The following is a 72,089-nucleotide window of genomic DNA, read 5'->3' on the forward strand; positions in this document are numbered from 1 at the left end:
AGGTGACACCAGGACATCTGTACGGAGTTGGGGTGAGGGGCGTAAGAGGGCTCAGCCCTGATCTCAGGTCTCTAGGCAGGTGACTTCTGGTAACTGAGGCAGGATGGTGGGACACGGATGCGAGGAAAGGAGGGGAGAGAAGAGAGAGCACAGAGAACAGACTGGTGCATTTAAGGCTCTATTTGAAGCCTATACAGTGGAGACGTGACTCTGTGGTCAGGGAGGCTGGGGAATGCAAAGAGGATGTGAAAAATGGTGTCGGATGCTCTGGGACAGTGACAGGAACTCCCGCTCCTCAGCTAGCACTTGTACACTATGTTCCCAGCACTCCACAGACAGCAGAGAAACTAGAGCGAAAGTCTGAGTAAGGCTCGGGAGTTAGTAAGGTCTCTACAAATGTGCGCGGTTTGCCGGTCTGGAACTGCAAGCATTGACCGTCACTTGGGAACACCTCTCACGCTATTCTCAAAAAGACTCCAAGTCTGGTTCCCTTTCCTGACGCTCACAGCCACTTGTAAATTCTAGGAGATCTGATGTATACATAATTAAGAACTAAAAATGATGTCTTTAGAAAAGAAGATAGGATTAAGGTTAAATTCAATTTTACTAACAAGGAACCAAATACTTGAATATATAAATACCAGGGTGTCTAACCCTCAGGCCAGGATAACTGTGGCCCAACACACCGTGAGGAAAGGGTTTTTTGTTTGTTTGTTTGGTTGGTTGGTTGGTTGGTTTGGTTTGGGGTTTGTTTGGTTTTTGGTTTTTGCTGTAGTTGTTGTTGGTTTTTTTTTTTGTTTGTTTTTTGTTTTTTGGGTTTTTTTTTGTTTTTTTTTTTTTTGTTTTGTTTTTTGCATTTTTTTTAATAACTGGATTGTCCTTTTCTTGAGCTTGAATGTTGTAGATTACAACACAGCCAGAGAAGCCGAAAGGCTGGACATGTGACATCATCATTTTTTAGTGTTCACACTTCAAAGGTGTCAAGGTATCAGTGGATACTAAAGTGCATCACAGCTACTGTGAAGATCCCTTCCCTGAGGAGACATGGACAGCATCACCCCTCCCCGTGAGCCCCTAACAACACAGCAAAGTAGGATTCTGCCAAAATCCAACCCGGTCAGCTAAAAAGTAAGCTGAGTTTCCCCAGAGAGCATGGATGGGGGTTGGGGGAGGTTACTGCAGCTTCATGGCAAATTCTTCACCCAGCATGGATGATGGCTTCCCCAAAGCTGCCCAGATGGAGCCCTTCTCGTCTCTGCAGCCTACAAATCTACCAATTCTATTGCCTCCCAAGATCATGATACCTCTTGCAATAAAAGCAGAATTGTAGACAAGTGACTGGGAGGAATGGTTGGATTCCCGTGACTCTGCCACACCCTCCTACTCCACCCCCAGAGAGAACATCAACGATCTCTAAGCTTTGTGAGCCCTGTAGTTAGCACAGCTGAACTGATGTAGCCCGAAGCTCTTCCAACCGGGAGGCTCCCTGACCTTGTTCTACAACGCAAACTAACATCGCAGTAGGGAAGAAGGGAATTGAGGAGTCCAGCGATGTTCAAGAAGCCAAGGGACACTAAAGATACCCAACTGCTGCTTCTGGAGGTGGACTCAGTGCCTGTCCCCCAACAGCCAGTCTCAACTCCACCAAAGCAATGGGGGTGCTCTCTGTAATTAAGAGAGTAGAGGCTCTGAGCCTCAAGATGCCGGAAAAAGAAAACTGTCTTACCAGGTGGTCTGTGTGTTTACTTTGAGCTCACCCAGTGCTCTGAAATAGCAACTAAGCACAAAATTCTGCAGACTTGGGAGCTCAAGGTACTAAGGCTGGAGAACTTAAAAATGACATTTCTGGATCTCCTGGAGACCAGGGCAAACCACTGTCCCCTATTTTAAAGAAAAAATGCAAAGCACAATAGTTTCCCAGTGGTTGGCTGTTTGCTTCAGGGACCACAGCACCCTAATGTCAGTGGTGACCTTCAGTGACATTTAAGGAGTCTGTGTGAATCACACTTTGAATCCTGACCAGAATGAGCCGAGATTTAGCTTCAGGGATGGACTTGCAGACTGTCAGTCAAACAATGATCTTCAGGGCATCTGTTGTGTGTCTGGCACAGCGACTGATGCTAGGGAGGTAAAAATGAATCCGCCAAGGGCCCCACTCCAGACGTGCCCCCATAGAAAGACAGGTGAACAGGTCACCACATGACAAGGAGATGCGACTTATAGACAGGATGGGGGCTGGGCAAGCTAAGGATAAGGTACCAGGTGAGCCCTGAGAGGCTCCATCAGGCAGTGGAACTGAGGTTCTGTCACTGTGGAAGAGGGTGTCCCAAGTGGGTAGGCTGCCTGTCCTGAAAACCATGACACTTCAAGACACCCAGAGATGCTGTTTGACTTCTTCCTTGGTAGTCCCCTGAGAAGGATAAAAAATATCCCCACATTGGATACAGCAAGTTACTTACATATTCATGAGATTCCTATAAAAATGGTAAAGCTTGGTTGGGGATTTAGCTCAGCGGTAGAGCGCTTGCCTAGCAAACGCAAGGCCCTGGGTTCGGTCCCCAGCTCCGAAAAAAAGAAAAAAAAATGGTAAAGCTTAACATATGAAGAGGGGCATCAGAGTCCTTTGAGAATGAGTTTAACACACACACACACACACACACACACACACACACACACACACACGCATGCACGCACGCACGCACGCACACAGCTCTGACTCCTCCCCCTGCTGAGATATCCTCTCCAAAGGAAACAAAGCGTCTCCACGTCAGATGAGGGTCTGCTGCCTCTGCCTAGAGCCTGCCTGTGCCTCCCCGCTTGGCTTCTCAAACATTACAAGTCTTTTCCACCAAAAGATGTGACCGGGGAGTGAAGTGTCATATTGTTCAGCCCACCCATGCCCGGTGCCTGCACAGGCTAGACCTGCACACACTCCTAGGCCGGCAACTGAGTTTTGTTTCCTGCCACTCACGCGTGTGTGGGTGTCTTCTACCCCAGAGGGATTTCCCCCTGAGCCAGCTCACCCTGTAGCTGCAGGGAGCTGCAGATAGAACATTCCATGTGGCCTTAACACAAGTGGGAGGCTGACACGATGGCAATGAGCCGAGGCCAACAACTGGTCTCTCAGACAGGTTAGATTCAGTGTGCAGTCAAGATGGTCTAGTCCTCTCCCCTCATTCATTCTGCCACCCTCTTCCCTGACCTTCTTTGCTGTCTCTACACAAAGTTAAAGAGTTCGTTCTGTCCCATTCGAGAGAAAAATGAAAACTGAAATCAAGTAAGGTATGAGGGTCAAAATGTTTTCAACTCTGAACGGTCTAAAAACCCATGCCTTACTATTACTACAGAAAATCACATTACAGAATAAGGAACATCCTCGGGCATGGGAGTGGCACCACTTTAATACAAGATCAAAATATCAACAAAGCAAAAGGTCTTAAAGTTTGACACCCAATCAAGAGTATTTGTAAATACATTTGTCTTTGAGGTCACCAGACTGTATCATTGTGACAATACCCAAGAGAAACCACTAAAAAAGATGATTTGTTTTGGCTCCCGGTTTCGGAGGTTTCAGTCTCTGGTCAGCTGGATCCACTGCTCTCAGGCCGGTAGTGAGGCAAGAGTGTCATGGTCAAGGGGAATGAGATGCTCTCCACATGGTAGCCAGTAAGAGGAGAGAGCAGGGGACAGGCAAAAGATGCTTATCTCAGACACAGCCCCAGTGATGTCCCTCCTCAAACAAGGCCTCACCTTCTAACTGCTTCTCAATAATGTCACGAAGTTATAAGTCCACCAAGGAAGTCAGAATCCTCATGGTGACTAGATTCATCAGCTGAGGACCACACTAGCCTTTCGGAGGGCACGTTATATCGAGCTTACAGCATCCATTCTAGAAACTTCAGAACAGGAAGAACGGGACCTTCCATGTACTCCGGGGTGAGAATTACAAGTTCAGCAGTGTTGAACACAGTTCTCTGGCTGGCTTACAGCAGGTGTTCAGCAAGCATTCCCAGTCTGTCCAAGACTGTTCTGACGTTCAAAAAGTTGTAACAATAGTGAGCCCAGGCATGCCACCCAGGACTACAGATGCTCACTGCTCCAGGGCAGGGTCTGGATTGATTCCTGCCATTCCCTTGGCTTCCACACCAACTGTGATATGTTTATAAAAAGGTAAAGAGAGGGGAGAGATGTTCTATGGAGGTGTGGGGAAAGGGGGTGCCTCAGTGGGCCCATGCTGAGGCATCCCTTCCCCCTGAGGGACCAGCCACATGAATAGAATAGAATAGAATAGAATAGAATAGAATAGAATAGAATAGAATAGAATAGAATAGAATAGAGTTTATTCAGGGCATGGGGAGAGGAGTTAAGAGCTTAGTAGAGACAGAAAACGGGGGGGGGGAGCAGAGAGAGAGAGAGAGGGAGAGAGAGAGAGAGAGAGAGAGAGAGAGAGAGACAGCCATAGCATGTGGAGGGAGGGAGGGATAAGGGAATGGGGAGAGAGTGGAAGCAAGAAGGGAGAGCAAGAGAGAGAGGAGGGGACAAGCAGCCTCTTTTACAGTGAGTCAGGCATACCTGGCTGTTGCCAGGTAACTGTGGGGTAGCTTAGACAGAATGCTAACAGACTGCTTCCCCCATCTCCACACAGATGCTGGCTTGGCTTCAAGCTGGCCACAGTGGGAGAGAGGAATGACAGTGAGAATGAATGAGACTGCTTGCATGTGAGACAAAAGAGAAGACACAAGCAAAACAGTGAGGTGCAAGCAGTCCAGAGATGGATGTAGGATGTATGGAGAAAGAAAATCCCCAACAGAGACAGACTCTGGTACCAAAGCCCCGTTCCACGTGATAGCTCTGGGGTCAGCAGACTGCTTGATTTCACTCAGTCTCAGTTCCTTCATCCATATGTAGGCCAGACTCTAGGGGAGTGTTTTGAGGAATGGAAGAGAAAAAGAATGAAAGGCTTAGCGCTGTACACAGCAGACAGCCTTACAGGGAAGGTATCCTCTGAAGGAGGTGCCAAGTTGGCCTCAGGTTTGAAAACAAACCAGGCTTGATTGCTCGTGCCTACAACCCCAGCCAGAAGAGGTGCACACACACACCACTTGAAAACGAATAGCAAGAGAGAAAGAACCAGGAGAATTCAGATGCTCTGGACATATTTCATGTAAAAGTGAAGCTTGCACACATGTGCACACAGACAAACACACACACATACACACAGAACCGTGGAGAACCTAGGGTCTCCATATGCAGGGCACCCTAAGCCTTGCAGAAGACTAGACACACACCTGTGTGACCTCCAGCCCTAGACCCCACTCCAGCTTAGACATCTGAAATCAGTTTACCTGTGCTTCTCTCTGTTTGAGAAGGCACCAGGCACTCAGAACTCAGCATACCGAATCACCACATGATTTATGCCAGATCTCTGTGGAATGTGGGGTGTCCATGTGCTCTCTGCTCCGCTGCACCCCTGCCACAGATGCCTCTGATACTCTGCCTTTCCCACACTCTGCCTTTCCCTCTCTGGTGCCTTTGCAAAGCTCACACAGACTAGGGGCTGGCCACACACCAAATCACTTTCCATGTCTTGGGAGAGTGAGACAGTCACCAGCCCGCCCCGCTGTGGAAATGTGTCGCTGGTAGAAAGGCATTTCCACGCAGCGGGTATTGACTACGTCACACGTTTCCTACTTCAATGACTTTTAAAATTTCCCCGTCAGCAAGAGCACTGGCAGCCTTTGTTGTGAAACGCAGTTAACTCGAGGTGCTAAGTTTGGGGTTTTCTTTATTCTTTTGGTGACACCACTCACTTCAGGTCTGTGTGTGTGTGTGTGTGTGTGTGTGTGTGTGTGTGTGTGTGTGTGTGTGTGTGAAGTGTAAATCCCCTGTGAGTGTACTGCTCTGCTGGAATCTCAGAGGGATGAAGAGAAAGGGAATAGGGGATGGTTTAGGGTGGTGGGGGACAAGTTAAAATGGAGAGGGGTTAGAAGAAAGGCAGACTAGCACCCTCCCCGCTGTCCACCTGACAGAGCAAAGTGCTCACGGGAGGAAGTCTTCCTCATTTTTCCGTCTACTTTCCTTTCCTGGGCGTGGTTTTCTGTGTGTACATACTCCCAAGTCAGACGAATATGCATCTGACAAGTGTTACGTCGGTCACTCTCAGTTTGGTTTGTAACCTCCTATTGCAAACCTCCAGCCGTTTTGCCAGTATCAGCAGGATGTTTTCATAGTAATCACAGAAGGCTGGGATAAGCTAGATTAGAGCTTGTACCACCACCAACACTGTCCCTAACTAGGTATTTAAGGCGACTGTTGGCACTGGAGGGAGCTATGGCTTACTAGCTTTGTATTGACCAGAGCACTGGGCTCAATTTCCTACTTGTGCTTTTGGACACAGAGAGACTTCTAGCAGTTTCTACAGCCCTCACTGCCCACCTCAGGAATCAACCATCTGTAGATTGGCGATGTTGGTTAGATGATGTGGCAGGCTCTGAGGGGAGTAGGGGAAAAGACCAAGTATTCCTCTCTAGTGGGGGACTTATTTATACCTCAGATACAAGAAAACAACTAGTCATTTCCCCCAGGTGAAGACTACAGAACAGGGACTCCCACGCTTTGAGTCCAAATTTAGCCACTAAAGGCAAACTCGGATATGAATGCGCCATAGGCACCTTCCCTCTGTTTTCAACTAAAACTTTAAGACGCAAACTGAGCTTGCCAGGAAGCTTCCCGCCCGTCTCTTAAAATCTCTTAAAATGTGCTCTGTGACTTTGGATTAAACACGCTCAAAAATGCGCTCACGGTTTGCTTAAACCACGGCCTTGAACTGGGCATGCTCAAGAATGTGCTCCTTAACTGAGCAGGTGCAGGAACGGACCAACCCCAACACGGGGCTCCCAGAATAAAAGTGCTTCCTTTACCGGGGAGAAGGGAGTGGCTTTGGGAAGAGCCACCCGCTCTTGCCTGCTGTGTGAAATAAGTCTCCCTCTCTCCAGGCTGAACTTATTTGGACTTTACACCCACCAAGATTCGAACCCATTGTCTCCAGTTACATTTGTCCCATTCTCTCCTCCGGGGCTCGGTAACCTTTAGCAAGCACTGAAACCCCCGAGTCGCAGCCCGCCCAGGCTTTCCTCTGGGCTGTGTCATTTAAGGACAGCGCTGGCACTGAGGCAGTGGGAGGTGTCTAGTGGGTGGAAAGGCCAGAGAACAGAGTTTCAGAGAGGATGAGTGGTAGGTAAGCTGTCACCAGTGGTCAACACAGACTCGCGATAGATGAGATTCTTAGTATTTGCCCTTTAAATAACAGGAATGTGTCCTTGGGACCCAGCACACCAGTATACATTGGACTAAAAAAGAATTTTTTCTATGTAAATGATTTGCCTGAATTTTGCCATCTTTAGGATGGAAGAGATTCTGGACAAACAAGACAATGGGTAACCATCTCTCCCCCTCCTTACACACACACACAAACACACACGTACATGAACTCACACACACATGCCCATGTGCACAAATAAATTGCATACAGAGGCATGTGCTCAAAGCACACATGCTTATAGTCACACTGTCTGCTGACGTGACGCCTCTCTACCAGATACGAGTTTAAAAAAAAAAAAAACTAACTGAAACTGGTCTGAGGACAGCAGAAGCTAAGGTATCCTGGTCCAGGAGGACCTGTGCTAGAGTCAGGACATGAATTATGGCCACCTCACAGATAGCATCAGTTCTACAGTGCAGCTGAGGAAGTGGTAGGTGAAAACCACTGAGAGCCGTTTGTTCAGGCTCCACAAAGCCGGTCATTTTAACCTTTCAGGCAAAGTTTTACTAATTAAATGGCTAAGAGAGTCCCTGCACTGGTCTTCCCAATTGTTAGCCTGTCTGGAGAAGCCTTGGGTCAGCTACCTCAGGGACTGATGTGAACACTATCACGGTTGTATACCGATGGTGTGCAGAAGTTGCACAAGTATTGTCTTTGGTTAAGTCACAAGTTGTGACATTCAGAGCCCCAGAGCCCTTCCTGGAGAGCACACCAGAAAGTGTCTCCATTCCATTAAAAACAAAAGACAAATATGCACGTGCGCTAGCACCACTCCAAGGGTCTTTTAACATGGACCTGAGGAGCACTTTTAACCTATTCCCCAAAGCATGTCGGTCAACACTTGCCTTTGCTCTGTTTTGAAGTCTGCACTGGAAGAAAACGGTGTGTGGTCCAGCCTCTGAGAGAGCAGAGGAAGCCATGCAGGGGGACAGTCCTGCCCCCCTCGCCTCCCTGTTTGCTCTCCTTCCTTCCTCCCTGATGACCTAGAGGCCTGAAGGAAATGGAGTGGCCTCATAACTAGCCATCTCTCCCAGGATTCCAGCTGTTTTTCAGATAAAAACCATAGCCTTATAGAATGTGTGCTAATCTTCCAAAATTTCTGTAACAGAAGGCAAGCAGAAAGGCTATAAATGTGGCCAAGAGTCTGTGGGATTTAAAGCATGGAGGCTTTATGGTCACCATCAATACCAAATGAAGCCCAGTGTTGGGGAGAAGAACCATTTTATACAGTTCATGCGAACTGTGGAAGAGAGACCTGAAACTATAAAACTTCTGTTTTATAGAAGAAAAAAAAGCATATTTACATATTTTTATACTTTCATTCAATTTCCCTTGAAAAACTCTAATTTAAGCTCTGGGGGAAATGCACCACCGTTTAAAGAACTTCTCACACCTACCCATCAGGATTATGTTTTGAAGATACTTAAGAGATTTCAAAGAATTCAGAACCTCTCTGGTCTCCTCCCCTGTATCCCAGCCAGGATGTGTTGTTTTCAGGGTGCTGAGAAAGCCCCGGGGAAATCCTACCCCTGTGACAGTCAGGGCCTCCAGGCTGCCTGCCCGGAGAACACAGAACACAGAACAGTGGCTTTAAATGCGCATCAGCCAACCTTGGAACTCCTGAACAACTGCTCATGTGCACCTGAAGTCAACGGGAGAGGAAGGATGGAGGGTAGGGTGATAGGGAGGAAGTCTTCAATGTGGAAGTGGGCAACCAGCTGTCAGTAGACCAGAGAGAGATCCCCAGACCTAGCTGTGCAGTTCTGCAAGGCAGTGGGCCAGCATTACTTGTGTAGTGTGTTGGTATGTGTGTTGGGATTCATGTCAGTGTGTGATATGTATGCCAAGGCCAGAGAATAACTAGTGTCAGCCCCCCCACCTTCTACCTTATTTGAGGCAGGGTCTATTGTTAGGACAAGGATTGCTGGCCCAAGAGCTTCCACAGAATGTCAAGTCAGCTTCCCAGCTCTCCATAGAAGCTGGGCCTTACCCACTGAGCCATTTCACCCCACCTCCTTATTCCAAAAGATGTGTGTGTGTGTGTGTGTGTGTGTGTGTTGTGTCAAGCTACTATGTGTTTAGGAAGTTTCGTCAATGTACCAAGTCTTAATGTAAGGTGGATTTCATTAAGTTTCTTTTTGCTACTTGGAATACTTGGGATTTGGCAGTCTCTCTTCCAGTGACCAGTTCTTCCCTCCAGAATGAGTAAGTCACAGATGGCTCAATACACTAACTGTACCTGGTGCTCCAAGGGTCTCCAGTCTCTCGCCTGTGACCTGGATAAAACCGGGTCTTCTTACATGAGGGACTGCAGCCAGGATAGACAGAATCATTGCACTTGTGCTTGGGGTGGAGCTGGCATGTAGTGTTTTTCTACGGAATGGAGATGATTCCTGATGCACTTTCCAGGAAGGCTCAGGAACCCTGTGTGTCATAACACAAAAAGGCCAGGGAGAAGAAATGTCAGAAGTCCTCTGCCAGCACGAATGTAAAGCGTTATTAGCTAATAAGAGCTGGTGTGAGTTGAGGGCTCGTTCCCTCCTGGCTGACTCAGAGACAAAGTTTGTGGTGGGTCTGTAAAACAATGGAAATCTAAAGTCTACCATCCTTACAGACAAGAGAGGGCATGAGCCTGACCCTGGAGTCAGAGAGAGAGAGAGAAGGGGAGAGGAACAAAGACAGAGACAGAAAGAGTTTGGCCAAACTCCTGTGTTTAGGAAATGTATCTGTTTTCTCTAACTTTAATGTAAAGTTGAATTTTCTACTATGTATCTTAAATGTATGCATGGAAACATTTAGATTTGTATTCCAATGAGTAAGAGCTATTCGCAAAGTTTTTTGTTGTGATATTTGTGTTATAGGCTTACAGTTGTGATTTAAAAAGAAAAAGAATATGGGAAAAGGCACATTTTTATATCTGTATGGAAAAAAAAATCTAAGATTGCCTCTAAAACTCATTGACAGGAGTGCCACGCCCTTTGCCTCCATGGCCAAAGGGAAGAGTTTCAGTTGTTTTTTACTATAAATAGTGTAAGATACAACAAAGCGTGTTGTAATGCCGCAGAGGTTTTGAAACATCCCCTTACTCTTGAGGCAATAGCCATTCATGGTGTTGCTAACCATCCTGAGAACTGACTGTGAAACTCAGAATCTCCAAGGACCATGGCGAGATGAAGATAGGGGGCCTGTGGTCCAGAAACCAATAGAGACTTCCGGATAGCAGAAGAGTACTAATCCCAGGACAAAAGCATCAGAACACAGGGCAGTGGACACTTGTGGACCCAGCCATGATGCTGACCCCAGCTGAGCCTGTGGTGGACTTGTTATATGTCAATCACCTAGCCTGATTAAGAACTTTCCAAGCTTAATTTAAGGCCTTTACTTGACATATACCCACATCTATCAACATTAATTTTGTTCTCAAAAGAAGGTTTGTTGAAATTCGTGTTGTAGGATAAAGCCATTACAGCATCAATGTAATTCTTAAAAATACAAATTATGGAAGTGCGATGTTTGCGTTTTCTGTGAAATTAAGCGAATGGTCTGAGGCTGGTATGGATTTGGTGTAAACTGAGCCAGGCATCCCCTTACTCCAGTCGATCTAACCTGTCTCCTCATTTTATGAAGACTATGAGATCAGCAACATGAATTTGAACAATTTACATCACTCACTGCGATTGCCTAAAATACCAGGTGCCTGTTTATTTGCCTTTCCAGAAGAATCCCTGATGCTGACTTCCAAAAGAAGTCTTAGGGCTTCCCAGAAAGTAGACCCGAGGAACATTCCAAACGTAAAATATTTCTACTATATGTTGGACTCTGTACAAAGCCTTTCCTTTTTCTTCAGTACTGGTGAAAATCCCACCAGGTCAGAAGTGAGAGCTTATTGTTCTGCTGTTAATCTCGTAGATTTGAGGAGAAAGACCACTGACCTAAATTATCATGGCCAAATTAATTAAAGCAAGCTTTCTTAATTTATCTGTGTGTCTGTGTACACAGTCTCTCTCTCTCTCTCTCTCTCTCTCTCTCTCTCTCTCTCTCTCTCTCAAGTTGGGGTTCAAGCGATCAGCCTTGGATCTGGATAAGGTAAGAGTTTGCATAGTTCAGGAGTAGGGGGTTACCTAATGGGGATTTGGCAGGCACATAGGCAGGGTTACAGAAGCAGGACATAACATAGCAAGTCAGTCATAACAACTTCCTGATAGAGAGACATGCTTGCAAGGCGGTCATAACAAGGTGGTCATAATAACCTTTGGGAAACAAGGCATGGTTGTCACTTCCTGGAACAGGCAGTGCAGAACCATTTGTAGTGAGAAACAGACATTTACTTTTAAACAGGAATGAACCTAGTTTGTCTTTACTGTAAGATCGCTTTCGAGCCCGAGATGGAAGCAGGCTGGTTTACCATCGGCCACAGTCAAGCCTAGAAGCAAATCTGCAAGGTTCATCTACACTAAAGGGAGAGAAACGAAGATTCAGCTTTCGAGAGAAACCAGCAGGGCGAGTATGGGAAGGCTGCGACCCAGGATGCCTCAACACTTAGCTTCCCAAGGTCACTGAGTTGGGGGCCTGAGTTTGGCAAACTCATGGGATCACACAGGGCCATGAACTTGTATTCGAATTTGTTCTGGTGTGAAGGACCCGGAAAGGCTTCCATTCCTCCATGAGCTCCCTGGGTCTCTGCCACTGAATGATGGTGGTCATGCAATCCAACTGCTTAAGATGTGTGTGGTGGGGATCTGTTTACTGAGCACTACTCTGAGTACATTCGCTGAGAAAACGAATCCTAGCTGGATGGCGCTTGTCTTGTAGTACAGGTGAGCGTAGTAAATTGTCCAGCAGATCAGAAACTGCTGTGTGCTATGCGGCAGGAGAGGAAGTTGGGTAAGAGGAACTGGCAGTTGCTGGCGATGGGGGGATCTGGGGCAACATTAAGCAGAGCATCCTTTGGGGCCTTGTTGCAAAGGAAAATTTTGCAAAGGTATATAGTGTATCAACCAGGTCCCTAGGGTAAAATTCCTGATAGAAAAAAACAAAAGAAAACAAAAACACCAAGAGCAGAAGCCCAAAGTGTGAGGCGTGCCTGAAATGGTACCGGAGCGCGGAGAACTAACAGGGGCAAGAAGAGAGAGCCAAGAGCTAGCAAGGGCAGGAAGAGAGAAAGTAAAGGCAAAAAGGTGGGAGACATAAGCAGGAGCCCGATGTCAGATCAAACTAGATCTCCTTTGGCCTGCTTGTTTTGAGTGAGCTAGGAAGCCACCGAAAAGGCTACAGTATATGGGAAACATCACTCTGGCTTGCACTGATGCAAATAGTCTATGGTTGAAGGGAGACACTTGAGGGCAGAGAGGAGAATTGTGGGATGGCAACTGCGGGCAAGCAACCTGGGAAACGGCTGCTAAAGGTGGTGACATGTTGCTGGATTCTGAATGAATATGTCTAGAGGGAAGGGCTACCTGCTGAAATAGAGTGCGCTGTTGGAGAGAAGGGGACATCAGGGACGATTAAAATGTTCTGGCCCAAGGAACCAGAGGGTAGATTGGCCATCAACAGAGATGAGAATGAGGTAGACGGTTCTGGAACTCCCAAATCAGCCGTTTGGCTTTGGATGTGTTGATCAGACATGACGTCGAGCTTCTGAGAGAAGACACCTCACTCTGTGCCATCATGTATGACGTAGAAGATGCTAGGTCCATATCTGAAAGTATGGACTTGGATCAGATCAACAGCCACGATGAAGAATGAACTTGGGTTCATTTTGGACCGCCACGGGAAGTGAAAAATTGGCTTTAAGTTTAATTATTCATTCTTAAGTAATTTTTCTTAATGTTGCTAGATGGATGGAAACAGGAATCTTCATCCTCAGGAGAAGGCTCTCTTGGCTGTGCTGGCAAACACAAAAATTATAGTCTTTATACATATAAATACTCTTTAAATATACCATAACATTTTCCAGAGTTGTCTGTTGGCAGATTTTTCTGTAATATATTAAGAATACTTAAACATATGTTGAGGTAGATTTTTTAAAATTATGGAATTCTAAAGGATTTTTTTCATTTTACAAATCTTTTGCTTTGATTTTGAGACCTGTTTAAAATCAGAACCTTAAAAGCCTATCTATTTGCTTATCTAAGAGAGGAGTGAATTCTAACTACTCCACACAATAAACAATTTTGCACCTAACGGCTAATAGTAAAGTCAGTATAATTTGTTTTTGTATTCTGAATAACTATGCATTGTGCAAATGCTGGTAACAACAGTGAGGTTGTGTGTCTGTGACGGGGGAGGGGAGTGACTCATCTTTGAGATTTTTAATCTCTTAAGTTTTAACATTAAAATTTCAAGCCATAGTGGTTTGAGTGATATTTCTGAAAATGTCAGTGAAATCCAAACAGTTATTTTCCATCAGTCTGTTTTTCATTCAGGACCAAATGAAATCCACAATCGACTGTGAAACTGTGAAACAACCGTCCAAAGAAAAGCCATTAAAGGAGACATAGCAGTCACATTTGAATCCAAGAACAGAGTTACTGCTTCTCCCCAAGATGACACAGCACCCCCTTTCATAGACACACAAAGGGCTGTCAAGTTCCCGTGTCAGTGGTGTTACCCCATCTTGGTTCATTACATAACTTTCACCCCATTTTTATTCAGCTACAGGGAACTGCAAGTGGGAATTGGCTATAACAGCCTTAAGTACCATTGTGACTGGCTGGTGAGACAGTTTTGTGGTAAAAGGTGGACTCCCAAAAGTTGCCTTCTCACCCTGACACACGGCCACACTCTCTCTCTTACACACACACACACACACACACACACACACACACCCCTTTAAAAACAATGAAGTAGCAACTAAATATGATTGTGACAAAAATTCCAAATTTATTACTACAATAAATATGCTGTTTACCAATGAGAGCTTTGCTACTAAACAAAAACCTACCTGTGTTACATAGTACCATATAATTTCTTGTTTATGCAAGAATCACAGGGCCACAGTAATGGCTTTTGCCAGGGTAAAGGCACTTGCCACCAAACCTGTCAATCAGAGTTGGATCCCTAGGACCCACATGGTAGGAGAGAATTGACTCATGCAAGTTGCCCTTTGACCTCCACATGCATGCCGTGGTGCATGTGCCCATACCCATGCACAGTCATATACATAAACACACGAAGAAAAATTAACTAAGTAAATTTTTAATAATAAAAATACAGTGGTTACAAAATAAGAATCCATGATGCATGAATACATCATTTAACAAAAATATAGGAAAGAAAAGAAAAACTGAAATGCACCCAGAAATAAAAAGTACAGAAAGCCTAAAAAGAAATTAAAACTTAAGAAGTGTAAAGGGAAAATTTAAATTAAGAAATGTAAAATTAAGAATGTGGGTAGCACACTCTTCTATTAATCTATGAAAGATTTAGCTTGAAATCATTTTTTAAAAATGGCAATCTATTTAAGAAAAAAATTCCAGGTCTTTAAAAAGAAACTTTAATTAGGGAGCTAGCAAGAGGGTTCAGCAGGAAAGGGGGCTTGCTGCCAAGCCAGATGACTTTGATGAGATGAGTTTGATCTCCTGACCTCACATAAAAGTGAAAGGAGAAAACAGAATTCACAGAGTCGTCCTCTGACCCCCACAGTGCCATGGCACACGTACACCTTCTACAGTAAATAAATAAAATGTAAAATTTAAAAAAAAACATTTTTTAAAAAGAGCCATATGTGGAAAGCTGCCATAATTAAAGTGAAGCAAAGACTTGAATGGAAGAAAGCAGGACCATGTTTATGGACGAGAAACTTGATTATGAATTGCTTTCCTCACAGACCACTGTGATTCCTGTGTTGAGCAAAATCCTCAGGGGATTGTTTTTAAATAAAGCCAGTTACTTCAGTGTGCTAATATCCAGGAGCAGTTTCTGAAGAAAACAGAGGAAGACAGCCTTGCCACCTCCATCTGCCACAACAAAATGCAAACCACAGAAATCATTACGACAGATGTCTTCCGGTCCTGGCATCATGGGAGATTGTTTCTTTTCTTACAGCTTTCTTTTTTTTTTTTATTTTAAGTCATCCTCTCTCCCCAAAAAGGGGAACACAAAAATATATGTAGTTACTTGTAAGAAAAAGAAACTAAAGGAAAAGTCATGTTTTAAATTGCTTAGCCAATGTTTCTCAACTTGTGGGTCATGACCCCTTTAGCAAATTTCTGTCTCCAAAAAATGTTTACATTGCAATCTATAACAGTAGCAGAATTATAGTTATGAAGTAGCAGAGAAAATAATTTCATGTCTTAGGTCACCACAACATGAGAAACTGTATCAAAGGGTTACAGCCTCAGGGAGGTTGAGAACCATGGGCTTAGTCCGGGTGTAACGACAGGAGTCCCACACATGGACACTGTAACTTTCTGACCAGTTGCTAAGGTGAATTTCCTGTAAATTATCTGGTAATGTTCCGAATCATCTCAGAATATATTCTCACACACAGAAAGATACATATATGAATAGGAATAGATACAACAGCATCAATAGATTTCAGTTTTATTTTTGTGGAAATAAAATAGCATCATAGCTGTATTAGTTACAAGTCCAGATGAGGCTCCCTGTAGCTGATTGTTGCAGTCCACGCCTTTAGTCCCAGCACTTGGGAGGCAGAGGCAGACAGATCTCTGAGTTCGAGGCCAGCCTGGTCTACAAAATGAGTTCAAGGACAGTCTGGTCTACACAAAGAAACTGTCTAAAAAAAACAAAACACCCAACCCTTTGTAGCTGTTCATTTTCATGGTACTGTGGATAAGTCTCGAGCCTCCTGAATGCTTAGTAAGCATCCCACCACTGATCTATACCCCCAGCACCCCAAATCCTATTCTTAACATCTATGATGGTTAAATACAATGAGGTAGTTTGTTTTCCAGCCTTGTGCTAGGAATCAACAAGTTCATTGCAAAAAGCCCTTCGCTGTGTCCTCTCATCCATGGGAGACGAGAGTTACGGCCTGGGCTGCTGGGTGATGTCCGTTGGTGATGGCATGGCAGGGTTGGCGGGGGGGGGGGGGGGTGAGTGTGACCTTTGGAGACACTTTCCAAGGCCTCTGAGGAGGGATTTTTATTGCTGAGCTCTGTGAGCGTGGACACTTCCCCCTTGACTCTGAGAGGAGGTTACCAGATGTCCCTTACAAGAAACTAGTAAAGATTTAATGGTAATGTATCAGGTTGGTTTATTTCCTTAACCATTGATTTAAAAACTGAAATAAAGCTGGGTGTGGTAGCACATACTGTAATCACAGCACTTGGGAGTTGGGGGGAGAAGGCAAGGGCAGCAGGAGTTCAAGGCCAGTGTTGGCTGCATAGAAGCCTTACATAAACACATATGTATACATATACATATATACATATATATCTCCTGGCCTCCACATATATGCATATATACATATACACATATCTGTATATATGCATGATGCATATATACATATACACATATCTGTATATATGCATAAATGCATCATGCATATGCATGTACATATATATAATTTTTGAGGCAGAGTTTCTCTGTGTTGCTCTGGCTGTCCTCTGTAGACCAGGCTGACTTCAAACTCAGAGATCCACCTGACTCCGCCTCCCGGGTGCTAGGATGAATGTGCCGCCACCACCCAGCAAAATAACTTTTTAAAAGCTGGAATTAAGTGGATTTCAGAGTAGTAAAGCGTATGTTTTCAGGTTCCTGTTCACTTTCCACCTCCACAAATTTCCTCATTTCTGGTCTGCTTTTCACAGTAACTCCCACCTGTTAAGACAATGCAGACTGGCAGAGCAGCCCTGGAACAGGGGGAGCTGCTCTGCTACCCTCTGCAACAGGGGGAGGTGCTCAGCCCATGGACTGGAGGAGCTGAAACACGTGGGGAGCGGGGGACCCTGTCTTTCACCACTGAGTCAAGTGGTCTCCGCAGCGACTTCCAATTTCTCCCACCTCAGCTTTCACCGGGGCTGGCACTGCCTGCAGGTTTGTGGTAAGAGAAAAATAATGTAAATGAGAGGGAGACGTAAAATATACGAACTAAAAGCGCATTTCTGTCATACAGCAGCCCTCTCCTCTGCTTCTCGGCTGAGATGCCCGGAGCACCCCTGTGGTTCCCAGTCTCCTGTGTATCCACTGGGAGTCAAGAATGGGGGCCCGTAGTCCACTTTTCCCCTGTCCACGTGCCAGGCAGGAAGGGGTAGGCAGAGCCCAGGAAGAGCGGATTCGGATTAGGGGCTGAGAGTATGGAGGGACTAGAGGAAAGAAGGCAGAAGGCGATTCTTAATGAAGAGAGCATTCTTGCTTGTTCATACTAGTTTATTTGATGGCGGATGCGAATGCATACACTTTATTCCGGGTGAATCAGGGATTAAATACCTTTTTCGGGAAGGAATGCCCAGAAGGGAAGCTCATTGGCTGAACACTCCAGAGCTACCTAGATCCCTCATTAGCATGGAAAAGAATTCCAGGTGTTTATGCTACATGACTCGGTGCCCATGGTCCTCGTGGGCCGTGTGGTTACCTGTTTTAAAGCAAGTACAGAAATGGTGTACTGGCTGGTTTTGTGTGTCAACTTGACACAAGCTTGAGTTATCACAGAAAAGGAGCCTCAGTTGAGAAAATACCTTCATGAGACCCAGCTGTAAGGCATTTTCTCAACTAGTCATCAAGGTGGGAGGACCCAACCCATTGTGGGTGGTACGGTCCCTGGGCTGATGGGTCTATAAGAAAGCAAATTGATCAAGTCAGGGGAAGCAAGCCAGTAAGCAACATCCCTCCATGGCCTCTGCATCAGCTCCTGCTTCCTGACCCGCTTGAGTTCCAGTCCTGACTTCCTTTGGTGATGGAACAGCAGTGTGGAAGTGTAAGCTGAATAAACCCTTTCCTCCCCAACTTGCTTCTTGGTCATGATGTTTGTGCAGGAATAGAAACACTGATAAGACAAACGTGTAGGGAGCAGCTCCACTCTTGCTGATCCCAAATCTCTGAGACTGGCGGCTTGAGCTCACTCTGCCTTACCAGTTCTGTCTGGTGGGACGGCCCCCTTCCCACATGTTTCCTCTACCTCCTCTTCATGCATACTGGCCACTGAGAAAACTCACCTGGACATTCACACTAAGTCAGGACCAAAGGTCCTTTTTTAACACAGAATTGAGACAGTATAGGCAAGGCAGAAACCAAAACACCCCTACTGACCGTCTTTTCCCCCCAAATCTATTTGGTGACCAAAATCATATCACTGCCCCCACCCCATGCACTCCACTCCTTCTAGACAGTTAGCTTTCACACGGACTCACTCGTGCCCAAGCCTGTCCACTCCTTTCATGGTCTGTATTACCACAAAGACCAGGAACTACCTGTAAGGCTGACCATCTCCTCAGCTCACTTCCATCCCTCTGAGTCTTCATCACATGTCAGTTAAGCACCACGATCCCACATCTCCTCTACAAAGCCCAGCAACTGCGCACTGTACTAAGAGCACCATCGTGGAGTCCGACTGTTTTCTTTGAGCACTGTAGTTTCTCATTGACAATGCACTGTGACTTTCCGAGACTCACTGAGTGTCAGTTCTGGGCCCTGACCATCCTTATTCTCCTTCCGGGAGTTACATAGCTCCCTTACTCCTTGGGTGAGAATCTTCTTGTTCTTTGAGGACTCACTTGAGCACGTGATTGCACTAGAAGATGCTACCCCAGCTGCTGTGGATAGACTGAGAGATGTTTCTCTCCAATTCCCTCAGCCTCCGTCTTGCTCAGTATAACTACATTTTTCCACAGGTTCCTCCAGGATGGAGCAATCTTGAACTCTCTGGGGCTCTCACAAGGAGGAGCTCCATCAAGCGTCACGGAATAAGTGAGACAGCTAACAGTGCCAATCAAACAGTCGCTTCAGTCAGGGGCTTCCAGATGGCTGTACCCAGCAACGCAGTAAGAACAGACCATTGGTTTAGCCTAGATTCAGTCTTAGCTGCCAAAAGGTCTTAAACCATTACATGCCAGTCTCCTTCTCTAAACTGTGGATGTCTGTGGTAACAACAGTACCGCCTCATCACCGTGGTCAGAAAGCTAAAAAAGTCATATATATGACAGTCCTGACTGTGGAAATGTCTCCCAAGATCCAACTTTTTAAAAACCAAAGTGCCTATATCCACCGCTACGTGGTTTTATCACTCTCTTTTTTCTCCCATTGATCTCTTACAAATAAAAATCCAGTTTCATAACTGCTTTCTTGTTTTGATGGAAGGACCCCATTGTCCACTTCCTGGAAACGGAAGGCAACCTGTGCTTGGTTAGAAGATGGACACCCAAGGATCGGTAAGCCCCGAAATCAGAGGTCTGGAAATCCCATGATTTACCACGGAAACCACAACAGGACCTTCTTGTTGACACCCAGCCCTTCCTTTCCCCAACCGGGCCTCCCGAGCCCCACTGGGCCTCCCGAGCCCCTCGGGTGGAAGGACCAGCCGTGCAGCTAGAAGCCCACTCTGTGGTTTGAGTTACACTTTCCTCCCACTTGCTGCTGAGTGGGCCGCACCACATTTACTCAGGGGCCATGGAGGGTGGGGAACTACAGGCCTGGGCATCTTCTGACTGTCCCAACGAGCATCAACTAAGGCTGAGATGATTCCCAGCAATGACGTCACTTCTCATGTGAGCAATTGCTTTTGAGAGCAGGAGACCCTGAAGCAGGTGTGTTCTCCCCAGCAACCACTTGCTTTAAGACACTGGTGTCAACCTTCCTAAGGCTGCGACTCTTTAAGAAGTCCCTCATGTTGTAGTGACCCCTGACCATAAAATTATCTTGGCTGCCACCTCATAACTGTAATTTTTATATTGTCATGAATCATAAGGTAAACATCTGATATGTAGGATATCTGATATGCGAAAGGGTCATTCGAACCCCAAGGGTTTGAGCCCCATAGGTTGAGATCCTATACTCTAAGACACTAATATTACTATCTTTTTTTAAAAGAGGTTCAAAATATACTCCAGTAGTTACAGACCTAAGAAGTCTTAAAAAAAAAAACAAAACAAAAAAACAAAGGTTTTTTAAAAAGTTTTATGAACTTTATTATGAAAAATCTTCAAATAAATAAAAAATTACATACCAAAGGGAAACAAATCCAGTCTGAAATTCAGTGAACTTCTATACAGTTAGAATAGGCATTTAGAAGGGAACCTGTGGAGTGTCATATTAAATTTTACATTTCTAGTTTCACATATATTTTATGCACTTATCCAGATATCATCAAAAACAACGAGAGTTTGTGACAGAATTATAACTAGAAAGGCAAGTGGCTTAACCCCTCCTTTTAAAGCTCGGGTCCATTACCTGCATGCAGTGTTCCTGAGGTCTCTTATTTTTAGCCTTTCTTGTTCTCTTTCCTTCAGGTTACACCGCACCCACGTGAACACCTGTTTACATATATACATATGTTATTGGTTAGATCCCATGAAGGGCTCTCTGGCAAGCCCGAGCACGGAGAACAAGGTACTGGAGGGTTTTGTCCTTTCTCCCTCCCTCTCCTAGCCCCCAAGGTCTGTTATTTCCTTATTTGGCCATTGGCTCATTCCTGAGAGAAAACACCAAGGTCCAGCACTCAAACTCCATTATTTGGCTACACTGGCTAACCAATCCAGTCAGGACTTACTGACTCAGTCTAGCACAGACTTCACAGTTTCTCCTTAAAACTCACTCCTGCAGACACACCTGCTGTGTGCTTTTGTCTGCTCTATAGGATCCAGAAGCAGCCCAGCCCCCACCCTACCCCACCCCGCCCCGCCCCACCTCACCTCTGCACCCCTGATTGTCTCTCTGGAGTAACAAATCTCCTTTCTGCTGAGGGTTTGGTATCTGGATGCGTTCTGTACTGACTCTGGCGGGGTCCCTTACATCCCATACTTGAGAGAGAATACATGGCGTTTTTCTTTCTGAGAGGATGTTAAACATTTAAGAATTAAGAATACTTAATGGTATGCATTCTAAGTCCATCCATTTTTCTGTAGATTCTTTAACTTCACTTTTCTTCAGAGCTGAATAGTATTCATATATAGATAATGTACATGTTATATTTATATAAAACACAGCAAATTTTCATTATCCATTTTATCTGTTGATGGGCAGCTAGACTGACCGCAATTCTTTGTTATAGTGAAGAAAGCACCAATAACCAGGGGGATACGGATAACAGATATCTCCAGGATGGGTGTGGGACTCTCTGAATATTTGCCCCAAGGTAGGATAGCTTGTGGCTTTTTTTGAGAGGTCTCTAAACTGATGTCACAATAGTTTCTTCTTTCCATATCATCCCCAACAATGCATTGTTGTCAGATATCTTAATGATAGCTTCTCTCTCTCTCTTTCTCTCTCTTTCTCTTTCTCTCTCCCTCCCTCCCTCCTTCCCTCCCTCCTTCCTTCCCTCCATTTCTTTCTTATTTTGAGAGGTATCTATTTGGTTATTTGGTTTATTTTTCTATTCGTTGATTACCAGCTTGGGATTTAATTTCTGTAGTTCTTTGCAAACATTGCCTCATGTCTGAACTGGAGCTGGTAAAGGTTTCTCCCATCCCCTGGCTGTCCGTTACCTCTGATTGCCTCCTTTGCTGAGCAGAAAGTAGCCTCAGCTCTGCTGTCTTACTCGAGCTTTTACTGCACAGAACTGCTGCCGACCGACTGGAGTAGACTAACCCTGCTCACTCACTTTCAAACCTCTTGTGGATATGAGCTTCTCAGGGCTCTACACCCTGAGCGCGGCTCCAGTAACCCAGTGGCTGTGCTCACAGTGTGCCTGCCAGACAGCATCTCATCTCACACAAGCAGACGGCGCAAACCGCTTCACTCCATTCCCAATGCAGGAAACTGAGACTGTAAGTTCTGTCACTCAACATGAGGTGGGAGTGGAGGCAGGCGGGAAAGGATAAGTGCCGTGTTCCAGGAAGCTTTTCATAAAGTGAGCCCCGGGCCATGTGCTGGGCTAGCCCCAGCTGTTCGCTAAGAGGTGCTCAGTCTGATGGAGAAGATGATATGTGCAGAATATGCAGCCGGCCTACCCCAGTGAGCTATTTGGAACATCATTCCAAGTGCCAATAAATGGTTCACTTATTTCTGGGGTAGTAAAACTGGAGAAATCACAACAACTAACCCAAAAACAGAAAATCTGAAGTCCTCCAAATCCAAACCTTTACATGCAAGATGCCACAGTGGAAAATCGTCTATCCCATCTCAGGTGATAAGTTGCCGGCTGCTGTCTGGTTTTGGTAAATGAATTTTTAATTGAAAGAGTCACACCCATCAGTTTACACACAGCCTGCGGTTGAATTGTGTGGCTTCATAATGCCAAAAAATATTCACCGTACGGTCCTTTACAGAATGTTGTTGGTTCCTAATCTTAAAAACCTCCAGAGAATGGACTACACAAAAACCAGTCTGAACAAAGTGTCGTGATGCTGTTCTGTAGGACGGTGTGAGCGTAGAGATGAACCGGAGTCCTGGAATCTGTCTGCTTATGCCAACCTAAAAGAGTAGCCCACCTAAAAGGTTCTAACACCCCACCCCCAGTCCAGAAAACTCCGAACCCTACTCAGTATAGACTTTATGTGAGTTGGTCGGTGATCATTAAAGATACTCAAGGTAACAGCCTTAACTCTGAAGAAGGCAAAGACCTCAGTTTGGGAAGCCTGGTACATCTACAGAGTCAGAAGACCTGGGCTTCCAATTCACGACTGTTTAGAGCAATGGTTCTCCATCTTTCTAAATCTGCAACCCTTTAATACAGTTCTTCATGTTGTGGTGACCCCAACCATAAAAAAGTTTGTTGCTACTTCATAACTATAAGTTTTCTACTGTTGGGTATTATAATGTAAATATCTGATGTGATCTTGTGATTCGACCGCCAGGTTGAGAACCACTGGTTTAGAGTAGACTGCTCTCGTCTGTAGTGTAGCTGGTTTTCCCATAACAACTTCTAAACTGGGATTCCGTATGGCCTATGGAAAGGCACCTTTCAAATTCTGAAGACGAGCAAACAGTTCTTGGGGAGTTGGGGAGCAGAGGGCTGTAGGTGAAACTGTAGGTTCACACTGTGATGTTAAAGAGAGGCGCTTACAGGAAAGCCGGGGAGGATTCTGTGAGGGCTCATAAATCAACGCACTTCAGGCTATAAACAGGGGCGTGTTCAACAAAACAACCAAAAGTCAAAGGGACTTAAGGCTCAAGGATGAAATGATGAGAAAAGTGAAAGGGGCGGCGAGACAAAGATTATGAAAAAGGAGCCGGAAGTGGACAAAGGAAAAGTCAGTGTTTCCAGGCTGAGACCGGAGCGCGGGCGGGAGCGGAGCGGTGGCTCCTCCCCGTCAAATGTTGTCAGCATGTGCTACTTCCTTCCTCTGGAACTTTCTCTCACCCCAGCAATCCGCCATTGCCCCTGTTCAATTGACACCTTTGCAGGGAGCCCTTCACTGCCACCTAACCTAACATCCTGACTAATGCGTGGGTGGGAGGAAGAGGTCGCATGAGCTAGTGGAGGAGACATCATTGGCCCCTTGCTACCCACACACCCGTGCTGCCCAGGCCAGAGCCACTTTCACTTTTTATTCACGAATACGCCTAAGGGAGACAAAGAATCCAAATATCCATAGATCTAAATGTACAGTCTGGATCCGTATCTTCCTCTCCTGAGGGGAGTTGTTTAGGAAGTTGGGATGACAGCAGGCATGTTGTAATGACCTATCATGTGCCACCACCCAGCACGACATCCCACACCTAGTAGGTGTACATCAAATACTGACTGAAGAAAGGAAGGTGGACCAATCTTAGCGAAATTTTGCAGAGCTTTGGGGGCTTCCTGGAGGATTCTGCTGCTGCTGTTGGAGCTTTGCTGGCTGACTCCCAGACGCGACTTCTCCCAAAAGTCTGTGGCTAGTCATAGCATTGGACCAAGAGCCTGACACTCTGTTCCCTACAATGTGACTATTTAACTACTTTGTTGTGTGGCCCGGCACACGGTCCTGTGCCGATACTGGAAATAGAGATTTTTTTTCCAAAGCATTGCGCTATACACATAGATTAATCCCAATTGTTAATATTTTTGTTTTGTCAGCACCGAAATGCTGGAATCACTTTGTTTACATTTTCTTCATTGGATTCATTTATTTCTCTGTTAAAAACAAAACAAAACAACAAGACACCCTACACCCATTGGCATGGATTGTGCTGCTCCACACAGAACAAGAAAAACCCAAGTGGCTGTTCACTAAATCATGAGGTATTTCTAGAGAACACAGGAATGCAATTCCACCAAAGCCTCTCTCAGTAAACAAGACCCTCACGGTCGGCTTGGTTTCATTTGCTTCTTGCCTTCTCGTTGATTGCTTTGTCGTCTCTTTGCATCCCATGATGCTTTGCTAGTGCTTGCAGTGAGTCAGCAGAGGAGACCCAGGAGCCTTGCACTTTCCAGTGGTCAGTTAGGGATGTCCTTCAGTCCTGCCTACAGAGCCTGGCTTGTCACATTTCATTCCTGTTCCTCAACCTGTGCTTTTCAGGAAGAGCCATTTTGTCTCCTGCTTGACTTAGGTTGGACGTGGTTCATCTAAAGATAATTACACAGAAGGACACACACAAACAGAGACACACCACACACACACACACACACACACACATACATACACTCACATGCACACAAACATTGATATATACCACACACACTCACATGCACACACATACACACAAACATATATACATACTCACATATATTCACATACATACACGCAAATACATACATACTCACACTCACGTATACTCACACACACACACTCTCTCTCTCTCACACACACACACTCACACACACACATTGTCATTGGGTCAGAAATCAATATGTTATTCCTTTCTGACCAATGCAGTGCCAGGAAAAGGTCTCTATTAATTGTGTGTGTGTGTGTGTCTGTCTGTCTGGCATCCTTTAGCTCCACACCACCCCCATGCATATGGTCTCCAGGATGGTGGGAGACAGCATGAGCATCACAGGGGCCATGTGCCACATGAGGTCCAGAAACCACAAGATGGGCAGTAAGAGTCACTGCCCACTGTGGGAAGCTCTGGCATTTTTGACCAGCGCCTCTTTTCTACCAGGCCATAGATTTTGTGGTCCAGCCCCACCCAGACCCGCTCACTATCTCCCACAGACCTCTGCTCTCGACACAGAATGTTGGGTCTCATGTTGTCTTCATTTCTCCCAAGTCAGGCTGGATAACAGTTGAGATGTAGATTATGAACGAAAACTAAATAAGAATTGTTTTAAAATCAATAAAGTGCATGGATTTCTCTAAGTTTCTCCAGTCTCTTAACTGGAATAAACAGAAACTGAAGATTGCTTAAAACCAGGCTATAATAGACTGGCATAATGTACAATCATATGAAAACCTCTCCAAGGGCTGGAGAGGTGACTGGGTGGTTAAGAATGAGTGCTGGAGCATGGGGAGATGGCTTAGCAGTTAGGAACACTTGCTGTTCTTCCAGAGGATCTGAGTTCAATTCCCAGCACCCTGATAGTGGCTCACACCCATCTCTAACTCTAATTCCAGGATATCTGACACCTTGTTCTGTCCTCTACTGGTGCCAGACATGCACAGGGTACACAGACATACATGCAGGCAAAGCACCCATACACATAAAAATAAGTAATTCTTTTCTTTTCTTTTTTATGAATGCTGTTCTGTCAAAGACTGGAGCTCAGTTTCCAGTAGCTTGCAATCACCTTTAACCCCAGCTCCAGGGAAATTGGATGCTTCTGGTCTCCTTAGGCATCTGTATGCACACACACACACACACACACACACACACACACACACATACACACACACATAAAGACACACATATGCAAACAGAGACACACATACACACACATACATACACAAGGCACAGATACACACATAAAGACACACAGACACATATACAGAGAGACACACATAGGCACACAGAGACACACATACATAAGGCACAGATACACACACATACACACATACACACACATAGGCACACAGAGACACACATACATAAGGCACAGATACACACACATACACACACACACACACACACACACACACACACACTAGAAATAAATCTTAAAAATGGAAGAGTAGAGAAGGAAGTTAAAACATTCAACTTGGTGAAGTAAAAGCACAAATGTTAACTTAACCACCTTTAGGATTTCTTAGAAAAACAACAAGATCGGGTAAGAAAATAAAATAGGATGTGTCCTTCCAGATTCTAATAAGAAGTCAAAGAAATTGCTGAAATGACATTGACCAGTGCCCTATGAGTCAGAAACAAAATGAAAAGAAGCCAGGCGAAGATGAGCAACGAGTGGCAGAGAGCACAGGGTCAACATGATCTCCACAGAGATCTGCTGGGGTGATCTTTTTACACACTGTATAAAGATTATCTTCGTATTTTTACATGCTGATTTGGGTGCACACTGGACTTGGGTACGTTAAGTATAACCTATCTTAGTGTTTTGGAAACACTCTCGCTGACGCCTTCTGATTGGTTTAATAAAGAGCTGAACAGCCTATAGTAAAACAGGAGAGAATAGGCGGGACACTCTGATGCCTTCTGATTGGTTTAATAAAGAGCTGAACAGCCTATAGCAAAGCAGGAGAGAATAGGCGGGACTTTTGAGCAGAGAGATAGGAACTCTGGGAGAGAGCAAAAGGTAGGATATTATCTACAGACGCTGAGGAAGTTGAGCATAATAAAACTGAGGGGTGCTAACTAACAGTGCCATGTGGCAGAACACAGATTAATATTAATGGGTTAATGAATTATAAGAGCTAGTTAGGAAAAGAGTAAGCAAAGGCATAAGGCTTTCATAAATAATATAAAAGGTTGTCATGTCATTACGGGGAAGCTGGTGAGCTTTAGAAAGTCATGTTAGAAAGATCACACAGGCTGATCCACTGGAAGACCGTGACCTCTGCAGAGCGCACACAGGATGATTCACAGGGAGAGCATGACCTCTGGATTCAGAAGTTGAAGAAAAGGAACCAGTGGGGTATCATAAACGTGACCACAGGAAGCAGCCACTTCACCTGACCTCTGAGGGCACAAAGAGCTGGGGCGAGAAGCTTGCCGAGTAGAGACTACTCATATGGGAAGCAGCTCCCTGGGCTGAAATCCCCACAGTCAGAAGAGGCCCCAGGGCCCTGAGGACCAGGTGCCAGATGGTAGGAGCTCATGATGGCAGACACGGTGACCAGACTGATACTGAGACTTGTGAATAAAACCAAAAACTGCTATTGGATGTGAATGCTGCTGTCAGCATGAAGAAAACCTTCCTCAGGAGACGCCAACAGAAAGCAGAATGACATCGTGCAGAATGAGAGAAACCAGGAGGGAGCGTGTTCCCTCTCCATCTGCACAGGGAGACTGAGAGAAGAGCAGGAATGAGGCCTGCAGGGTGTACCATGCCTTCCAGGCACCTAGGATGTGGGTTTGGGATTGAGTCATAGCTTAATAACCACAGTCTGCCCTATGACTGAGTCTCTGCCCCATACTCTTCTCATATTTAAATCACCCATGAATTTTTTTGTCTCAGATTTGCAAGATGTGAATCTCTCTTCTAATGTGCATGCACACACACACATGCACGCATGTGCACACACACACAGAGAGAGAGAGAGAGAGAGAGAGAGAGAGAGAGAGAGAGATTGCTATCTTCCCCCATGAATGAGGAAATACAATAAATATCCCAACAGTTTAACAGTCATAGCTGATATTTCCTGGGACATAATCTGTCATTATGGAGTGACCATTCCTTAAATTCAGCTAGTGTCTTCTCTGAACATGATATTACCTTATGACTAAAATAATCTCTGATAAATTTGTTCCAAGAAATGAAGAGAAAAGAAGAAACATATTACAGACATGCATGTACTCGTGTTCACACACGCCATGGACATGTGATGGCTACTCGGTTCCTCTTGTAAACCAGTCATGAGCCTGTGGTTGACACTTGTAACTTCCTCCACTAGCATTGTGTATCCTCTGTCCTCAGCTTCCCCCAGCTTTCTGGGGCTCTCTACATAGCAACTCGGCTCTTAGCTCCTCTGGGATCTAAGTCCTCAATGGTCCGGCATCTCGCTTCCCGCATCCCGCATCCCGCATCCCACATCCTTCCTTCTTCCAATGGTTTTGCTTTCACTTTCATAAGACAGGAAATAAGGAGGTACAGCCCAATGAATCCCCCAGGTTCCAGATGGTCATCCTTGATATGCAGCAATCACCCAGTTTCCTCTTAGTGATTGATCACATGATCTGCCCTGTGCAAGGGGCAATCGCCTACCTCCACTGATGAGAGAAATCCCACATGGTCAACGTCTCTCCCAATCAATGTGGCTACCTTCATGAAGGATCCCAAATTCCTTCAAAGCAAGATGTCCTATAGGAATTCAAGTTCAAGAGAGGAGGAGACAAACTTTCTCCAAGGGTAACGCTGAGATTTCTGACCCAATAATACTAGCTACACTGTGAATAGAGGTTCCTTCGCCCTAGGACCTGCCAGCATTGACCCCTCTGGGCATCGTGGGTGTAGAGGTGACATCCAGGTTGCACTATCCTCTACCCTGGCTGTAAAAGGGTGCATCCCTAGAAGAGCAATGTGGTCCTTTCCAGGAGCTTGTGAAAACTGTCGTCCTGGTACTGTGCCCCAGGGGATGGTTGAAGCTGCAATGCACCACCCGGAGTCAAGTCCGCATGATTTCATAAGCAGCTGTGAGCGAGGCGAGCTGTCTGTCACATTAGGGAGGACTCGTGCTACACACCACAGCATGCATGGCGCAGAGCGCTCTCCCAAACTGAGATGTGCTCCACCTCCTCCCTTTCCCTGGCTCATCACAGTCCCCCTCCTTGACCACACATTTTAATGAGCACAGAAGACAGCAGCTGAGGAACAAAGACAGCGTTTCTCGTGGGGTTTCTGACGCTCTCACCACTACCTTATGATCATAGTTCACAGCTTATGTGTTCATATCCTGTTTCTGTAAAGATAAATAAATAAATAAATAAATAAATAAATAAATAAATAAATGAGAGAGAGAGAGAGACAGAGAGAGAGAGAGAGAGAGAACTTAAAGTGGATTTAGAGACATAAGCCTGTATCCCTGAAAAGAAAACATTAACCATCCCTTAGTCTTCATTTTTCTTTGAACGAACTAAAACACCATTACATCTTACTGGACCAAAATGTCCTTTGTCCTGCTACTGAGCTGGGAGAAAAGGAGGAAATCGTGCTCTTGGCTTGTAGTCTACATAGTCACCAAAATAGACAGCATGGGTGTTTCAATAACGCAGTAGCACCAACAAATATGAAATACCCTGGGGCTGCAGCTCCCCTTAAGTATGGGTATGGAAAACGTGTTCCTGAAGAGACCAGAAGGCACAATGGGACTGTGCTGGGGTTACTGCAGGAGGACTACTCTGAGCATGGAGAACATATTTACATTTTCAGAACTTGGGAAGGGGCTTTCGGTGGTGCTGAGTTTGAGTCCTTTTGCTCTTCACAGATGCCAGCATTGGCCTCTCTGAGTATCTTGGGTGGAGAGACGATGTTCAGGTCATGGAGTCGAAGAGGAGAAGCGGGATGGGGGAGATGAGGGGAGGAGAGAGAGGTTGTGTTATTTGCAGAGAGTGCGTGGCGCCAGGCGTGTCGGCCACCGAGACAAAAATGTGCCTGAAAGAGCATCAGCCTCCTAGCCGTCTCCCGGCCCTTGGTGTACTCCAACCAACTCTCTCACAAGATAGAATTCTGAAGGAGGGACTTGGCTTTCCATTTGCTTTTAAATAAGAGTCAGTGTTGCCATGGTAAGGGTCCCCTTTATGGAACTAAATTGCCACGATGGTATGGGCGTCAGGGAAACCGCAGGGAGAGCATATCTGTGCGTAAGGGAAGAGCTGCCGTGTATCTCTGCAGTCAAAACAATCCCAGTTGCCCTGGTACTGGCATGAGGTGGGAGAGTGGAATGCAGCCATATTTCTTCTTTATTGTTTCAGGAGAAAATTATTGTCATAAATATATATACTTAGAGTTGGCAGGTCAGCCTGCCCTAAAGAGTAAGTGGGGTTTTGCTAGGCACCGATGAAATCCTTTCGTTGGTCTCCAGGAGAAGAAAAGAAGTGTTAGGATGACCCCACCCCACTCTCTCTTCCCCCTCAGTCCCAACAACTCCCAAAGGCACCAGAGTCCTCCAGTTAGCGCGGCTGAGGGCTGAGTGCCTCGTGGCTGAGATGTTCTGAAAATACGCTGAGGCTAAGCGTGATTTATGACCCGTTGTTTTGTACTCCCTGGCTATTCCATTCCTCTGACTCAGAGAGATAAAGCCGCCCCCCCCTCCCAAACAGAGGGATGATGGAGGCCATCCCCTACTCTGTCTCTTCACTTCTATACTCTTTGCCAAAGCTACGGCTGTTTTCGGGCTACAGTTCTTCAGCACAGTTGAAATTTAAGCACCTCACAGGAAAGAAGAGCTTGGGAGCCCCAAAGCACACTATTGCTGGGCTGAATGTTTACTGGATGCTCAGAACTTGGTCTTCCTGGCCGAATGTAGATTCTTTTGTGGTAACCAGCGGTGGTCCCTGGGGTTGGCAGGGAAACCTTCAAGTTCGTCCTTGTCAGAAAGGAATGCTTCAAACCCTCTCTGTACTCACAGATCCTTACTCTTCCTTCAAAGCTCCCGATGAATCCAGATGCCTCTAAATTGTCCATTAAGTGCCTGTTGTTGGGCTGGTGTTGTGCTGTCCCTTTGATCTGTTAAATTATGCTTTTATTATTATTTTTATGTATAACAACAAAGCTAGTGAATCCCTTAATAAAAGGAGGCAGATTTCATTGACTCTTGGCACTTTCAAACTTAAAATAATGGAGAAAATAATTACTCTTGTTTATTATTGCTGCTTTTCATAATCGAAATACTTGACCACAGGTCATCACTGTGATAGGGTCTGTGTGGCCATTGTTCTCTTCCAACTCTATAAAGATGCTATGCCATTGAAGCCATGTCCAGTGTCAGCCAGGGTCCACCTCCTGCTGAAACTCTGAGTCTGGTAGAAACAGGTCATCTGTAGTAGTGCATGCCAAGGCCACTGGCCATCAGCTGCCTCACATTTGCTGTTCCTTCTTGATTTCCAAGCGTTGTCTGAAAATGGAATAGATGGTCAATCAGGTAGTAGAGTGGAGAAAAATGATGCAGGGGCCAACCTCCTACATGAGAACTTGTCAGGCTTTTCACAAGGGTCAACTTGGAGCATTGTCTCTGGCTGAAAACTCCAACAGTCAAGCCAGAGTCTTTGAACCGTGTAAGGAAAAGGACCTAGGAGGAAGTTGTCATTTGAAGCAAACAGGTGGAGCTGGGGGTTCCTGCATTGAGATGTAGCAACATCGAGTGGAATTCACTGACAGGTCCAGACTGCCAACAATTAACAGTCTGATTTCCCTGTAAAGCATTTAGGATATGAACTTCGGCCGGCTTTTCCTTCAGGCACTCTTGAGACCATGTAGCCAATGTGTGAATCTATCACTTAGAAAGGTGGGTACGGGAATGAGAGCTGCTCTCATGCTGGTCTCTGAGAAGATACAGAGCTATCTCAGGGCTCCATCAAGAAGAGACATGAGATGGCGGTGTCTGTGTTTCCACACCATGCTCCTAGACTCCTCTGAGATTTTAGAGCCCTTCTCTGAGTTCAAATGTGTAGGATGATGATCTGTACACAGCTTCCTAATGGTGCTTTCCCTGGCAATGAACATACATGTCTACTGGGTCAAAGAACAAGACCCCCAAAGCTTAGGGCTTGTTCCTTCCATATAGAACCTCAAGGTGATGTTACTATTGATCAGGTTTGTCTCTGTCACTTTTTTAACCCACTCCCTTGGCTCTAGTAGACTCCATCTTCAGACCTGGAGAACCAGAGCCCTCAGCCCACAGCCTCTAGCCTGCCACCTGGTAACAATCAAGATATTATGGGTTGAATTGAATCTTCCTGATCTTTCCCACGCATTTCTCTGAAGCCTTCTTTCTCTCACCATCCGTCAGCTAGGAGGCAGGAGCCATTTGGTAAGGAGCCTCGTAGAATCAGGACTTGCTTGTTGACTCCAGGTCAGATGCTGGTCAGTATTATTAAACGTAGCTCATCCCCAAACAGAAACTGGGTACTGCAGATGTCTTCAGAGAGATCTTGCTTATGAAAACATCTCAGTATACTTCATCAGCCTTGTCCTTTCTGGTCCAGATCGTCATCCCCACCCCATCTCCAGTGCCATGGAGATTTAGAAATTACTAATAATCACAAAGACTCATGCATGTGGTATGATAAATGCGGTCCTCACCTTTTCCATTTTCTCTGGGCAAAATTAAAAAAAAAAACTGACTGTAGAGGCTAGCAAGATGGTTCTGTGGTTAAGAACAGTTACTGTTCATGATGCAGAAGACCCACTGGGTGGCTCACAGCTGTGTGTCAGTTCTGGGACACTTGTCACACTCTTCTAACCCCTGAGGGCTCCTGCATGAACATGGTACACATAACATATGTGCACTCAGGCACATGCATATCCATGCGAAATAAAAGTAATATTTTTGCAGTAACTTTATCTGCCATTTAAAACGTCAGGGGCAGGGGATTAAAGGAGCTGTTGGCACGTGTTGTCAAGGACTGAGAAATGAGATGGTTTAAAAGAAGATAGCTGCGATGGTTTGGATAAGCTTGGGCCAGGGAGTGGCACTATTAGGAGGTGTGGCCTTGTTGGAGTGGGTGTGGCCTTGGAGTGGGTGTGGCCTTGTTGCAGTGGGTGTGGCCTTGTTGGAGTAGGTGTGTCACTGTGGGTGTGGGCTTTAAGACCCTCATCCTAGCTGCCTAGAAGTCAGTCTTCCACTAGCAGGCTTCAGATGAAGACAGAACTCTCAGCTCTGACTTTGTAACTCTTAAACATGCCCAGATTGTGGCTGAGAAACCTGGAATCTCATCCAAGAACCCACCACCGGCTTTAATGGCTGGCCCCAGGGACTCGGCAGCCGCAGAGCTGGAGCGAGGAGAAGCAGTAGGTTTTGTGTAGCTTCCCTTTGCTTGCTACAGGGTTCAGGAAAATGTTCTGTATTCCATCCTTACGTAGGTGGCTGTGATCCTAAGACAACCTCATAGAATCAACTCATGGTGCAGGTAGGAGCCAAAATAAAATATCTGTGACACATTCTCTGACACAAAAGACTCAGACTAAGTCTATACACTGTGACACTAATAGCCACAGTCCCTTGGTCCTGTGCCAAACACCGTTGTGAGCACATGGCCCAGGAGCCACTCACTTCTTTGGCACAGATGCCCTGGCACCATCTGAAGTCAGTGTTTCAAAGCAGGTGGCACTGACATCTTTTCTCTTTCTGTAATTGCTTCTTTGGGTTTACAACAGCCGCTTTCCCGTCCAGCTGTGGGAAAGCCTGTGCCCTCCACTACCAGGGAATGGAGACATCTCCTGGAAAAACACTTCACACTGGCAGAGAATGGCCATGTCACATCCACTAGGGCAGCAATTCTAGACCTGTGTGTTATCACCACTCTGGGTTTGAACGACCCTTTGACAGGGGTCACCTAAGTTCATCAGAAAACACAGATATTTACATTACGATTCTTTTTTTTTTAATTTTTTTTTTTTATTAACTTGAATATTTCTTATATACATTTCGAGTGTTATTCCCTTTCCTGTTTCCGGGCAAACATCCCCTCCTCCCTTCCTTATGGGTGTTCCCTCCCCACTCCCCCCCCCATTGCCACCTCCCCCAACAGTCTAGTTCACTGGGGGTTCAGTATTAGCAGGACCCAGGGCTTCCCCTTCCACTGGTGCTCTTACTAGGATATTCATTGCTACCTATGAGGTCAGAGTCCAGGGTCAGTCCATGTATAGTCTTTAGGTAGTGGCTTAGTCCCTGGAAGCTCTGGTTGCTTAGCATTGTTGTACATATGGGGTCTCGAGCCCCTTCAAGCTCTTCCAGTTCTTTCTCTGATTCCTTCAACGGGGGTCCTATTCTCAGTTCAGTGGTTTGCTGCTGGCATTCGCCTCTGTATTTGCTGTATTCTGGCTGTGTCTCTCAGGAGCGATCTACACTTCTGCACTTCTTTGCTTCATCCATCTTGTCTAATTGGGTGGCTGTATATATATGGGCCACATGTGGGGCAGGCTCTGAATGGGTGTTCCTTCAGTCTCTGTTTTAATCTTTGCCTCTCTCTTCCCTGCCAAGGGTATTCTTTGTTCCCTTTTTAAAGAAGGAGGAAGCATTCACATTTTTTTTTTTTTTTGGTTCTTTTTTTCGGAGCTGGGGACCGAACCCAGGGCCTTGCGCTTCCTAGGTAAGCGCTCTACCACTGAGCTAAATCCCCAGCCCTAAGCATTCACATTTTGATCATCCGTCTTGAGTTTCATTTGTTCTAGGCATCTAGGGTAATTCAGGCATTTGGGCTAATAGCCACTTATCAATGAGTGCATACCATGAATGTCTTTCTGTGATTGGGTTAGCTCACTCAGGATGATATTTTCCAGTTCCAACCATTTGCCTACAAATTTCATAAACTCGTTGTTTTGATAGCTGAGTAATATTCCATTGTGTAGATGTACCACATTTTCTGTATCCATTCCTCTGTTGAAGGGCATCTGGGTTCTTTCCAGCTTCTGGCTATTATAAATAAGGCTGCTATGAACATAGTGGAGCACGTGTCTTTTTTATATGTTGGGGCATCTTTTGGGTATATGCCCAAGAGAGGTATAGCTGGATCCTCAGGCAGTTTAATGTCCAATTTTTCTGAGGAACCTCCAGACTGATTTCCAGAATGGTTGTACCAGTCTGCAATCCCACCAACAATGGAGGAGTGTTCCTCTTTCTCCACATCCTCGCCAGCATTTGCTGTCACCTGAGTTTTTGATCTTAGCCATTCTCACTGGTGTGAGGTGAAATCTCAGGGTTGTTTTGATTTGCATTTCCCTGATGACTAAAGATGTTGAACATTTCTTTAGGTGTTTCTCAGCCATTCGGCATTCCTCAGCTGTGAATTCTTTGTTTAGCTCTGAACCCCATTTTTTAATAGGGTTATTTGTCTCCCTGCAGTCTAACTTCTTGAGTTCTTTGTATATTTTGGATATAAGGCCTCTATCTGTTGTAGGATTGGTAAAGATCTTTTCCCAATCTGTTGGTTGCCGTTTTGTCCTAACCACAGTGTCCTTTGCCTTACAGAAGCTTTGCAGTTTTATGAGATCCCATTACATTACGATTCTTAACAGTAGCAAAACTAATTATGAAGTAGCAACTGATTAATTTTATGGTTGGGGGTCACCACAACATGAAGAATTGTCTTAAAGGGTTGCGGTGTTAGGAAGGTCGGGAAGCAGTGCTCCAGGGTAACACGGACTCATCTAATCATCTTCTTGGTTCACCCAGGGTCTGTTTCCTTGGCAGACCAGGGTGAGCAACACACACTCTGCTTTCCTTCTGCCTCATCACATGCTTATTCTCAGGAGCAGATGAACACAAGTCTTTAAAGTCCTGCAGCAGCACAGGAGACGAGGACGCTCTCGTGGACTCCTGACAGTGGATCATCTCACTAGAAAGTTATTTTTCTAAAGCACTGTTCCCCGTCCCCACTCTATGTCGCCAAAAGCACACTGTGATGTCACCATGAAAGTGCTTGGATGTCAGCCTCAGAGTTCTACTTTGTCCTAAAGCTACTGTGATATATTCACCCTGAGGCCATGTCATTAGTGAATAGGAAGGCGATGCCACAAAAGTCAGCAAGGGTAAAGGAAAGCCAGAGGTCAACAATTACCCCATGCCTTAGGGCAGTGTTGTTATTGGACATGGGAATAGCTAAGTCTGGAAGAACTTGCTACAGAAGCATGGACACCTGAATTCTATCTCTAGAACCCACATTTAAAAAGCTGCATGTGAAGCCAGGCTGTGGTGGCCCATGCCTTTAATTCTAGTACTAGGGAGGCAGAGGCGGGGAGATCTCTGAAAGCTCAAGGCCAGCCTGGTCTACAGAATAAATTCCAGGACAGCCAGGGCCATGCTGAGAAACCCTGTCTTTAAAAAAAAAAAAACCCAAAAAACAAAAACAAAAACAAAAAACACTAACAAAGAGAAAAGGAAAGAAAGGAGCTAGAGAGATGGCTCCGTGGTTAGGAGCTCTGACTACTCTTCCAGAGGTCCTGAGTTCAAATCCCAGCAACCACATGGTGGCTCACAACCATCGGTAATGGGATCTAATGCCCTATTCTGGTGTGTCTGAAGATAGCTACAGTATACTCATATACATTAAATAAATAATATTTTCAAATAAGGAAGGAAGGAAAGAAGGAAGGAAGGAAAGAAGGAAGGAAGGAAGGAAGGAAGGGAGAAAGAAAGAAAGAAAGAAAGAAAGAAACAAAGAAAGAAAGAAAGAAAGAAAGAAAGAAAGAAAGAAAGAAAGAAAGAAAGAAAGAAAGAAAGAAAGAAACAAGCTGAACATGGTAGGGCACATTTTTGGTGACAGGCAGATATATAGAGCTCACTACCCAGCCACCTTAGCCTACTTGGCAAGTTCCAAACCAGTAAGAGACCTTGCCTTTAAAAGAGGGAGGAGGAATGATTGGGGGCTGGAGAGATGGCTCAGCAGTTAAGAGCACTGCCTGCTCTTCTAGAGATCCTGAGTTCAATTCCCTGCAACCACATGGTGGCTCACAACCATCTGCAATGGGATTGGTGTGGCTGAAGAAAAGCTACAGTGTACTCATATAAAATAAATAAATAAATCTTTTAAAAAGAGGTAGACAATTCCTGAGGGATAACAGTTCTGAAACTGCCCCCCCCATCTCCATATACATGTGCACTGGTGATGGCGTAGTGTCATCTTGGCAAATGGAGACACACAATGGTTTTGCCACAGGAAGAAGGTTCACACCATCCCTAGAGAGCTGTGTCTGTCTGTCAGGAGGCACAGCCCTTGCTGATCAGAGAATTGGCTGGTCTAGTCATTCAGTCACCTTGTCAGCCACTTCTGTCCCTGCTATTACCATGTGTTAATTTCTTCTTTAAGTCTCACATTGAGTCAGCGTGAGTGAACTCTGTCCTAGGCATTTCCAAAAGGCTGCTTAGCGGCAGCCGGAGGTGGGGCTTTTTGACTAATGCTGTTTACCCATCTTTAAATGAGACTTGCACCACAAAGAAATTCCTGTAAAGGCATTTGTTTTCAATGATAGTTGGCTTTCTTTTTTCACTTATCCATAACTTTCTAAAAAAATTTTTTTTCTGAAACTTCTCCAAATTGTTTTCAGTATAGTTCAACTTGGTTTTTGTTGTTGTTACTGTTGTTATTGTTGTTGTTGTTGTTGTTGTTTTCTTTCTTTTTATTGATAGAATGGGATGGGGCATGGGAAATCCCATTGATAATTTCTAACTGTGGGCATTTAAAATATTCTTAGGCCTTATTACTTTTTAAATGCAAACCATTACCTTTGAGGACTCTGGGGTTGACCCTAAGCACTGGTTATCAGTGCTGTAACTCCATTAGAAGTTTTAAATATATTAACAGGAGGAATTTTTAAAATAGGTACCAACGATCTTCTTTAAAAATATTTCCTATCAGTTGGCTTGGGTTCCCTTGGGCCTGGGTGGTTCAAAACCTCTCTGGTTGATTCAGACAGCACCCTGCACTGTCCTAGGAACACCCACCCCAATGTCCAAATTCAAAAAAGAGGCTACCGTGGTCTGAAGCTTGCAGAAGGAAAAGAAATTCTTACCAGCCATAGTTTTCTTTCTGCTAAAAGGGGAGTTCAACTTGTTACTATCAGAAGTCCACAACAGTAAGGGGCTAATGGTACAAGCCAGTTATCCCCTTAAACCCGGGAGGCTAGGGCAGGAAGATCCCAACTTAAACCCCCAATGGGGCTACAGAGTGAGTTCAAGGACAGCTAGACTGCTTAGTGAGACTGGTCTCAAAATAAACATTGTTAAAGAAATCAAGGGTGTGGCTCCGTATTAGAGCGCTTGCCCATCCTATGTGAGAAATCCTGGATTCCATCCGGAGTACCAGAATGGTGGAAGGAAAGAGAGGAGAGAGGAAGAAAGGGAAGAGGGAAGGAGGGAGAGAGAGGGAGGGAGGAGGGAGGAGGGAGAAAAGAGGAAAGGCGCATGGGAGAGGAACGCAGAGGACATTTAGCCCAGATCACTTAGTACAACGTCCCCAGTAACTACAGATCCCTCACCTTCTGTTCCTTAGGGAGAGACAGGCTGTCTGCTCCATTAACAGTGAGGAGAGCTCCTGTCCAGCTTTGGACAAAGGGTTTCTCTTCCTTCTTCTGACTATCAAAGAACAAGAGAAAAAGCAGGAAATCGACCACTTAGTTCTGTGGCCACCTTTTCCTCATTCAGAGTCGCGGCTTCTCCCATGAAACTTTCCTACACCACACCCTCTAGTGAGGCAGGCTCTTCCCTCTAGGCACACCCAGAAGTGTGGCTTCCGGGCTAGGCCACAGAGAAACCAGAGTTTTGACCACACAGGCGATAAACTCTCCTTTCCCTCCAGAGCAGGCTTCGGTGGCCTATGTTCCAGAAGCCAGAAGATGCTCCAATTCCCGCTTTCGCTCCCGCAGAACTCTGAACGGTCCCATCTGATAACTCGTCCTCATCAAGAGCTGTAGAGTGGTGGCCAGGAGTGCGTGGTACTCACACGTGGACCCTGCAAGCACTCGGGTACCCCCAAGGCCTCTGTGGAATGCCAGCCGTATACCAGGGGTAATGCGGATGGAGTGGTAACGTCGGTTTCAATGAGAAGCCGACGGGCTTCACCTCTGGTGCTTCATCCATAGCCCTGTTTGCAGGTCAGAGTGTCTGAAAATCAGAGTAAGATTTTTTTTGTTCACCACAAAAGTTTGCGGTGCACTTCTCACGTAGTTTTGAACCAATTCCTACAGAACAGATTTCCACACTTGTCATAAGTATACGGAGGGAGGTGTGACAAACTAGTTTCATCACTCCTTTAAACTTGGCTGTGAAGTAAACATAAGACTACCATAGACAAGTGTGGGGAAGGCCACAGACAAGACTGGGTGAGGCCCCCTAGATCCTCTAGCCCTTGAACTACATGGATTTCTTCGTGGCCTCAGAAGAGACCTCGGGAAGAGATCCAGTGCGATGGGGTGTCCCAGATAACAGCTCCTCTGGAATGGAGGGAAGGCGGGTTCTATGAGAATAGTGTGAGTGATAAAACAGATGAATTCCTGTGCCCACGGATCCGCTACAAGAGCTCCACAAGGGGTCGCTGCGGGCGCCACGCGAGGGGTCGCTGCGGGCTCCACGCAGGGGGTCGGTACATGCGCCTCGCAAGGCCTAGGAATATTCCTTCTTTGCTCTTTTCCAGTCTCTTCATAACTAACTGAAGTTGATGTGTGCAAGAAGGTGAGCTAACAGGAAATTTAAACCTGAGTGAGGGAGACCACCCACTGGGGACTCTTAGGGGAGCGCGAGCAGTGTTTAACTCATCTCGTTGCTCTGGTGTGGAGGAGTGGAGGGTGGGAGTAGGGCTGGAGATGGTGGTGTGGGAGACACTTCAAGGTTAACAGGATTTTCTGTTTCTACCTGGTAGTTTCTTGTGACAATTCCATGTTAGGTAGGTGATATTAGCATGGATTGATCCACTGTTTCTTCCCGGGCAGATTTTTCATTTTTTTTTTCCTCCTCCTCCTCCTCCTCCTCCTCCCCCTCCTCCTCCCCCTCTCCTCCTCCTCCTCCTCCTCCTCCCCTTCTTCCCCCTTAAAATCCCACCTCTTTCCCTAAGAAGGACATCTTCTGCTTTAGCGACCCCAGCCTGTCTGGGGGAAGCTGGGGGAAGTCCCCCTCTGCCTTCCCTCTGATGCGTCGTCCACCCAGGAAGCTGAGCACACCCAGTGTGAGAATCACTTGGAAACAGGAGCCTCTGGTCTGAAACAGACCCTGGCTCTCTTGGCCAAGAGTGTAAGCTAGCACGTTTTGCTGCGCTTGGGCAATTGTCCTCAACCTCTGCTCTTAAACCTCCAAGTCACCTGCAGAAGTCCCCTTCAGTTGGGAAGTATGCTATTTCATTTCGGTTTGTCTGATCTCTTGGCTTTTTATTTGAAATGCTTCCAATGAGAGAAAACAGGAACCAAGTAGCTTGCATTTAAGAAAGGAGAAGTTCTGTTGGCCTATCACATCAGGGAGAAATTTTAAAATGAGAAGAAAAAAGCCGCCAAAAAAACAAATGTAATTTCCCTTTTGACAGTTACTTCCGAGTATGGGGCTAAGGAATCATACTCAAGAAAGCGGGCGTTCAATCCTAACTATTTGCTCAGAATAGCAAGATGTTCTTCCTGATGGCACCAGACTGGCCTGCCACTTTGCATAAACGCCTTCGGTTTATGCCTCCCGCCCTGTGCCCTCCATGCTCCCAGCAAGCTTTCCTGGCCTCTGCCTTCAGGGACTAGGGTCAAAAGCTATTGTTTCCAACACACGTGTTGCCTCCTCGGCTCATCTTTATCTGTTAAAACAGGGTAGCTCAGAAGGCAGAGGCCGGACCCACTTCTGGCCAACTAAAGACACACATTTACACACGTGTGTATTTAGGAGCCGAATGGTGCTCTCCTCGAGAAGTCTAATCCTTCAGCTCCTCTGAAAGTGGCACTGGGAGGCAGAACTTGTAGGGAGGTAGTTAAACTGACGTATATAGGACATTTGGAGAAAGACAGGCTGGGAGAGTGTGCACAGAGAGGACACAGAAAGAAGGTATCCAGCAAGCCAAGGACAGAGGTTCCGAAAAAAATCAAATTTACCAACAGCCTGATTGGAACTTTAGAGGCAAATGTCTGTTGTTTTAAGTATTTGTTTCCATTGCAACTATTTGTCATGATGGTCCTAGAAGTCTTTGTCTTCTCTCTCTCTCTCTCTCTCTCTCTCTCTCTCTCTCTATCTCTCTCTATATCTACTCTGTGAGGTGTCTCATCCTTCCCTCTGCCCCTCTCAGGGGTGTGGCATCACCCACAGCCCATGGGGATGCAGGCCATTCTCCCTGCAGTGAACACCATCACGCATTTCAGAAGCTGAATGGATGTCCCCTTGCTAGGGTGGAGACAAGCCTGTCCACGGCAGTCAGTGACTTAGAGAACTGGCCTGGCAAGAGCTGGTCCTGCCCAACACTCCTGGTGTGAGAGCCATGCTCTCCAGCTTCCTCAGGCACCTCGCACACTGTGGAGACCCACGAAGTTACTGACCCGCTCACTACAAACAATGTGAAAACTAAATTTCCAGGTATCCCAGATCAGCCCTCAAAACCAGCACAGAAAGTCATTCTTTTCTGCAGTGTGTAAAGCCCAACTCAGAACCCTGTGGCTCTGTCCTTGAGATTTTATTTCCTGACCAAAAAACCAACCCTTCTGTAGTGCTTGTACCCATCAACTCCCTTGCATTTTATTTAACATCTCTGTCATCTACTTTAAAGTTCATTATCTTTGGGGGATGGGAGGCAGTGTGAGGAGACAGAATTTCACTCCGTAGCTCAGGCTGGTCTCAAGTTTACAATCCAGCTGCCTCAGCTTTGAACGTGCTGAGCTACTGTCTCTCACCAGCACATCTAGAATTCATCATCTGGAGAGGAGGGAGGCTGGGAAGATGGCTCAGTGGGGAAGGACACTCCTTACTAAACCTGGCAACTTCCCCTGGATCCTTGGAACCCACAAGGCAGAAGAGAATCAACTCCTTCAAGTTGCCTTCTACATGTGCTACACATGTTCTCAGCGCGCGCACGCGCGCGCACGCACACACACGCACACGCACGCACACACACACACACACACACACACACACACACACACACACACACTCCCTCTCTAATAATTGTTTTAAACCCCAACAAGTACAGGGTGCGTGCCATGAGAAACATTGTATCAGTGACTCACTAAGACGTTTCAAAATAAAGCTGTGACTGTGGTGGGGGAGACACTGCTGTTTTTCAACTTGTTTGCAGTGCTGGCTTGGTGGCTCATGAGCAACTGTGACGATGATTTACAGCCATTTTTGTTGTTGTTGTTGTTGTTGTTGCAGGCCCCTGCCACTGGATAACAACCACCTGGAGACTCTGCCTGTGAGGACAGTGCTAGTGTCTATTTTGTCCGGACTCCTAAGTCATCCTGTGAGGGACGCTGCTTCACTTGGGCTCACTCACTGAGTCTTTCAGATGTAACTCCAGGATGGCCTGACACGCATCTAAGAGCTGGTGCAGGCTCCGTACAGGGTTACCTGACCTCTCACACTTCGGAAGGGGAGACCTGTGTCCTCACGTCTTGTCTCGGGGCTTCCTCAAAGATAACAAAAGTAAAAGCTGTGGTGTCCACTGGAAGCCTGGGTGGCAGGCCTGCCCCATATTCACGTGGCTGCATTCTCCAAGTCATGAGACCAAGTGGCTTCAAGGACAGGGGAAGTAGACCCTGTCTCCTGATAGGGGCAGCGGCAGAGTAATGGCCACATCCAATCAACCACAGGATTGCAGCAGAACCGGCCGCTCTATGTTCTCATTTTATGAGCAAAAGACAAAAGGTTTGGGGTAGGGAGTTGGGGAAGTAGTACCTCCTGGGTGGTGAGCTCTTTGTGGGAGAGAAACTGGAACCTTTATCTTTTCCAGCAAGAATTATGACCTGATGTCCAGTAGGCTGCTCCCCGTCCCTGGTTGCTGCAGAAAAGAATCTGGTCCCAAAAGTGCTGGGTCAGTTTACCCAGAAAACTGTTTCCAAGTCATAGCTATCAGGCCTGCCTGCCTACTGGAGCTCTTTGTAGAGTTGGGGCTGTGGTGTAGCCTGCTGGCAGATCACCTGGCTGGCATTGGCAAGAGGATGTTCCATCCCTGACACCACAAGAAATACTGATGTCCCGACGCATTGTTATAAATTCTGACTTTGTTCCTGAAAGACTGGTGTTTGCTTTCCCAATGCTTCTAAAACCCAGTAAGGAAGCTTGGGAAGGAATGGCGTCTAAACTGCCTTGGCTCCCTTGGCAAGAGAGAGACAGCCAACACCCTATCCACCATGTTGTCTGGTCACATGTACGCAAGACCTGTGGTAAAAACCTAGTGTGACATTCACAGTGTCCTCATGGATGAAGGACGCTTGCCTTCCAGTGGCCGGGAAATGCAGAGCCGGTTGTGGAGAACTGAGTGCCACCTGGGCACACAGGCGACTCGGGCTCAGAACACAACGACATAACTGCAGTTCATGTGGTCTTCTTAACCCAGGGCAACTGGAAGTGAGTCAGTGAGAGCGGAATACCGTATTTATTTGAGGTGGGGGAAAGATAAAGTTAATGGTGTCTGTTTAGGTGGATGTTGGGCTCTAAGTGTGGGAGCAGAATATCTCTGTTCAGCCACCTTGCAAATGTCCTGGCGGTTGTTCTTAACAAAGAGGCTTGAAGGGTGCCTTTGGAACAACCCCCATGTGTTTATCTGGGAAGACATGGTTGAGCACGGCACTGAGGAGCAGAAAGAAGTCCAAATGCACAATAAACTCAGAGTCCCGTCTTCTGCCAGGGAGCCTGTCATTCTGCTCTGTCATTCTCAAAGTGAGCTTTTGTGAACTGCACATGGGACTCCGGGGACTTGAGTCCCTGGGTCAGAATGAATTCCTCCATCTTGATGGCCTACAGTCTAATCGGGGAAACGGCATAAATGTGAAACTAGCCACGAATAAGGGGGTAGAGGGGTAACCAAGCAAGGGAACTACTTAACTCCCCCCAAAAACTAACAGAACACACCAGAGTAGCCCATCAAGTATTGCTCTGAATAGGTAGCTGCAGGTGACACTCAGGGAGACATGCGTGCTCTCAGGCCCACCCCATGACAACATACGAGCTATGGGATGAAGCCTCTGACAGAATTCCACACAGCCCTCCACCCAGGAGGTCGCCATACATGCTCTACTCTGAATGGCACTGTGCAACAGGCTTGAAAAATGGCTGCCCTCTGAGATTTAACCAGAGCCCGCACACATGTCACAGCTTAGTGAAATGGCATCTGTGGGGCTGTGGGCCTGGAGAGACAGACGATGGCTCCATCTGCAAAGCACTTGCTTACTCCACAAGGGTGAGAGCTTGGGGTTTGGATCTGTAACATCCACGTGCGAAGCTGCACAAAGTAGCAGGCACCTAAATCTGACACACACACACACAGACACACACACACACACACACACACACACATACACACACACACACACACACACACACACACACACACACACACACACACACACACACACACACACACACACACACACACACACACACATACACACACACACACACACACACACATACACACACACATACACACACACATACACACACACATACACACACACACACACACACACACACACACACACACACACACACACACACACACACACACACACACACACACACAAACTTTAAAAAAAAAAGATATTTGCTCATGGTTTTCCAGTCAACATCTGAAAATTAAAGGAGAGATATGAGTTTACACAACGGTGTCCTAATGATTTCAAGAGTTTCCTGTGCAATTTTATGGCCCAAGAGCAGGAGGAGTTAGCCTCGGATTCTTCTTTATGGGGCAAGAGCCCAGGAGTAGTGGACACCAACGATCACAGCTGCGACCTGTGTTGTCTGCCATTCCAGAAGGATCCTGGTAGGATTGGACTGAGCAGTTAAGTCTGTGGGTGACTCCCACAGGCAGTGTCCGTGCGCCCTCACCCTGGACTCATCCATCTGCTTCCCTCTCGGGGGCTATCGTGTCAGACTGTCTTCTTGTGGGAGACACTCACCAGCCCAGACTCCCTGTGCAGTAACGCTTAGTGGCTGCCTACACCCCCCATCCTCCACCCCTCACCACTGCCTGCATCTACCACCAGAGCCCATTACTGAGAGCCTCCCAACTAAGACTGAGAACGTGAGAAAAGAGCCGTATGTTCAAAATAAAACATTTTAAAAACTTTAAGTAGGGGCTGGGGCGCAGTGATGTACCCCATTAGTCCCAGCACTCAGGAGGCAGAAGCAGTTGGATTTTTGTGAGTTTGAGGTCAGCCTGGACTACATAGTATATTCCAGGATAGCCAGGACTATGTAGCAAGATCCTGTTCCTTACAAAAGTACTAACTAACTAACTAACTAACCAACTAAACCTTTAAATAGTAAGATAAAACCTCTTGGTGGCCTCCCTACACACCTACACACACACACACACACACACACACACACACACACACACACACACACACACATACACACACACCCCAAAAGAATTAAGTGCTAAGAATAAAAAACAAAACAAAAACCCCAAGCTAGACTACAGTAAACACTTTCAAAAGAAAGGGACTAACCAAACTTGTTTACACGGTGTCTATATTTCTCCTTCAGACTTTTACAATCACCACCTGTGACTTTTGTTAAAAAAAAAAAAAAAAAAAAAAAGTTCACTGGTCCATTTCGCTGCTATTTTTGTTTAGTTTCTTTTCAAAAAGTCACTCATTTGCCCTGTGAGCATTGTTGTATGGGGTTGCTCTGGTAACCTCTCTGTCATTACACTTTCTTTGCTCACTTTTTTCAGGTCAAAATGGGCTCAGAAATTTTAAAAGGGGGTGGGAGGGTATTCTTCAATTCTTTGAGTGATGTATGCTGTGAATTGAAACCCCGCCAGTGGTACCAGCGAAGTCTGAAAGATCCACAACTCAGATTCTAATCACCCCGTTTGCAGGATGTTTTATTTCTAATTCTTTGTTTGGATCCCGATAACCGAGAAAGGCAATTTTCAAAGATCACTTTGTCCTAACCTTTCTTGGATTTCAAGCCAGCTTTCTGAATACACAGAGTTCTTCAAATATTATTTTATGTCGAGGCCATTTTATATTCGGACACAGAGACAAGTGAATTATGGAAATATCTGAGGTAGAAATCTAAGCCATGTGCACTGGTAACTGCAGAAACACGGGCGATCATCAGCACAAGGGATGATTCTGCAAGATGCGGTGATGCTGTGAACACAAGGGGTTTTGGAAGTTGGACTAACTGTACCTTTTTTTATGCTATAGCTAGGAATGGCCCCCATAGACTCATGTGTTTGAACAAGCCTGTGGAGTCCAGGAAGTGGAATAAGATGGACTGCATATACTCGGCCCAGGGAGTGGCACTATTTGGAGGTGTGGCCTTGTTGGAGTAGACACATCACTGTGGGAATGGGCTTTAATACCTTAGTCCTGGCTTCCTGGAAGTCAGTATTCTGCTAGCAGCCTTCAGATGAAGATGTAGAACTCTCAGCTCCTCCTGCACCATGCCTGCCTGGATGCTGCCATATTCCTACCTTGATGATAATGGACTAGAACTCTGAACCTGTAAACCAGCCCCATTTAAATGTTGTTCTTGTAAGACTTGCTTTGGTCATGGTGTCTGTTCATAGCAGTAAAACCCCGACTAAGGCAGGTGGTGCTGAATTCTTGACGGAGATGAACTCCTCCAGAAAGCAGGGATTTGTTCAGAGAGTTGTTGATGGGAATGGGGATGAGGTGAAGGAGTACAGGAATCTGCCCCCAGGTCAGTGATCCTCAATCTCCCCAGTGCCGTAACCCTGTAATACAGTTCCACATGCTGTGGTGACCCCAAACCATAAAATGTTTTTGTTGTTTCTTCATAACTGTAACGTTGCTGCTGTTTTGAATTGTGATATAAATATCTGATATGCAGGAGATCTGGTGTGACCTCTGTGGAAGGGTCATTAGCCACCCCCCAAGGGATCACAACCGACACATTGGGAGCCACTGCCCTGAGTGGCTATTTCCCAAGTAGGCAGGGCAAACAGTTCATGGTAAATGATTCGCAGGGTCTTGTGCACCACAGGCAAGGCAGAAGTGGTTGCTGAGACTGGAAGTTGGAAAAGGAACAAAGGTACTTCCCCACAACACACACACACACACACACACACCACAGTGTGTGAGGCATGGTCCCTACAACAGAGCCTCCTGTCCTCACAGACTGGCCACAGTGAGAGCAGAGCCGAGACTGGCGAGAAAAGGCGGTTAGAACCAGGAACCAGGTGGTGAGAGTCCTGGAATTGGGAGGGTGGTTACAGGGGTGGTTCTCGGTGAGGTTTCTTCAACCTGACCCTGCAAAAGCCATCTGGGTTCCTTCCCATCAACTGAAGACAAAATGGTCATGCAGGAGGGTTCAAGCTTGTTCTTCAACAAAACAGGCTAGAGAAAGAAGATACAAACAAAAAATATATATCATTTCAGCTTTGAAAAATGCGACGGGGGCTGGAGAGAGAGCTCAGCTGTTAAGGGCCATGGCTGCTCTGGCAGAGGACCCAGATTCCCTTCCCAGCATCTACAGGGAGGCTTACAACCCAGTTATTCCAGTTCTAGGGACTCTAACATCCTCTTTGCAGGCATCAGGCACACACATGCACGGCACACATACATTCACGAGGGCAAAACACCCATACACATAAAATAAAAATAAATCTTATTTCTAACCTTAAAAAAATAAAGACAAGGCTATTTCCCAATGTCACATTGTCTTTACAAATGTCTCTACTGCTTGAAAACTGCCGTCGATGTTACTGTGAGCTTTTCAGAATGGGGGACAGGCCTGTCTTCCACAGACGACTCTATTTCCCACTCTCCCCACCCGCTTAGGGAAGAGCCACATCAATGGAAGAACTTCTGCCAATGGTGGCTGTCTAACAGTCACACAGTTATCTAATTAGGCGTTGACTGTTGGACTCTCCAGGGGTTCCAATACTGATCGGTGTCTTTCCTCTGGGTTCTGTTATCAGCAGTGGGGTTCCACAAAAGCCAGATGCATCCTTCTGCTTTAGAAATGTGAGGTCCCATGTTATGCTGTTCTGTTGCCATGGTTACTGCTGGATTTTTGGGGGCGGGGGGCTAGTAACTCAACATCTCCCTTAGTTTCTAAAAGTTGGACCTTGTTGGTCCATGGAGAGTTATAGGCACAAGCTTGTCAATGTAGGGGTCTGGAGAATGGCTCCAGGGGTAGGGTCTACTGCACAAGCATGAGGAGTCGAGTTTGGATCCATGATACCCATGGAAAAGCCAGCGTGGCGGTATGCTCCCATGACCCTGGCCATGGGAAGAGGATGGGCAGGGGATCACTGCTAATCAATCTAGACAAATTGGTAGACACTGTAAGTCCAGTAAAGAAACCCTGCCTCAAAAGTAAGATGAAACACAGGAAGACACTTAACTGTGGCCTCCATAAGCACACCCATGCAGAATCATGGCACTGCATACCACACACATCTATATCACATACATACACATACGTGTGCACACAAATCTGTAGATGTAGCTGTTTCTGAGGTCACCGCATCATCGATTGTGTGGATTGTTTATTATTAACGAAAGTCATAATAAATCTGATGCTTCAGGACTTCGTCCTAAATCTTAGTCTCTGCTCACTAAGTGTTCCTCATGAGGACCCCTGACTTGACAAAGCGGGTATGGACGACCTGTCTCTGCTCGCACATGAACCACTTGAAGAGTTACCCTGAGGGAAAGCATGGACAGATTTGGTGCTCAGGACCCAGGAGAGTTGAGCTGTGTCTCTCTGGGGGATGCTGTGATGCCGAGTCTAAGAGCTCTACATCTCAGGAGAGAACCGGAGTTAGGATGAAAAATCTTGTAAAGTGGGTTCCAGTTTCACGTCTCCGAGGAAGAGCCTTCTGCCTGGTGAGGAGAGGTGGCTTTCTCCAGAGTACAGTGCCCTTGACATTAGAGAACCCCAAGACCAATCCCGGACTAGGGTGCAGCTCGGAGGCAGAGTGTGTTCTAAGGGGCAGGTTTTAATCTCCAGCACCAGAAACATAACATCTTAGACAATTCAGCGGGACGCCGCAGAGCCGAACATGCAAATTGCTGGGACGTTCACAGCCGTAGTCCATGGGACCTGATTTGCCCTCAGAGGAAGAAGAGGGGGTGACGTAACAGAAGACGCCAGGACGGAGGGCAATTTTACACGCAGTATAATACAGCATCTGCATTGCTAACAGCTTCGTTCTTTTCAATTTTCCAAAGATGCCACGGCATTGACGAGCGTGCGACCCTTTTACCCCACTTTGCCAAGCTGTTGATCCTAAAACGAACACAGCTGGGCCCGTCTGACTGCCCGTGTTATTTCACAATCAACTTAGGGCTGCGGTTCTCTACATGAGAAATAAATGAATTTCTCAGTGGGCAATTCCCCTAGTTCCAAAGAAACTGATGCAGCTTTCGAGGGTAATTTTCAAAGAGGGGAAGTCATTCCTGCATCTCTGTCCTGGTTTTATAGCAACACCCTGCACCTAGATGTGCCATTAATATCTAGTCCTGGTAGACAGAGGGGATGGTGGGTGAAAGGGAATAGCACCCAAACAGGACACCCAAAGCAGGGAGTGGGCCGGCACGACCAATTAGGAAAGAAAATGATGTTTACTACACACAGAATAATAAAATTTCTCATTTGCACACACCACCTTTGACACTAACCAGAGCCGCCTCACCTCCTATGTTTAACATGTCACGGTTTCCACTCCTAGTAGTTTGTACACATTTTTACTTTGAAATGGGGGGGTAGGAATTAGGGAGGCAGGCTCGGAAAGAACCGGTGCTACCCTAAAAGGAATGAGGAAGTGAGAGCGGAGCAGTCTCTGGCTGGCTCTCTCTGTGTGACAGCCCATGATGTTCCTTCCGGCCCCAGTAATATTCTGAGTTTCCACCTGCCCGCCCCCGCCACATATAACGTGCAGCACATGAGGCTGAGGGCTCCCGTGCCCTGTCTCTGGGGGTAGATTCCTAGGGTCAGAGTGTCATGTTGTGTCTCCCATTTTCCACAGTCGGCCAGAGGTAAAAAAAAAAAGAGCTCTCTCTGCCTGAAGACCCTCGCTGGGTAAGTACTTCAGATTAACAGGACAGAACATAAACACATTGTGGGTTGAGGGTCTTGGGTCCCTGAAGTCTCCAGGGCCAGTGCTATTAAAAACAGCTCTACTGAGAAATATGTGTCGCCTTAGAAGGACTCTGAATGCAGAATGCTTGGCGACAGAGTGTAAGCTGCAGCTTGGGGGTTTAGGGATTCCGTAAATGTTATCTTTTGTTTCTGCATACCGTATATAGTGTCCTGGAAATAAAGTTCTGTCTTATTTGGGTTGCAGGAGAGTGCAGAGCCTTTAATATAGTACGTATGAACACTCAAAAGAAACGAGTCTTAGTTGTTGTAATTTGCATTTAGGCTCGCCTGATGGGAACTTAGTAACTCACAACAAAGTTTGAGAGTAATAAAGACGTCTGGCTTAAAGAATTTAGGAATAAGTTTCTCAGAGGCTGTTCTTAATCATAGGTGACAGTTAGTAAGAAAGACTGATTTTTATCTTATTTCATGGAAACGTAGGAATTTTTATTTCACTTGGATAAAATAAGAGGCAAATGAAACGTTGGATGAGGTTCTCACGATGCTTCTTAGTGGGAGCCTGGTTTTAAGAGAAAATTTTTCTATCCAGTAGCTTTAAGCTCTGGGTCTTTCTTTTGTTTTCCAAACTGACTCTGAAATTTGAATTTGACTGGACTGGTTATTCTATCTTCTAACTCTTTTCACTTACAATTTATTGTAGACAGAACCAAAGCCTGGAGGTAGCGAAAATTCCCCTTGGACTGTCAGCCCCGAATCCAATGAAGTTGATAAGTAGTCTCGATGCTGTACGTGAGTCCTTTGCCCTGCTCATTCATCTTGTCCACAGACGAGGGCCGAGGACCTTCACTAACGTTCCTTCTCCCTCTCTTTCAGTCAAAAACGCTTAATGCCAACAACATGGACACATTAATTGAATGTCAGTCAGAGGTAAGAAAGTAATGTTTTAAACTTTTTTTTTTTTTTTCGGAGCTGGGGACCGAACCCAGGGCCTTGCGCTTGCTAGGCAAGCGCTCTACCACTGAGCTAAATCCCCAACCCATGTTTTAAACTTTTTATTTGCACTGTAATTAGATAAAAGAATTTTTTTTTGGTTTCTTGTTTGGGTTGTTTAATTATCAGGGTGACTATAAACTAAACACATCTACTGAGCTCTTCCAAAACAATGTCGATCTGAGAAGATAAAACACAGAATCAGTGCATTTGACTTAATTTTCAAGATGAGCAAAAGGCTGCATGTGCATTTTGTGGCGAAAGATGGGGTGTCTTCGGGTGCCACTATTTTAAATGAAATGTGTGTTTTCAGGGCGATATCAAGGTGCTTCCATTGCTGACGTCATGTGAGAGCGAAGACAGCATTTGCCAGCTAATTGGTGAGTTTTGAAAACATACTGATCGCTCCTGTGCGCCTAACTAGTGCTCTGGGTTTGCAAAACCACAGGGCTTTTACTTTACTGAGAATTGGTTTTCTAAGTGTTCTGAGAGACCGCAGAACATTAACCCTTGACTAAGACGGGCAGAACTGTAGGAAAGAAGATTCTGTCCGTAGCCAGTGCTCAGCTCTGCAGGGGGTTTCCAAGCGGGCTGCCAAGTCTCAGAACCTATAAATAAGCCTTGAGGATGGACGCGTGCACACATTGGAGAAACAGACACTGCCCTTCCCACCCGCTGCTTCCTTCTCTAGTGGAGACCGCACCTAAGAGCCTGTGAGGCAACTATTGCTGATCTCCAACCTCAAAAGAGTCAGGCAACCTTTCTTACCGTCTTTCATAACACTTTTCATTACGGTACACACCAGATCCGACCACCCCTCCCAAGTATCAAGATGGGGCCTCTCATTCTTGCCTTTCTTCCACTTGCTGGCACAAAATATGCAAATGGTAGGATACTTGGCAGAGTGTCAAGCCTTGGTGGCAACCTGCTTGGAGAACTGGCTTCTGAAATGAAGCTGGGAGTGGGTGGTTGCAGGATTCCCTGGGTGATGTAGCCCCCTCTAGCGGTGGCAAGTACTGGGATGGAGTTGAACAGCCACCCCTACCCAGAATCTTCTAGAAGATCTTTGAAAGGAAGCAAAACACTTCCTCTCCGGAACTTTCGCATTCAAAGAAATAAATTAAAATAAAATCTAATAATCAGAAATACATTCTTTGTAGTCATTAGGAATACATTAAAATGGGTGGTTTTGACCCCCGCGCCGTTTAAATTTTGCTAGTTTTCTGTAGCTAAAAGCTGTGAACGTAAAAACAGGAAAGGTGGGGCTTTGAGGAACACTGGTGTTGATGTTTGGGGACTGGCTACCCTGACAACAATGTGGTTGCTTTGGGGTTGATATTTCTAGATCACAGTTCATGCCCTTGGCCTTCTAGAATTTTCAACAGTGGGTTTATTGGTTTGTATTTTTTTAAAAAACTTTTGTTTTTCAACGTGGCATGCTATAGGTAGGATGATGTAGCCAATGCCATCCATGTTCTAATCTGGATCTTGGCTTGTTATTGACATGGAGTTCTCTCTTTACTTTTCCTTTGGCTACAGAAGTTAAGAAGAGAAAGAAAGTGCTGTCCTGGCCGTCTCTCATGAGAAAGCTCTCTCCTTCACCAGACTTCTCTGGGTCATCGGAACCAGAGCTGAAAGTGTCGCTGTTTGATCAACCCTTGTCAATCATCTGCAGGGAGAACGACACACTCCCTAGACCCATCCAGGTAGGTGTGTGTGGACTCATAAACCTACCTCCCTTTCCTGTGGGACCGGAAAAGTCTGTGGGAATTCTGAACACGATGCACATTGGCTTTCAAAGAAAGCCTCCCCCTGCTGTCCAGTGCAGCAGAGGAGCGGTCTGCTGGCTGAAGAGCCGTCTGCCGTCTGTATCCATCAGTATACTCTAAACCATGGGCCCTCCCTCAGTCCTTTGTCTTGTGGATTGAAGAAGGTGGAACATTTGTAACTTCTAAAAACTCATCAGAGAGGGAGCAGAGGATGTCTGTGGGGTTAAACCAGTGCTTCTACAGAAGCATTTGAGAGGAGAGAGGGGGCCCAAAATAATGTTCAAATGTGCAAAATTAATGCCTTCCCAGTTGACATCCTCTGAGAAAAGAGGGTAAAAAGGCGTCATTGGTAGCTCTGGCTTCAGTACGCTTGTAAGTCTCTCCTGTAACTGGAGCCTACAGGTTGTTGTGATTTCACAGCAACAACGTAGATGTCTCCAAGTGACTGTTTTCTGATGCCGTGTCTGCTCCCGCAGGACATCCTCACCATCCTCTGCCTTAAAGGGCCTTCAACTGAAGGAATATTCAGGAAAGCGGCCAGCGAGAAAGCCCGCAAGGAGCTGAAGGAGGAGCTTAACTGTGGGGGCTCTGTGGATCTGAACCAGCTCCCTGTGCACCTCCTGGCTGTGGTCTTCAAGGTGAGCCTGCCTGTGGCATTTGCACCACATGACCTGTTGGGGGCGCGCTGACAAACTCATCAGGAGACCTGGACCTGGCACTGCTCCCTGACAGGCAAAGCTAGGAAGGTCTGGGAGTTTAGTTTTTTTTCCTCAGTTAAACCTTTCAGTTATTCATACAAACACCTGTTGCAATGACCCCAGGTTTCAACTGAAATGGTGGCATGGGATTCTCGCAAAAGATTATTTGATTGCCCCATGGCCAAGTCCATTCATAAATCTGGTCTCACCAAATTTCACCTACCTAGGAACAGTGCATCTTACTATGCTGGCTACTGGGGGGTTCTTAAGTATTGTGTGAGTTTGGAAGAGGCCCCTAAAGGAAGTAAATACAGCAATGTGACTTGAGTGCACATTTTCCTCCCTCCAGGACTTCCTCCGAGGAATCCCCCAGAAGCTGCTCTCCTGTGACCTCTTTGAGGACTGGATGGGAGCCCTGGAGAAGCCCAGCGAGGAGGACAGGATCGAGGCCCTGAAGCAGTAAGTCCTCTGGCACTGTAGGAGCAAGGCCTCCCTCTTCTATCCTTCATAAAACTGTGCAAGTGCTTCAGGATTCCTGCCTCGCCGAAACTGTGCAGTCCAGGGAATCTGAGCGGAACTGCTTGCCTGCTTCTATCATGGAAGCCAGAAAAGGCCCTGGGTATTTAAAGGAAGCGGATCTACCCAAATGAGAGAAAGCACTTCTTAAAAAGCAGGAAGTAAAATAAATAAGAAAATATCCAATAAGCTTATTCCTATAAAAAAATCAGAAAGTAAACTTCAGTACTCATAGATTCCAAGATGGGAGGGAACCTAAACACGGGAGTAGTTTTAAAAGAACTCAGACTTCTGAATGCTTTACCACAGGTTAGCCAACAAGATTGGAGTTATCCTTAACGTCATTAACTGGTGTCTTGCCAGACACTGTTCTCTTATAAACCCTTATGGCACCACAGAACAACTTGAAAGAAATGGTTTCGTTCCCTAAATTTCCACAGAAAACTGCATTCTTATGGTTAATAAAAAGTTTTTAAAGAAAAAGGTCAAATTCTGAGAGCTAGCATTTGAAGTAGGAAGTGTGGCATCTGCGTTACTGGAGAATCCCGGAGGCCTTCTGTGAACATGCCAGTACTCTTGCCACACCCTTAAAAGGCTCATCAATATGCAACAGTTGTCCCCACAGCCAAGTATTTTCCATGAAATATTTACCAGAAAGAGGATGGTTTCTGCCCTTGCCCTCCCCCCCCAGAATACTAGAATTATCATGTTTCTGCTTGCACATAAAAGTCTTTTCTAAAAATAGCACTAAGAAATGAAAAGGACCCATGTGTCGGATTCGCTTCATTTTTTAAAATATCCAAATATAAAGAATCCAATTTATTGTCAGTAGAGCAATGCTCGTGTTGAAGTACTGCCTTGCCTCTAGCTATAAATGTGCTTTTACAGGTTAGTTCTCTCTAAAGACTCCTCGGGATAGTATAAAAATAGGTGATCTTCATTTGAAAACTACAGTCTAAAAAGGTGTGAGAGAGCCAGTCTTACAGGGCTTGAAACAGAACGGATTCTGACACGGCTATTTAATGACGAAGCAGAGTTGTTTCCAAAATGTGAGGCGGCCTGTGACAGTCAGACGCTCTGATTCGCAGTCAGCACTCCTGTGTGTGATAAAGACGGGCACTGTTGGAGTCTGCTCCAGCCACGGGGAGTCCAGGAATGAGCGTTTCACAACGTTTCTTGTGAAAATGCACCTTCCTCGTTTTAAAGGAAGTCTGGTTTGGGTGGAGCCTTTCGAGAGGCCATCCTAAAACCACGTGACTTTATTCCAGGGTTGCTGATCGGCTCCCCCGGCCCAACCTCCTTCTGCTCAGGACCTTGGTCTACGTGCTACACCTTATCAGCAAGAACGCCGAGGTCAACAAGATGGACTCCAGCAACCTGGCCATCTGCATCGGGCCCAACATGCTCACGCTGAAGAATGACCAGAGCCTGTCCTTCCAGGCCCAGAGGGACCTGAACAATAAGGTAAGTCCTGCCTCGGTATGAGAAACTCCCCGTTACGGAGCCTACTCTCTGTAAAAGCCAGGCACTGCAATGCTTGTGGTTTGAGTTTCTCAGATGACTCAGGGGCCACAGAGGAGATCTAAACTGCAGGATGTTCTGTCGTGGTCCCACACTCACTGAGACCTGCATTTGCTGAAGCTCAAAATGCTGTCCTGGCTGACAGACCAGAGTAACAGACACAGAACTACCCCCACAACTAGGAAAAACACTTTGTTCTTGTTCTTCTGTGTATCACATTCTGCCTGTTCAGCTAGAAATCTGGGCCAGTACTTCCTTAAATGAAATTGTAGTTACTAGGGTTGGGGATTTAGCTCAGTGGTAGACTACTTGCCTAGCAAGCGCAAGGCCCTGGGTTCGGTCCCCAGCTTCCAAAAAAAAAAGAAAAAAGAAAAGAAAAGAAAAGGAAAAAAAAAAGAAATTGTAGTTACTTCAAAGTTTTTTTTTTAATTCTGAAAAAAAAATGCATACCTCAGAAAATATAATAATAAAGTGTATTTATTATTCCAATGGGCTTTTCAGGCACATGAAAGTATGTAGTCTTAATTCTGCCACTTCCTGCATAGTTGACCCCGACATGTCCTCATTCCTTTTACCTTTTTTATGAATGCACTTAAGCTGACAAACTGCTTATTTTCTTTTTCTTTTTTTTTTTTTTTCAGGTTAAGATCTTGGTGGAATTCCTCATTGACAACTGCCTTGAAATATTTGGGGAGAACATTCCGACACATTCCCGCATCACTTCTGATGACTCTCTGGAACACACTGACAGCTCAGGTACAGAACATTCCGTCACTTGTCTGGGGAGAAGTTCGGGCCGGCCATAGGTGCTCCGTGTAGCTCCGTGTAGTGATGGGAAGCATCCCTGGTATTAGAAGCAGGATTCGCCTTCGTGGGTCAGAATTCTGTAAGGAAGTTGTTAACCACAGAGGCCTTGCTGTTAGATTTACACCGCACGCACGCACGCACGCACGCACGCACCAGACACTGCCTCTGCCTCACTTTCTGTAACGATCTGGTATTTTCTCCTTCTCACTCTGAGTCATGGATGACTCTTGATTCTACTACGTAAACTTCAGCTATGGGTTGGAGAAAGGAGATCCCAGCTCTGCACTGGAACGTGAGTCCATCAAAATGGACTTTGATCCTGTACAAGAGCTATCCAAAGGACCGGTCTTATGAATGCAGACCAGTAGACCTTAGAGAACATTATTCTTGTCGTCTTCCTCTTTCCCTTCCTTCTCCCTCCATCTTATCTTCCCACTTTCTTGACATTTAAAGACCATTTTCGACAGAAGCAAAGTTTCAGTGTAATCTGCTTATTGTCAGATGGAACCCCAGTACACTTCCACCAAAGCACCATGGATAGGGTGGCCTGCAATAAATACCGTTGCTAAGAGAGCCTGGGCAGAATGTTCAACTCTTCCTTAACTTTCCCCAGACGTGTCGACTCTGCAGAACGACTCGGCCTATGACAGCAATGACCCGGATGTAGAGCCCGCGAATGGGGTTGCCTCTCCCAGCAGGCAGCTGGAGGGTCCCACTACCACTGTGGCTGGCATGGATACCCGGGGGCCCCGGAACACCTGTGAGTCGAGCTCAGAATCCAGTGTCAGCATGGTAGCCAGGCTGAAAAGCTCCATTGGCCAGCAAGACAGGCGTTTCTCTGAACCCAACATGTCACCCTCACGAGAGTGCGTCGTGGGCCCGATAACCAAGCAAAAGCTAACGAGGAGCGAGGACAGCTTCGCTCTGCCCCAGGAAGCCTCCTGTTCTGAAGGCGATGAGGCTGAAGATCCCTTTACAGAGGAAGTCTTCCCAGCAGTTGAAGGCAAACCCATGAGACCAGTGGATTTGAAGATAAAGAACTTGACCCAAGGTTTAGCATCTCCACAGGGACCTGCAAACAAAGCTTTCTCCAGCTTCTCCCTGGGGGAATCTTTGGACAGCTCACCTGTGCCTTCTCCATCCTGTCCCAAGAGAAACTTCTTCACCAGACACCAGAGTTTCACCACAAAGACGGACAAGACCAAGCCCCAGAGAGAAATTAGAAAGCACTCCATGTCATTTTCCTTTGCGTCTCACAAGAAAGTGCTGCCCCGGACCTCCAGCATTGGGTCTGAGAAATCCAAAGACTTCTCTAGAGACCAGCTCCAGAAGGACTTGAGGAAAGAGAGCCAGCTTGCCGGCAGAATCATCCGGGAAAATGAGTCCGAAATCCAAAGCCAAACAAATCTGGGCTTCAGCTTGTCTGGAACCTGGGCCCTCTCAGTCGATAACACGTTCCAGTTCGTTGATGTGAGGAAGCCAGGAAGCCCACCATCTTATGAAGAGGCCATTTATTACCAGACATCAGGACTCACAGCCTACAGTGGCCAGACAGTTGGGAGTATGAGGGCAAGAATGTTGAAGCAGAGCATGGCGGTGCCCCCTGTGCCTTCTCACCATGAAGGTGAGCTCAGTGAAGGGACACCTGGTGGACACAGACTGTCTTCCGTGACTGAGCACTGGACACAGAGTCAGACTGTCCACGTCTCTGTAGAAACTCGGGGGAGATCTGAGCTACATCGGTTGAGGACAGTGTCTGAGTCCGTGCAGAGGGCTAAGCTGGACTACCTTGGGCAGCAACACAGCCACTTGGTCTTTGAGGTTGACCAACTCCGATGTGCTAAAGAATCCTACATTTAGGAAGGAGACCTTGTACCGTGGCTAACTTGTATGTGAGGATACTGCTGCAGAGAACTGCCTGTCGAGTCTGTTCCCCAAAATGTCATAGATAAGCTCATTCAGAATGTCATGTGGAGCTCTCCTCCGTGAGGGTGGCTCTCACAGTGACACCAGTTCGTGTCCGTGTGTAACAGGGTTTGTGCAATATGTAGTAAATGTATAAAATGTATTATATACAAGGTATTTGATACAAAGGGTGTTATGTGCATGCACTTCTGTACTTTTCATATGCTGCTTTCTTGTCCCTCAGGCACTTGTTTCTATAGACAAAGAATCTTTACTTTTAACGTTACAGCAAATGTCATGCCCATGTTCACATTTTCCGTGAGCCACATGTAGGCAGAAATGTCTGCACCTCTGATGCGCCTTCCCCTAAGCAGGCTTGTAACAACTAATCAGCTTCGGTGTGTGAGCTGTCAGCCGCGCTGGGCGAAGGTCTTTCAATCATGTAACAGAATGTGGGTGGCGCGGTGGAAATGCGTTCTGTCAGTATTAACTCACGCAGAGCACTTTGAGCCTCTGCAGCTCAGTGATGCCTTGTGAGGCTGTGTGGAGGTATGTGATGTCGTATGCACTGGGGAGTCTTGTATAAGACTTCAGTGCAGTTCATTTATTATTCACAATAAACTGTCCCCTTCTTTAGACAGTTCATTACTTGCTGACGCCATATTCTTTGCCTCAAATAAAAGTCCATCAAGAACAGTATCCACACACTGGTCCACTCAGCCGGTGTCTGTTCACTAGACACTCACTGTAGGCCAACACATACCTCGGGGAGCTGGTGCCCAGGAGATGTAGTCTCTGTTCTCTGGGGATTTGAGCCACTCTTTTGAGTAAGTAGTCATTCAGGAGACAGAAAAAAACTACAGGACGTGGGATAATCTGGCACATGTAATGTTTCCGTGTGACTGAAGTAGACGCCCAATGTCTTTGCATGCCTTGCTTTTGTGATGTTCAATCTCCTTTATTGTTAGCAACCATAAGGAGAAAAGCTTGTGATATTAGAATTTTACTACTCCAGGGCCAGTATTTTTATCTAAATATTTTAAAATGCAGGGCACCCATCTTTCTAATTACATCCATTTTTATAAAACACTGTGTACACCTGGTTCTTCCTCAGAGGTGATCTACTGAGCAATTGCTTAGTCAAGTTGTAAATTGGGTTGCCCGGGCATCATGATCAAAAATAACATTAATAACTCTAATAAGCCAGGTGGTGGCGGCCCATGACTTTAATCCCGGCACTTAGAAAGCAGAGGTAGGGGGAATCTCTGAGCTAAAGGCCAGCCTAGTCCATTGAACAAGTTCCAGGCCAGCCTGGGCTACATAGAGAAACCCATCTCAAAAAAAAAAAAAATCCAAAAACAAAAACAAAAAGGCAAAAACTTAAAGGTGGGTGTGTGGCAGTTACGGGCACTTGTTTTTCATACTGAGGACCTGGGTTTGGTGTTCCCAGCACTACATGACTCCTCATGACCATCTGTAACTTCAGTTCCAGGGAATCTGAGAGCCTCTTCTACTCTCCAGGCAAGCCTGTGGTGAACTTGCATACACACAGGCAAAACATAATACTTAAAATAAAGGGAAATCGGGGTTGGGGATTTAGCTCAGCGGTAGAGCGCTTGCCTAGCGAGTGCAAGGCCCTGGGTTCGGTCCCCAGCTCCGGAAAAAAAAAAGAAAAAGAAAGAGAAATCTTTTTATGCTCTAGTAAGCACCAACAATAAGTCAATCTTAAAGGGCAGGCCATCCCCCTCTAAGTGGTAAGCTAATAAGAGCAACCCTTTCTTAGAGCTGACCCCTGACAGACATGACTTACTACCTACCATGAGCCAGGCACCACGCTGACGCAGAATTGGGGGGAAACTTATCTCCCACCATGTTCCTAGTGAGACACACAGATGAAAGATGGATGGATGGATGGATGGATGGATGGATGGATGGATGGATAGATGGATGGATAATGAATACATAGATGATGGATGAATAATGATAGATGGATGGATAGATATAATTGATTAGATAGATAGAAAATGACAGTTTATACATATATATATATATATATATATATATATATATATATATGTATTTGAGAGAGGATTTCCCTGTTGCCCAAGCAGTCCTGGAATGTGAAATCTTCTTGCCTCAGCCTGCTGAGTGCTACAATTACAGGCCACATTACACTGGCTCTTAGCGACTTGCTAATGAGAACCAGAGCATTGCCTGCAGTGGCTAACCAAGAGGAGAAACTGAAAAGTTTTAGATGTATTCCCACTTTACTAGTGAGTTGACCTCCATGAGATTCTTCCTCAGGTCTTGAAAACCCTCCTCAAATGCCTAATTATTTAATTTTATTTAATTTAAGACATGGTTTCTCTGTGTATCCTGAAACTCACCATGTAGACCAGACTGACTTTGACCTCACAGAGCTCTCCAGCTTTCCAAGTGCTGGGGTTAAAGACGTGCACTGTCATGCCTGGCTAATTGCCTATATTTTAAAAAGTGACAGTGAGACTGGAACCCCCATCACAGTTTATTGTCAGATACCCACAGTACCTTGTGGTAAAGTGTGTGTCATTCCTGTCACACTGTGTCTTTCTTTGACCAGTAAGGAGAGAAGTTACGGTAGCCATTTCAAATATCACATGGTGTGGGACTCACTTGTAGATATGTGGCCCACTGATGTTTCCAGCCTGGATTTCCTAATTCTGTTTCCATGTCTGTCCATTTGTGGAGCTGCCACAGCCGTGCTGTAGCAGAAAGGAGGCAGTAAAGAGCAGCAATGCCTTGCCCATGGTTCTGCAGACTGGAAGTCGGAGACTGGGGTGTTAGCAAGGCTCATTCCATGCTCCTGTTGGACACAAATGGTCAACCTTAGTGTTCCTAAAAAATTTTCTTCCCTCCTATAAAGAGGGGATGGGCAGGAGGGTGACATGCAATGTACTATAATTATTTTCCAAAGCACACACTGTCCCTGACCCTAGGACTTAAATAAATTGAATCTGACCTAGATATGTTGGCTTCGGGAAATTTACCAAAATTGGGAATGTTTGCTAGAGGCAAGAACAATTGCTTAAAATTTAAACCCAATAAGCACACGGCACAATGGTGGGTCCCACAGTAGTTGAGTCAGAAGCTTGGTCTTGTAACATTAATGTACCAAGAAATAGCTACTGGCCACAGTGCTTGGAAATGCTGGGGGTGAGAATGTCTAACACTGTTTATATTAATGCACACTTAAAATCGTAATCTCGTTGGGAGAGCTGCCAATACATGCTTTCCTCCAATCAACCACGCATGAGGCCACATCAGATCAGATCTCAGATAGCTGACAGCTCTTCATTAATTTAATTCTGTGGTTTTAACTCTTCATTTGCAAAAGGAGAAATACTGAAGCAGCCAAAGAGTACACAGCACGCTAGAGATGACAATGGCTCACTTGGCCATATCTTTAATGTAGATGAGACGCTGTGTTTTCTCTGCCCCAGATACAGGTTTAATAAGGGGAGTAGAGAGAAGGTTCGGCGAGCAGAAATGCTTGTTGCACAAGCCTGAGGACCTGGGTTCAGATCTAAAGCTCCCATTAAAAGCCGGGTGTCCCTGTGACCCCGGGTCTGTGGGGAGCTGAGGCAGGAGGACTTCTGGAGCTTTTAAACCACTACGAGGATTGTTTGGGTTTGCTCTCTGGGTTTGTGTTGCTCACGGATAATGTGACAAACTCATCTAAAGACCGCATCTCACTTATCTCAATCTCGATCAGCACCAGTCAAAAGAAGTGAAGAAAGGCAAGATGGCAGGAAAGGGGCCCTGAGCTATTTTAAGTCCTGCTCAAGGAAACAGGGGGATGGCAGCTCAGAGAGACCCCAACCCACAGGAGGGAAGAGAGGCAAGGCTCGGCTGATGCTGATGACGGTCAAACTGTGTGAAGTACAGACACTTCGTGAACAGCTTGAGAGGAATGGCTGTCCAAGGAAATAAAACACCAGAACAGGGTCTCACAGTGTGTGTCAGGTTGAGCTCTAGAAGGATAGAAGATTTAACTGAGCATGGGGAGTGGAAAAGTCAGAGTTCTAGAATAACTAAGCTTTTCAGATAACCCCAGAATAAAGCAGGACTTTACAATATGATTTAAAAATCCAAGGACACAGGACCTAAGTTAAAACCTAAAATCCACAGTAGTGGTAAAATACAGTAAAGCAGGTAAAAACTAATGAAGGTTTGTACTGTCATAAAGAAGACGGAACCCCACACCTACTGCCCTATCAAATAAGACAAGCATTTTTCAATTAATAAGTACAAATCTAACGTTCCATGTTCTGTGTCAATTACAAGGAGGGAAATTTGGTCTCATTCCCTTCTGTTGGAAACTGAGGTGGGGACAGGATTAAGCATGGTGCACATGCATGTAACAGTAGAGACCCCAGGCCCACGGACACGGCCAGAGACAGGTAGGCTGCCTGAGATCATGTCTAAAGCCAACCACTCACTCTCTGGACTTGGAGACACAACTAAGCTCCCTGTGCCCGCATCCCCATCTGCTAGAGGATGACGACTCTGCAGGGCTACTCTGATGCCGAGAGACATGATGCACACCCAGGGTTTGCAGAACAAGAACCCCATCGGCCTTCAACAAACGTTAGCTTTCCGTGTGATTTTGGTTCTCCAAGCAACGTAGCCTCTTGCTGCTTCAACCTAAAGGGTTTCAGAACTGTACCCCACACAGCTCGGGCTCTTCCTGCACAATTCAGCGTGGGAAAGGGTGACGGATATGGGGTTATTCAGCTTTGCTTAGAAATCAAAGGTGGGTGAGCTGCACCATGAGGAACTCCTCCCTGAGTTAGCTTTTCTTACAGGGTAATCACAACACAGCTATCAACAGCAGCCCAATGCTAAGGCGGTGCACACCTTTAATTCCAGCACTGAAGAGGTACAGGCAGGGGAATCTCTGTGAGTTCATGGTCAGCTTGCTCTCCATAGTGTATTCCAGGCCTGCAAGGCTTGCATAGAAAGAACCTGTCTCTAAAGATACTAAAAGCAGGTATCAGGTATTATAAACTTCTCTTTTGGAGAAAAACATTAGAATTCCTTTTATAAGATTTTTAATTAAAAAATTTATTAAAAGTCTGCTGTTGATGCAATTTATGTATATGTATGCGTGAGTGCACGCCCCCTGTGGAAGCCAGAAGAGCACGGCTGCTCCCTTATGGAAGCGCCGGGAACTGAACTCCACTCTTCTGTGAAAGCAGCCAGTGCTCTTCATTGCTGAGCCATCTCCCCAGTTCCCAAAATACCAAATGTCAGTTAATCTAGTTTTTAAGCCCCCAAAAAACTAGGCAAACTCAATGCAAAATATATAAGAAACAAAATATTTTAAAAAATAAACAGTTGGGGCTAGAGAGATGGATCTGCGGTTAAGAGCGCTGTCTGCTCTTATCAAGGATCTGGGTTCAGTTCCTGGCACCAACCTGTCTAGGTGGCAGCTCACGCCCGTCTGTAACTCCAGTTCCACGGCTCTAATACCCTCCCACTGATGTACTTGCAGTCAAAAGAGAAAAACAATGAGCACGAAATAAAATTTAAATTTAAAAAATTCTAATTAAAAGAATAATAATTGGTTTTAAAATGCTGGCAGAGGGGTTGGGGATTTAGCTCAGTGGTAGAGCGCTTGCCTAGCAAACGCAAGGCTCTGGGTTTGGTCCCCAGCTCCGAAAAAGAAAATGCTGGCAGATCCGTATGCTAATTCTAAAAGAAAATCAACTCTATGCATGTTGTGCTTTGCTGGAATCCCCTTAATTCTTAGTTTGGGTCTAAAAATGTTAAAGCTAAAGGCAGACAAAGCCTTTGCTGTGTTTACAGAAGTTGTTAGGAGTGCTGCCTTCATGCTCTTGGTTCCCTTCTGAAAGGACATAGGCCATTTGGCCGTTCTCCTTTAATATGTAACTGCTGTCTACATTTCCAACTGCTGGTCTCCAACTAGGGAGGGAAAAGGGAAATAAGGAGCTATTTCAAAGTACTGAATTTGTTCACAAAGACCCGTCTTAAGCATTCTGGGTGGCGTTCTGAACGTTAAGTGTTTGGAGTGGGTCTGGGGATTTGGATAGCCAGAGGTCAGCGCTCAGCACATGAATTTCCCTCCATGTTCCTCCTCTATTTCCACCACCTGTGCACACCGATGTACTCCAGTTTAAGGGAAACCATCTGCGGTAAGACTTGAGTCTAACCCTAGCTCTCTTTATTATGAAAACAGCATTTTAATAACTGCTTAGGTATCTATGTATCTTTGGCCCTTTGCCAAGAGGGTAACTTCTGCTCTCCCATTGGTTTGTACCTTTGATCAGCTTTATTGAGGTATAGCCATACAACAAACCCCCATCTATTCAGAATGCTTGGTGTGGTTGATTTTGCCTCTCACAGATAGCAATCAGGGGCTATCAATAACTACTTGGTGCTGCCAGTTTGGTTTGGCTTGGCTTGGTTGACTAGTTTACTCTAGTTGACCACCATAGTGGGGATATACTAGTATCTCACTGTGGGCTCGTTTGCATTTCCCATTGATTAGATAATAATGAGCATCTCCTTACGTTATGGCTATTTAATATTACCCAGCCTTATGCCCATTTCTCTTAAAATCAACTGTTCTATACGTAACAAACTGTGGCAGGTACTTCACATAAACTTTATGTTTTGCACAAATTCTTTGGTTTGTGGGGTTTTGTTCCAGTGTGTGATTTGTTTAGTATTTATCCATGTCACTGTGGGTGGGCTCTGAGGTTTCAAACCCCATCATCCCCAGTTAGCGCTCCGGCTGCCTCGTGCTTGTGGATCAGATGTAAGCGCTCAGCGACGGCTCCAGCGCCATGCCCGCCTGCCTGCTGCCGTGCTTCCTGACAGGCTGCTCCCGGATTCTTACTGCCCTGGAATTGTGAGCCTCAGATTAAATGTCTCTAAGTTGCCTGGGCCACGGAACCTTTTATTGCAGCAATAAAAAGAGAAGTAAACAAGACATTCCCTGTGTCTTGCTTCAGCGCCTTTGCCAAACACTGATGGAGCATGATGGAACATTCCCCCTGGTATGATCAATGCCCTAGGGGTCAGTCCCCAGCAGCCTGTCCCTGAAAAGTAAACGCATGGCTATAGATGCGCATCTTCCCGGGGGCTGCGTTCTAGCTCTCTGGTCCATGTAACGACCCTTCCGCCTGTGTCATGCGATGCTGACCCCAGAATGTTAAAGACCTGAAACTATATCACAACCTTCTCCTTCTCTTTGAACATGCTAAGGCCTTTGATCCACATATATTCTCAGTTATGGTTGTCAATGTCTAGGAAGTTTTTCTTGTTTTGTTTGAGACAAGAGACTCTGTAGCCTGGGATGGCACAGAAATCACTCACTATACATGGATGCTTTCAACATTTGGTCCTCATCTTTATCTCCAAAGAATTGGGATCACAGCCCTGTGCCACCACAACCAGGATTACAACCCAGGGCTCCATGCATGCTAGGCAAACATCCTGCCAATGGAGCCACATCCTCAAATATCTAGAAACTTCAACTGGAGTTTAATTAAATTCATATAACAATTGAGAGAGTTGGTACCTCAAATTGTTGCGTCTTCCATTCCATGAAAATAATACGTCTTTCTACTCGCTTATCTAAAAGGAATTACAGATTCTAGCTAGCCTGTCTAAAAGACATATGTGGGATGATGTCATTACGCAGGTGAAGGCAGGTACAGGATAGAAGGAGGCCTGTCATTGGACAAGAAGGAAGGATGGGCGGGAGAAAAGTTTGAGGGAAGAGGGGGGAGACTGGAACGGGAAGGCAGAGGAAGCCACAGAGAGAACATGGAGGCTGATGTTAAGACTCCACTCTGTGTATTTACAGGCTGTTATGAATATTCTTAAGAGATGGATGTGTACAGGGCTTTGTATGTTTAGGTGGGCAATTATATCTTATCAATTGGATCAGAGGTTATTGTGTTGTGTGTTCTTTCATGTAGTGATTTAAGTTTAAGAGAGTGTATGGCGGCTATCCCACCACAGAGTTGGGATGTGTGTTTCTATAATTTTTTATAATTTTGGAACAGCAGACATACACCCCAGGTGTTTTATTTACAGCTGTAAGCCTAGATCGGGCAGCCTTGGAGCTAGGCTAGCTTATTTCCCAGCCATACGTCCCTGTTACTTGCTGTCTCTCCTGGTCACGTGCTCATGGTCCATCTCCCCTCATGGTGGCCTCCTCCACCTCTGTGCCCTTTCTTTTCTCCTTCGGTCTCTTCTGAGACCCCTCACTCAATCCCCAAATCCTCCCTTTCTTCCTCCTCTGCCCAGTCACAGGCTCTGGCCTTTCATTGGTGAGTTAGATTGGGGAGCAGGGTTTACACAGCATCACGTGGTGTACCTGAGGACCTGCTTGTCAGGGGCAACCACCTCTTGGGGCCAGTAGTACCATTTAAATACAAGCAGCACCAGACCAACCGGCTACACATTTAGGCCCTATTTTTAAAAAAATGGTTTGCAAACTGAACCTTAGACTTCATGCTTATGATGCAATTGACCTAACAATGAACTATACCTGACCCTCATTTAGACATTTTATGGTTTCTCTCAGTAATTTTCTGTGGTTTTGCATGTCCAGCAATACTTATTATCAAATTTATTCACAAATCTCTTTAATCTCCACGAGTGACAAGACCTTTTAGAAGCTTTCTCCCTCCTGTGGGTATGAGTAGTCGGACGTCAATTCCCACAAATTGGACTTGAAACCCTTTTAGAAATAACTTGTCTACAACTCCAGGTAACAGAAGGAATTTCTACACTCAGGCCAACACCTGTGATGATCTTTAGGCACGAACAGCTGGATTTAGTTATAGCAGTGCAGATGTTTGAGCGGGGACTCTCTCTAGGGCAAGATGTACAATTTTACAATTTATACAATTTACAGGGGTCTTTTGTTGTTTTGGGGGGTTTTTTGCTACTACAGTCTGCTATAACTTTTGTTGACTAGACAAATGCTCTGAATATTTAAAAGAGTTGTTGGTCAATCTTTCTTAGTGTAAGTCCCAAAGGAACAGCTTTCAGCTGTATATATCTCAGTATGCGGAGCCTGAGGACGTTTACTGTCAAATATTTAGGCACCCAAGTCTCCCGAAGTTACTCTTAGGAACAATACAATTCAAGTGCCACACCGTATTATTTCCAACCACACTGAAAATCCTATAACAGTTTGCTATAAATACTCAGTTAAAACTAACCGGAATCATCAGTGAAATGATCACTGGCCGGCCTATCCCCCAACAGTATAGGCCCTCACTGTACATGTTGCCCAAAAGGGGCAATGTTCTGGGCTGGATTCGGAGTCTATGCTCCTTCTGTAATAAGTTTGTTCTGTTTAATAAGTCTGAGATGTTTTTAAAACCACAAAATAATCCGATCAAAAAAGCAGATATTAAGAAAAAGAAACTCATGGCCTTAAATTAAAATTTTACAAATCTAAAAGTACTTTTAATTGTCCCCAGCCCACACTTCTTGTGTTTTTAAACTATGGGAGATAGTTTAGGGCTGTACTAAGGTGACAAGAACCAGTAAATGAAGTCGCAGAATCACAGGCCTTAGCATGACCTGCCAATTTAAAAAAAAAAAAAAAAATGCATTCAGGTCTCAGATCCTTTGGCAAAAATAACTCTCATTTTCAAGAATAGAAAGTGTTAGGGGAGTTTTATATCTTCTTACAAGAAATTTCCATCCACTGGATGTGAATTTTACTTTTCATTCAAATACACAACATGTTTTGATACTGAAAACTTCCCAAGAAGACGGCGCTATTCTGCACACTCTGAGTCATGGTTTTACTCTGACTGGTGAGCGTGTGCTCCCCCTGGCTCTTACTAGAGAGAATCACGGAAGCCGTTAGATCAAAAGGAAATGATCGGAACATCCTGTCTGTTCTCAGTTCTGGAGGAAATTGAAAAGCAGCGGGCCTGCAGTTCTGAGTATTACCCCGGATTCAGGGAACCTCACACCGTCAGCCTGAAAGCCGGGCTCCTTGGGGCCAGAATGAGCTTCAAAGGGCCTGATGTTTACATGATGATTCTGGAGTTTTTCTATAGGAAAAAGAAATGCTTGCAAATACTAATTAAATCACAAATACAGATGCTTATCTAGAATGAAAAATGCATTGTGAATTATAAACTTAAGACTAAAAAATTCACAAAAATTTCCACCTGAATAGAAAACATTTTTATCAACTTCCCAATACATTCTTTGTATGTTGACTAAAGACTATTTAAGTCATTTCTTCCTAATGAGAAATAGATAAGATATATATTTTAATATATGCATGTATATATCAATATATTATATGTTAAATATATACATGTATATATTATATTTTTAATGTTTCCTATAGAAAAAGACAGCAGTTTTCTTTGAGGGTGGTTAATACTGTGATTCCTTCCAACATTTCAAGTTTAGAGGGGTTTACCTGCCTTAGCTTTTGAAGTTGATAATAACATGTAGATGTTTAGGGTTGTTGGTGTGGAAAAACCTGCCACATACTTTTCACACACTAGCTAGAGACCCTAGGAAGCTATCCACAGACCATGTTCTGTTGCTTATCTGCCTTCCGTGTCTTTGGCCCTCTCTAAATCCCACATTTCTCTCCATTGCATCCTTTCTACGGCCTGCTCACTCAGCTAAACCTTACCAACTTGGCGTGTACCCATGAATTTCAGAATTGGCATATCCAGAACAGACCTCTGGGCTTCTCATCGCTCTGACACCTACCTGCATCTCGGTGAATTGTGTGTTTGTTTATATTTCACTTGAGTTGGAAGCATGGCGACCATCCTGTGTCTCTCTAGTCATCACCCCCATAGCTAATGCTTTACTAAATGTTCCAGCCTCATTCTGCTGCAGAGACAAATACCATGACCAAAAGCAACTTAGAGAGAGAAAGGGTTTATTTCATCTTACAGGTCAGTCCATCGCTGAGGGAAGTCAGGGTAGGGAACCAAGCAGGAACTTAAAGCAGAAACCATAGAAGAATGCTGCTTGCTGGCTCGGTTATACACCAGTGCTTAGAGAAACAGCCCAGGACCACCTGCCAAGGGAATGGTGCTTCCAGCAGTGGAGTGAGCCCTATACATCAATGAAGGCAACCAAGACAGTCCATCCCCCTCAGACATGCCCACAGGCCAATGTGACCTGGGCAGTCCTTCAATTGATCCCCTTTCTGATGACTCTAGATGTGTTCTCTCAAGTTAAGAGTTAAAGCTAAAACACGGTGTTATCTTAAATCTCCAAAATATCCCAAAGGCACCTATTCTATTTTCTCTGCTATTGTTCTAGCTCCAGGTCTGTGCCCTCTCTGAAGAACTATGCGCCTTCTTGACTAGTATCTTAGCCTCCACTCCAGGCAATCCATTCTTCACACAGCAATTAACGATCCTGTAAAAGCAGCCCAGGTCATCGCCATTTCCCCCTAAAGATCCTCTATGGCTCTCCTGTGTCCATACCTCCTGTCCTATGAAGGCCTGCTGATTTGACTGTGCACCTCCTCTGACACTCTCAAAGCTCTCTCCCAACTCCTCCCCCTTGGAACTCCTAATTCTGGTCACCCTGCCCTCCTTCGGCTTCTCAGCACAACAAGCTTGCTTAGAAACAGTGACTTGGCCATCACCTTCTGCCTGGACTGCTCTCTCAGCAAATGCCATGTGGCTGAGTCCTTTCTGCATGTGTCACACAAGTCTCTGTTGAATATTATTTCCTTGGGCTTTTTCTGCCTTTCAATCCAAGGCAGCCACTTGGGATGACCTTCCACAACATCTCATTTTCATATAAGCACTTTTGCATCACTAACATTTTCTTCCTTTCCTGGTTCACTTGCCTATTATCTGACCCACGACATTAGGAAGAAAGTCCCATGTTTCTCTAAGGCTCCTGGAGTCGCTTAGTGTTTGCCGAAGGCTGAACCTCCCAAGCTCTGTTGTCTTCTGTTGTCTGAACTTGAAAACATTTTGAAGCTGCATTCAGCTGCTCAAATTACTCACACCAAAAAAAGAAGAGGTGCTCCTTCCTTTTCCTGGGTAAAATACACACCTCTGCTGCCAACTGTCTCAGCAAACTGGATCTATCCGGCCAGGGGACAAACACCAGTGGGACCTAATCTCTCAATAAGCACATGGCCTCACTGCGGAAGCAAATGTGTCCATGAGTCCTACTCAATGCCTTGTGGTGAGCAAAAGTGGAAACGGGACCGAAGGCTAGAGGGGCATAAGCCAGGTCAGAAAGGTCTTCCTGGAGAAAACCACGGGAGGAGCTGAGATTTGGAATGTGAACAGAGAATAGCCTGGGAGAAGGCGTGCAGGGGAAGCACTGAGCAGCGTGGCAGGAAGAGAGTGCCTAGGTCTGCAAGGCAGTGCTACAGCACTTGCGGTCAAAGGCAGGCAGGAAGCTCACAGCGCTGTCTGTCTGTGGTGTGGTATAAGGACCCTGAACCTATGGGCAACCTATGTGGTAGTGGGAATCAGAGGAGGGAGCCGGCACGGTCAGAGCCCCATCTCAGTCGTGGCAGTCTGTTGCTCCTTAAGGCAGAAAATGTTGTGTTTTGCCCTGGAGTTATCTGTATTTCGATGCTAATTCCACTGCCCCAAGACAGCTGCCTACTCAGGAATCAGGTGACTTCACCAGAACCTTCTCCCCATTGAATTTGTAAAATAGAGGTGAGGGGCAGGTACAGGATAGAAGGAGGCCTGGCATTGGAGGAGACGGAAGGATGGGCGGGAGAGAAGATTGAAGGAAGAGGAGGAGACTAGGACAGAAAGGAGGAGACAGAGGAGGAGGAGAGGAGAGGGAGAGAGAGAAGCCATGGCAGGACGATGGAGGCTGACGTTAAGATTCCGCTCTGTGTATTTACAGGTTGTTATTAATGTTCTCAAGGGATGGATGGCACCGGGCTTTGTATGTTTAGGTGGGCAATTATATCTTATCAATTGAATCTAAGGTTATTGTGTTGTGTGTTCTTTAATGTGTAGATTTAAGTGTAATGGAGTGTTGGGTGACTGGTCTGGGCCGCTGCGGAGTTGGGATGTGTTTCCACCAAGATATCTAGCAGATACCTTGGGGCACTGCAGAGCCGGATCAAGCGAGGTAAAAGACAACCATATTTTTTTTTTTTTTTTTTACAACAACCAGAAAGGAGTAAGACAATCAAGCAAAGGCTGGGAAGAATGCCCAGATGTGGAGGTGCACACCTGTAGGCCCAGAGCCTGGGAGGCTGAGGCAGGAGGATTGTGAGTTTGAGGACAGCACAGCTACATGGGGACACTTTATCTCTGAAAAATAGAACATAATAAAAAGGATAAAGGGGTTGGGGATTTAGCACCGTGGTAGGGGCCTTGCCTAGGAAGCGCAAGGGCCGGGGTTCGGCCCCCACCACCAAAAAAAAAAAAAAAAAAAAAAAAAAGAACCATTTAGGAGGCCAAAAAGGAGACTGGACCTCTCCTTATTGGTTACTGAAATAAGGGGAATGAGAAGCAAGAAGGAGACAGCAGAGGAGGTAAGAACCAAG

At 45.7% G+C, this 72,089-nt stretch overlaps 1 protein-coding gene across 1 annotated transcript; it reads left to right on the forward strand.

Annotated features, from left to right (window-relative positions):
- Nucleotides 1-51,219: 51,219 nt before the first annotated feature.
- Tagap (T cell activation RhoGTPase activating protein) lies at nucleotides 51,220-58,909 on the forward strand. The gene is made up of 8 exons (XM_032894733.1): nucleotides 51,220-51,252; nucleotides 51,629-51,695; nucleotides 52,855-53,021; nucleotides 53,561-53,722; nucleotides 54,132-54,241; nucleotides 55,567-55,762; nucleotides 56,461-56,575; nucleotides 57,240-58,909. Exons 1-8 carry the CDS (start codon nucleotides 51,223-51,225, stop codon nucleotides 58,484-58,486), a joined length of 2,094 nt encoding a protein of 697 aa, XP_032750624.1. The 5' UTR covers nucleotides 51,220-51,222; the 3' UTR covers nucleotides 58,487-58,909.
- The last annotated feature ends 13,180 nt before the right edge of the window (nucleotides 58,910-72,089 follow it).

Source organism: Rattus rattus, chromosome 2, assembly GCF_011064425.1.
Source record: "Rattus rattus isolate New Zealand chromosome 2, Rrattus_CSIRO_v1, whole genome shotgun sequence".
Taxonomy (NCBI): domain Eukaryota; kingdom Metazoa; phylum Chordata; class Mammalia; order Rodentia; family Muridae; genus Rattus; species Rattus rattus.

Coding starts and splice junctions, on each gene's coding strand:
- Tagap (XM_032894733.1), top strand. CDS start 51,223: ATGGACACATTAATTGAATGTCAGTCAGAG. Junction 53,723..54,131: donor TCCTGGCTGTGGTCTTCAAG/GTGAGCCTGCCT, acceptor TCCTCCCTCCAG/GACTTCCTCCGAGGAATCCC. Junction 56,576..57,239: donor GGAACACACTGACAGCTCAG/GTACAGAACATT, acceptor AACTTTCCCCAG/ACGTGTCGACTCTGCAGAAC.